Source organism: Ovis canadensis, chromosome 20 (assembly GCF_042477335.2).
Source record: "Ovis canadensis isolate MfBH-ARS-UI-01 breed Bighorn chromosome 20, ARS-UI_OviCan_v2, whole genome shotgun sequence".
Lineage (NCBI taxonomy): Eukaryota > Metazoa > Chordata > Mammalia > Artiodactyla > Bovidae > Ovis > Ovis canadensis.
Window position 1 is genome coordinate 37,524,270 of NC_091264.1, and position 72,089 is coordinate 37,596,358.

The following is a 72,089-nucleotide window of genomic DNA, read 5'->3' on the forward strand; positions in this document are numbered from 1 at the left end:
ATCCAAGGTTGCAAGTGGTGAGTGATATCGATGATACCCATTCAGGAGACTGAATGCTGAATGATCTGTGAGTACTGACCACGCCTTACACACACACACACACACCCTTTCTCTTTATATCCAGGGCTCTAGAGAGCCACTATGAACTTGTTGAGGAAAGAAAAAGAAAACTCAGAATAAAGTGTTGGTAATGGATTTGGAACATGGAATTTAAAAAATTCCAGAGATACCCAAAACTATTAATAGGTAGCCTATGTGCTTGAGGGGTATGTTAAATGCACTAATTTTATTAGAATATTATATATTTTGTATTTTTGCTTTCACAATATTCTTTAAAGAAAATTTCTTTATCACCATTTTACAGATGAAGAAACTAAGACCCAGAGGGGACTTGCTCTAGGTCAACAAGCAGTGACAAAGCTGGAATTGAATTGTATCAAATCTTATTTCCTTACAGAATTCTCTTGAATAGTTAAAATTGAAATCAAGACTGTAATTGAAATGTATAAAAAGTATTATTGCTCTTATTTTTCTAAATATAGAAGGGTCAAAATGCCCCAGAAACCTTATATTCTCTTGCCTTCCTCAATAGTAATAGGTTCTTCACAAGCATTATTTTAAATATTTTACATGCCCTCACAAATTTTATGAAAGGTTGTGCTTTTTAACTTTAAGAATGAGGAAACTGAGGCATCAGGCACTTAAGAAAGACATCTATCTAATGGGCAGGTAAAGTATTCAAATCAAGATCTGTATCATAACTGCAGAGACCAAAATTTTATCTACTCCACCCTTTCACCCCTCATATAGGATTCTTATCTATTAATATCCCTAGAGGTCAGCATCCAGCAAAAATTGCTTACTTGATGAGGACCAAGGAATGTCCTAAAACATCCTAAAACATCACTGTGACATGTTGACATGCTAAAGGGTTCAGTGTCTTTTTTCTACCAAGAAATTAAAATGAATACTCTGTTCTTAGGTTCTAAGACACTTCACAGTTTTTCACATGCCAGTCACCCCATGTCCCATTTTGAAGGAATTTGCCACCCACAGGCCCCACCTGATGACACAACTGACTGGATCACAGATGTTTATCTGACCCAACAGCAGCCAATCCATAGGCTTTCCAGAGTCTCTACCCTTGATTTCTTATAAGCTGAACCAATCACATTCCTTTTTTCCCCCCTTTTTTTCTTTTTAATTTAAACTGAGGAACAGAGGAAAGATGCAAAATATCAATAGGACAGAGACAGAATACCTTTTATGAAGTGGTTGTTCAGGGGGTAGCACCTCAGAGACAAACTTGAGGGTAAAATCCTTGACAGGAAATACATAAGCAATTCAGGTATGAAATAGTGCACACTTTATCTTCTTCATTACATTCTTACAAATCACTCGATATTGTCCCTAGATTTATTTTAAAAATGAGTGTTAAAGTCCATATCAGAGCTGTTAAACAGGTTTGGCATCTTTTCTTAGCTAGAATCCTTTAAATAGAATCACTATCAAATTATTCAACTTTTAATGGTAACAAATACATACAGTTAATAATATTTACATTTAAGTAATGGAAATTTCTTAAAAGTAAGAAAGAGGAAAACTTTATGTTTCCGATGTTCTGTAAATAAATGAGTAGTTTTAAAATATATGATAAGGTATGAATTATATGTACAAATAGACTAGCATTGTCAGTCAGACTCTTTACATGAATTCAAGGGCAAAACCTACTATACTGATTTCCTTTCCAGTGTGGTACAGAGAAAAACCCAAGGATTTTGGAGTTAGTCTGGGTTCAAATCACCTATTGATACTTAGTAGGTATATGGCTGCAGATGAATGACATTTACTCTGCGTAATATTTTGCTTCTCTGTAAAAAATAAGCTATATTAATTCATACTCAACCTCATTATCCTTGTGCGAGTAAAAAGAGTTTGAGTTTTCCTCAAACTCTCAAAAGAGTTTTCCTCAAACTCTCAAAAGAGTTTTTCTTTTGGTAGCTTCATGTTTTATCATAAAGTATTGCTACAACATATATCACCTAGAGCTCAGATGCTGAAGCTGAAGCTCCAATACTTTGGCTACCTGATGTGAAGAGCTGATTCATTGAAAAAGACCCTGATGCTGGGAAAGATTGAGAGCAGGAGGAGAAGTGGGTGACAGAGGGTGAGATGGTTAGATAGCATCACTGACTCAATGGACATGAGTTCGAGCAAAATCCAGGAGATAGTAAAGGACAGGAAAGCCTGGCATGCTGCAGTTCGTGGGGTTGCAAAGAGTTGGACATGACTTAGTGACTGAACAGCAACAAAACACCAGAGCTTAAAAGTCATTTTTATTGTATAGAGTGTGGCTTTAATAGTTTATTCTGATATACTCTTTAGGTCAGTTATACCTCTTCCTCCCATATTCAATGATCTATAAATCCAATGCATACTTAGAGTGGACATCATTTAATAAACTCCTAGTATTTTCCTAGTGTGACACAGCAAGGGCTTTCAGAAATTAGGTGTAGAAATTCAGTATATCTCTAGAAATCTGGTCAAAAACTAGCAAATTTAAATTTTTCACTTAGCATACTGGTTCATGTTTCATAAAATCTGCTGTTCCCAAAACACTTGATCTGACTTCTAGACTTGTACACTTTCTACCTTCCTTACCACTTCTTCCTTCTTATAAAAGGAACATGAGGTAAATGATACATACACTCCCCTTGAAAACTTCAAGCATGAGAGTCCAGTCTCATGTTCCCCAAATGCAGCTGGGGAAAGCAGCTTTCACAACACTGTTAATGCTTCATTACCAAGCCAGATGTGGGTGACAGCGGCATTCTCTCTGACAGTTCAAATGGCATGTTTCTGAGAGAGTGTTTAATTCAGGATTACAAGTGGACAGAGCTATTCAGACCTCTTCACCACCTTTATTAGGGGTTTCAATTTTGTTGCTTGTATTTTTCCCCTTTTTTAATAGGTGAGGCAGCTGACAACTGAATTAGTACACTCTCCTTAGTATGCCAGTGGCTCATGACAATAGCCTAAGGGGGAAGATATAGATAACTGAGAAGTTTTCTCACTGTTGTGATATATTTTTTCATATGGTTAATAAGGCAATTGAAATGACATTCTGTCATAGTGGTGTAATACAGTGAGCTTGTGATTTCCCTTGTGCTACCACTAGGAGGAGATACATTTTGTTTAATGCTTTTTTTTTTTTTTTAAAGGAAAAGGAAGAAGAAGAAAAGGAATATGTTTAAAGATAGGACAGTCTGCAAACTTGAACACTCTTAGGGCAATGAAGTATAAGCAACACCCAGTGCTAATAATGGTGGTCCGGGGAGAGCTCCATGCCAGGCTGGACTTGTTCTGGTGATGAAAAAGGTTGCTGCTGCTGCTGCTGCTGCTAAGTCGCTTCAGTAGTGACCAACTCTGTGTGACCCCATAGACGGCAGCCCACCAGGTTCCACTTTCCTTGCAAGAACACTGGAGTGGGTTGCCATTTCCTTCTCCAATGCATGAAAGTGAAAAGTGAAAGGGAAGTCACTCAGTCGTGTCTGACTCTTCATAACCCCATGGACCGCAGCCTACCAGGCTCCTTCATCCATGGGACTTTCCAGGCAAGAGTGTTGGAGTGGGTTGCCATTGCCTTCTCCGTGAAAATGGTTAAGTAGAATTAATAAAGAAAATTTAAAAACCTAAAGAAAATAGTTATTTAGTTAGCAGCCTTAGAAGGCAGAAGAGCTGTCATTATCTTTCCAAGGCATCAAGTTTTACACCAGAAGAAAGATGGGCCAAAGTCCAGGGTCACTTTTCATACTGGGATGTCTGAAGTTATATTAGGGAGAGGCCTGCAGGCTTCAGATATTGGTAACCTTATGGTAGGTTAAAAGAAGTATAATGTGGGAACTGAACAAAGAGAAAAATGGAAGTCGAGTGGCATCTACTTACAAGAGAACTGCTACAACCTCTGACAGAGTTCACTGTGCATTATTGACAGGTGGGCTTCCCCAGGGGCTCAGATGGTAACAAATCCACCTGCAGTACAGGAGAACTGGGTTTGGTCCCTGGGTTGGGAAGATCTCCTGGAGGAGGGCATGGTAATCCACTCCAGTATTCTTGCCTGGAGAATCCCCCAGGACAGCCTGGTGGGCTACAGTCCATGGATCACAAACAGTCAGACATGACTGAGCAACTAAGCGCACCCACTCCTGTTTACCAGGCTGAGGAGGTGTTGACAATCCCACTCAGTCAAGTGGAACATAAACAGCCAACTCCTCTAGCACAGGATTCTTAAAGACAATTTTCCATAACTTTTCTCCCTTTTAGGACAGCAATGGACACCAGCCTGAGGACAATATGTAACGTCCTTTAATATACTTGGAGCTTCTTCAATTGCTCAGCAGGTGAAGAACCTCTCTGCAATGCAGGAGACACAGGAGACGTGGGTTCAATCCCTGGGTCGGGAAGATCCCCTGGAGGAAGAAAATGGCAACCCACTCCAGTATTCTTCCCTGGAAAACCCCACGGACAGAGGGGCCTGGCAGGCCACAGTCCGAAAGGTTGCAAACAGTCAGACACAACTGAGTGACTAAGTGTCACTATACTTGAGTATTTGTTTGTAGATTCTTTGACCTGGGCAAAGCAGATATGAAGGCAGTCTTTTAGCCTCTTTCTCTCTAGTAGTTTAGCTTTTGCCAAAGTAACATGGACCTGAGATAGCCTGTTGACCCATGTCTGGATGAGTACAGGTGTGGAGCTGAGAAAAGAAGAGGCAGAACAGAGTTTCCAAACATCTGTTACTGAAATGCGACAGCCCCTTCAAGAAGAAGATTAGATTCGACATGCAATTGTGATTGGAGCATTTTGGTTCACTACTACATTGCTTCAACTTATTCCTGTGACAAGTAATGCCCAGGAAGAGCTGCTGCTCTAGTAGTTAATAAAAGTTCTCTTCTATTTCTGGAGTGGGTAGCCTTTCCCTTCTCCAGGGAATCTTCCCAACCCAGGGATCGAACCCAGGTCTCCTGTATTGCAGGCGGATTTTTTACCAGCTGAGCCACAAGAGAAGCCCCCTATTTTCTACAAAGTGATTCAGTAACCACAGGACCTTAACATCATTGCAAACACAACCAAGGGTGAAACAAATGCCAACTGGGGAAACTGACTTTTGTTCAATAACAACTAAAAATGGTGTTTTATGCATATTCAAATACCATTAATAGATCTAGTAGGACCTCTTGTTTTGAAAATATTTAGTATATACTTAAAAATATGCAAACATTTAACTAAAACATAGAACCTGAACAGGAAAAGAATACTTGGGGGAATTCATAGGAAGATGCTATAAAAATATTAATGAAGTTTTTATGAATATTTAACTTTTACACAACAAGTGTTATTAAATTGATTTTAGTTCTTCTTAGAGTCTGAGTGAATCAGAATATCCCATTTAGTTTTTTTTTTTCTCTCATCTTGTAGGTTGAGTAGAAATAAAGGAACTGTTTGTTATTACTTTTTAGGATATTAATAATGCTCACCCGTGTTTCTCAAAGTCTATTCCTAACCTCCCACCCTACCTGGCCTTTACCTGAAAGACACCAGTATCTAGCATGTGAGTAGACTAGCTGCTATCAGCAGACATTTGATTATACCCAACACTCCCCATCTCAAACACTCTACGGTTAAAATTCTTTTTACTAGTTTGTGAGATATAGAGCATCTCACAAATGCTTTAATTTAATCTGCTTAAATTTAAATATTTAATTTAAGCTGTGCTACAGCTAAGCATGGTACAAATCTGATACTAATGTCATGGATCTAATTTGAAAGTGAAAGTGAAAGTGTTAGATGCTCAGACTCTTTGCGATCCCATGGACTGTAGGCTCCTCTGCCCATGGGATTTTCCAGGTAAGAATACTGGAGTGGGTTGTCATTCCCTTCTCCAGGGTATCTTCCCAACTCAAGGATTGAACCTGGGTCTCCTGCAATGCAGGTGGATTCTTTACCATCTGAGCCACCAAAGGAAGGTAATACAGAATGAGAAGGGACGCTTTCAGGAAATCAAAAGCTAAAGGAAAATTTGCCCTGGACCAGAGTACTTAGAAAAGGGCTTACCTCCCCTCCTCTTCAGAGCACATGTACAAAGAAGAATTCTTTGAGAGTTGACCATTTTCTATTTTCTTGAGAAACTCTGAATGTCACAGAACTTTGTAATGGCCTTAAGATCCTGCAGAACTGATTTCCAGAAATTGCCAATCCATTTTCTCCTTCTGAGAAAGATGCCTCAGGAAGTTATTTAAACTCTTAAATTTTTCTTGGGACAAAAAGAATTAGCTTGCTGTTAAGAACAAAATCATTAAGTGTTCCATTCTCCTCTTTGCAGTACATAACCTAAGGATAGAACAAATTCTTGCCCTCAAGGATCTTACAATCTCTTTCAAAACACACTGCATTAGCATTTTAATAGTGTGATAATTCTGTGATGCTGTTGGAAATGTTTTATTTAAATGGGCATAACAGCTACATTTATTCTAATGAAGACTCATTGACAATATAGATTAGCATTTGCCAGTGGGAAGTAGCTATTAACCTTGATATATGTGATTACATCCACATATAGTGGCCAAGACTCTGTACTGACTATTTTCTAAGGTATAACAAGAGGGTTGAGGAAGGGAGGGAGGAGAGATATCTACTATAGTCAGAATGTCTGCAGAGGAGAGAGGTGGGTCCAGATCCCAGGAACAGGTGAAAGAGCAAACTTATCTGATCAGCAACTCTTCTAAAACCTCTGTCTTTCAATATTAGAAAAAAAGAAAACAGTCCTATTCTTTAATTTTCAACTTACTGAAACTTCATTACTATCTGTTACTATTTTTTAAAAAAATCATCCAGAGGGATGGCATAAAAGCATCAACCTCCTTGTTGCTTTTTGATAACAATAATGCCAGTACTAATAATAATGGCCAGGACTAGTAGGGCTGTTAAAAATGGATTTTGCATCTTCTATCAGTTCAGTTCAGTCGCTCAGTTGTGTCCGACTCTTTGCCACCCCTTGAATCGCAGCACACCAGGCCTCCCTGTCCATCACCAACTCCCAGAGTTCACTCAGACTCATGTCCATCGAGTCAGTGATGCCATCCAACCATCTCATCCTCGGTCGTCCCCTTCTCCTCCTGCCCCCAATCCCTCCCAGCATCAGAGTCTTTTCCAATGAGTCAAGTCTTCGCAGGAGGTGGCCAAAGTACTGGAGTTGCAGCTTTAGCATCATTCCTTCCAAAGAAATCCCAGGGCTGATCTCCTTTAGAATGGATTGGTTGGATCTCCTTGCAGTCCAAGGGACTCTCAAGAGTCTTCTCCAACACCACATCTTCTATAGGACAGTCCATTTAATTCTCATGAGAAATCTAGAGTTTACAGTATTCATATTGCCCAGGATTTCACAATGTGTACCAGTGTGTCCAAAATTCTTGCTTATTCTTGTCAAACTCAACATTTCTGCTCCCTTCACTTTCATCTGAGGTGAACACCAGTCCTAACATCACTAGAATAAACATCTCTCATATACAGAAATAGAGCTACATGTGTATACATGTATATAAGAACCTCGCAGATGAAAATGCCAACAAACTATATACGGCTCTCACTGCTATGACCTAAAAAGCATTTTATTACACAAAAACATTTAAAAATCAAGATTAGTAATCCTGTACAGATATATGAAGTCAGAAGCAATAGAAAATGCCCTTTTCAGAGATGCTGACTTTGAGGCTTCATACCTCTCTAGTTTATCCCAGCTTTAGAAACTCTGGCAGAGCTGTAGCGAAGCTCATCCATTTTGGAACACTACTTTGCTTGCTGAACCTTCCAACTCCCTTGACACTACAGTCAGTTTCAATGATGGAGTTCTTTTTGTTTGTTTTTTCTTTGCTTGTCTTTCTTATTTTTTCTTGCTTTGATGTCTCTAATCCTACTGATCCACGCAGGTGACCAAACTTTCATCCATAATCTGTAGCATTCAAATTAAAGGAATGGTTTATAGATTCTAGGATTTTCTGAGCACCTCGGATAAATCCTTTGTAGGCCCCTCATGAACAGATAAAACCAGGAGCAGAGGATGAAGTTAAATTGATCCCAATCAATGTACCACGAAGCATCAAATTGCATTCACTGCCAGTCAACAAACAAATATCTATTCCTCCTCATTTTTAAAATAAATCTAATTTTCATTATGTTTAACTTTTTTTTCCTAGTTCAGCTTGATCACAAGTTCATTCTTTGTAGCAAGTTTAGATTCACTGGATAATTCATCCTCCCTTATATGATAAAGAGCTTTTAGATTTCCACAGAATTCAATTTCTTGTGGCTCCATTTAACTGAACACTTCTGAAATGCTTACACTCTGTGTTACATTAAGAAAAGAATATAATCTCTTTTTCATAGCAAAATTCTATATCTCTTTAAAGAAAATAGAATGGAAATAAGTGCACTTTCTCCCAGTCACGTTAAACAGAAAGGTTAAGCTCCTACTGACAGGAAAGATGTATTTGCAAGTGATTAGTTATATTTCTATCATAGTGCTTGTCTGTGTTCTTTCTTTGATGTTTAAACAAAGCTCCTGAACACGCTGGGTTGTATGCTCTGATGTTGATTTATAGGTAGAGCTGAATTCCAAACACTGAGCCAGTAGGTAGGCCTTAATAAAAGGCACAGACTTTCCCCCTGCTGGTTAGTGTGTGACTAAGCGATATTGTTGTAGGGCCCCAATCTGTCAAGACAGGTGTACAATGGTGGAGTCCTTCAGGCACAAAGACCCGGACTATCCACAGAGGGCCACATTCTGCTCTACTGGATTGCTGGGTTTATAAACCCTTAGAAGAAAAATAAGCCATGTTTAAAAACAAAACAAAATGAGTTTGTGTTCCGCAATGATGTTGACATGCCTTCATTAGGAAGTGAACTGTATCTAGCAGGGTGAAGCTGAAGGCAGTGGGGTAGTCGCTGGCAGATGAGAGGCAGGCCAGGCAGCGCCAGTCCTAATGGAGGCACATCAGAAGGAATGATAGAGCATCTTCTACAGGCTTATCCACGCCTAACTGGCTGACACCGCTCAGCGAGCTGGAGGGTGGGGATACAGGCAGCATCATCGGTAGCTCAATGAAGTTATCTGGTGGAGCCGCAATAGGCAGAAAATTCATATAATAGAGATATTTGGTTAAATTAACAGAGGCATCCCCATCTGGCCAGGCCCAAGGAGGTATGAATTACTAGAGTCATAAAATGAGGGCATGTGAAATGCCTCAGCTTGCCAGCTTCATGACCATCATCTCATACATGATCTCAAGCATTGCCAGAAATGCTTCATTCTCACCTGAATGTTTTGTAATGCATTTTCCAAACAATGGATTGCAATTTCCACTTTATATCCATTTCACTTTGGGATTCTCTAAGTGCAAGCCCAGAAATGCAATGAAAGTAATCTCTTTAAGGAAGACCTTCAGGGAAAGATTCAGGAAGAAACTCTGACCTTCCTTCCATCTGCCTAAAATAATGTAGATAGATAATTTGTTCCAGGAAGGGAGCCAGCAACAGAGATAACTACAGGATGAACTAGGTGTGTCAAAATGGTGGAAACTAGCAAAGTCCATTAAAATTCCTCTCAATGTCCCATGGTGTCTGCAGGCCCAGCAAACATTTATTTACTGAACACTACTTTTCCGTTACCATGTGAATTGTCTTCCTCTTGTTTGAAGTCCCAAGCCACTACTTGCAGCAACCCCTTTTATTTTTAGCTAAAGATGATATTAAAGTTGAGGGCTTAAGCCATTTTGGTAAGCTAATCAGTTTTCCTGGGTGACTCCCATTTATAAGTTTATTTGTATTTATATGTTGCTAAACTTTTATTTGATTTCCTCCTGTTAATCTGTCTCATGCCAGTTTAATTCTTAGACCAACCAGAAGAACTCAGAAGGGTAAAGGAAAATTTCTTCTTCCCCAACACTTGAAAAAATAAAAAGTGCAAAAATTTGAATAATCAAAGTTATCCTTGAGAACATCCACCAATGTATCAATTATGTCGTTGAAAAATAAAGCTAAATTGTTTTCACATCTTCTGTAACACTCCACCCAATGGTACAAAATAGCACTGGGTCAAGACTCTTATGATATCATGATTTATAATAACAAATGAATATTTAGTCCTTTCCCTATTTCTGGTGCAGAGCTCCTAAAACCCTTGAATTTTCTGGGTAATGAAGGCAATAAAGGTGTCTTTTGTTATGTCAATGAAGTAATTTTTGAACCCCAACTAAGGACTGGGGCTTTTTGCTAGTGGAGCCAAGCATGTGGTTAGAAGATTGGGGCTTTCAATCCCACCCCATGACCTCTGGGGAGGGAGCAGGGGTTAGAGACTGAGTTCAGTCACCACTGATTAATGATGTAATCAATTATACCTACCTAATGAAATCTCCATAAAACTCCCCCTAAAAATAAGGTATGGAGAGCTTCTGGGTTGAGGAACATGTGGAGGTACTGGCAAAGCAGTGAGCCTGGTGAGAGTGTGCAAGCTTTTTGGTCCTTCCCACACACCTTGCCCTATGCATTTCTTCCTGAGTTATATCCTTTTAATAAATGAGTGATTAAATGGGTCTCTCAGTTCTATGAGCTTCTCTAGCAAATTAATTGAACCCAAGGAGGATGTCTATAGAATCTCCAATTTTCAGTTGGTCAGAAGCACAGATTAACAATGTAAAATTGTAATTGGCCTCTGAAATGGAAAGTGATCTTGTGAAACTGAGTCCTTTACCTGTGGAATCTGATGTCATTCCTGGGTAGATAGTATCAAAACTGAATCGACATTTATCTGGTGTCCTGATTATTGCACAGTGGTATACAGGAAAACCTCCCCTCTGTAGGGAAATTAAGTGCTAAGAACCCAAATAACTTTGAAAATGATTAATATATAGAATTCTGTAAACCTTAGATTTAATTGTTCTTGAGGTTTCATCAAAGACCTAGATAAATGATTTCTAGATCTCATATTTTCAGTTCATAGAAGTATTCACAAATTAAAAGTGACTACCACTGGCAATAATTCACATTCTTAATTCTTAATTAGATAGCTTCAACTGTAAGGGGCTAAAATTATGTCCCCATTGATGAATTTTTCTTCTAAATTCATAAATCCAACTCAGTCCCCTCATTCTTACTTTTTAATACAACTTGTTAGTTGTTGTTGTTATTTTTTATCAGGTTTTCCTTAAAACCCTTTCCTTCATTTAAAGTCCTTATTGTGTTTAATAACTACCAATACATGATAAATCGAGAAACTTAGGAATCTATTGTTTTCTCTTTATCTTCTAAATCCAATCTGTCAATGAACCTGGCTCATCCTACAGCCTACATAGAGCTAGACTGCTGCTTCTTCCTTTCACTTCTATTTCTACTGCAGCTGCTCAGGGTTTTTCCCCTGGATTTCAAGATGGTACTCAGATTATTCCCCAAGTCTTCTGTTTTCACTCCTTCCAAGACAACCTGTTGCTTCAGAGATATATTTAAAAGTCTTAGCTTATTGGAAGAAAAGCTGTGACAAACCTTGACAGCATAGTAAAAAGCAGACATTACTTTGCTAACAAAGGTCTGTATAGTCAAAGTTATGGTTTTCTCAGTAGTCACGTATGGATATGAGAGTTGGACCATAAAGAAGGCTGCTGCTGCTGGTGCTAAGTTGCTTCAGCAGTGTCCGACTCTGTGCGACCCCATAGATGGCAGCCCACCAGGCTCTGCCGTCCCTGGGATTCTCCAGGCAAGAACACTAGAGTGGGTTGCCATTTCCTTCTCCAATTCATGAAAGTGAAAGTGAAGTCGCTTAGTCATGTCCGACTCTTCACGACCCCATGGACTGCAGCCCACCAGGCTCTTCCGTCCATGGGATTTTCCAGGCAAGAGTACTGGAGTGGGATGCCATTGCCTTCTCCAAAAGAAGGCTGAGCGCTAGAGAATTGATGCTTTTGAACTGTGGTGTTGGTGAAGACTCTTGAGAGTCCTTTGGACTGCAAGGAGAACAAACCAGTCAATCCTTAAGGAAATCAGTCCTGAGTGTTCATTGGAAGGACTGATGCTGAAACTGAAGCTCCAATATTTTGGCCACCTGATGCGAAGAGTCGACTGATTAGAAAGGCTTCTGATGCTGGGAAAGATTGAAGGCAAGAGGAGAAGGTGATGACAGAGGATGAGATAGCTAGATAGCATCACCAACTCAATGGACATGAGTTTGAGCAAGCTCCAGGAGATGGTGAAGGACATGGAAGCCGGCATGCTGCAGTCGCAGAGTTGTACTTGACTGAGCGACTGAACAAAGATTGATTTCCAACTTTAAAGTTTTCTGCCTTTTTGTTGATAACAAAGTAAAAGCACAAATCTCAGCTCATGAAATGAGGCTTTTTATGATCCAACTCTACCTACAAGATTTCTTTGACACAAGTTGCAACATAAAGAAGGCTGAGCACCAAAGAATTGATGCTTTTGAATTATGCTGCTGGAGAAAACTCTTGAGAGTCCCTTGGACAGCAAGGAGACTAGCATCACTGACTCAACAGACATGAGTTGGAGCCAACTCTGGGAGACAGTGAAGGACAAGGAAGCCTGTCTTGCTGCAGCCCATGGGGGTCAGAAAGAGCTGGACACAACTTAGAGACTGAACAACAACAATATTGCAACAACGCCACTCCTTGTAATCTCTGCAAAATGCTTTCGTGTTGATTCATTAAACATTGTAATTATTATTTTTTTTGATCCCAAAATATCCTCAACTTCCCTTGGTCAGTCTTTATATTTCATGTCTGAGTTTAATTTTCCCCCTCTTTATCAAGTCATCAAGCACATTTTCAATCTCGTTCTCTCTTTTCAAACCCAGAGAAAGTTAATCTGCCTTTTGTGCAAATACTGAACTTCATACTTTTATTATAGTGATTATCACATTATTTAAAAATGATGCTTTATGTCCTCTGTTTCTTGAATCTCTTGATAAAAGGCAGGTCCACAGAGTCTAGTTCAAAACTTGAAACACAATGAGGTAACAGTGCCATGTGGATGAATTGTGAAAAGAAAACATATTTGCTTTAAAAAGCTTCAGTCTTACTAGCTCCTATATGTACAGAGGATTTTTTTTTCCTCTAATTTCTTATAAGAAAAATACATCCTGGTGTCAGACTCCCTTAAAAGTCATTTTTGTATGATAGTCACTTGCAATTTTATCCAATTTTAAGGAGATTTGAAGTAATCTTATTTATACCTTTTCTTTTGAACCCCAAATCAGATTCATCCTTTCTCCAAGTTGCTTAATCAATCAAAATAGAAGAATACTTTGGATTAGATAAGACCAATCAGTTCTATTTTTATAAATGTAAGAGCCAGTGTTCCACCAATAGGATCAGCAATATATAACTATATATAGGGAATTATCTTTTTTTTTTTTTTGCAAATAATTAGCCTATCTGATTATGCAACAATTTAAGCAAGCCCAAAATTCATAGAGCAGGCTGTCAGGAAGTGTGGACTGGAAATCTTGGGCATAAGCTGACTCTTCAGTCCACAGAATTTCTTCTTTCTTCATTCTGCTCTTAAAGCTTTTCAACTGATTGGATCAAACTCACTCAGATTACCAAGAATAATCTTTACATAAAGTCAACTGATAATAAATACTAATCACATCTACAAAACACTTTTACTACAACTAGATTAGTGTTTGACTGAATAACTGGATACTAGAGCTACTCAAGATCATATCTAAAAATGCCAGAATTTCATTCCAAGATTTTTTAATAAATCTTGGAAATGTAAATATAATAACATTAAATATTAGTAATACTTATATTTTAAAATAACATAATAATACTATTTACATACATTTTACAATTTGAGTTGATAACTAAATTTGTATTTTCATCAGATATGCTTTTTAAAAGTATTCTTAGAACTATCTTTATTAGTTTTATTTATCATCAGATGATCTGTATAAGCTAACATTGCTTATTCCCTCTTTTGGTCTAAGGCATGGTAAGGCAAAACTTCTTTTATCGTTAATACCCTGAAGTCAACACTAATAGAGAAGAAGAAGGAGGAGGAGCAACATTTTTTAAATTTCTTAATTAAAGATACTACTTAATTAAATGATGTATGCCTGTACATCCTCAAAAATTCAGAGCAATGAAAATATGGGATGAGAATCAGATTGCATGCCCCAAATAATAACATTATTTGAGGACAAAGAATATGCTATATTCTCTCTCTTTTTAGAATATGTTATAATCAAGTAATTCTGTCTAATATTATTGACATGGGTGCCACAAACCTTTTTTTAACACAGAGAGAAAATGTTGTTTTAGCATTATGTGATAACTTTGTGTTTCTACTTTTCATAAGTACTACTATGGAGATGGTTCCACTCCAGCAATATTGTTATCCAGAATTTTCTAGCTTGATGGAATGACATTGACTTTTTAATTTTTATAAATTTACATTGTAATTTTCACAAACCACTTAAATTCATAATAAAACATAATCATCAGTTTATTATACCAAAAGCTTTCCATTTATTCCTAAACCCAATATCAATCTTACTTCATGTTAATTTTAAAACCCAAAATTCTGAACTAGTATTTTCCGATTTCTCTCTGACGACCAGGGCAGTATTTTCTCCTGTCAATTCTGAAATATGAAATGAAGAATCTGCTTTTATTAATCTAGTTAGAGGAATGAACTTCAGACTTCTAAAAGGCAGCAAAGAAATTGAGTCAGGCAGGAAAAAAAAATAATGAGAAAGTTAGGATGCCTTCGTGAGCAGGCAGTCATTTTATGTAGAGGTTTCCCTCAAGCAACTAAATCGAGCCCAAACAAGCCTATTTCTCTGAAACTTGCTTTACCCGCCATTCCGTCGCAAAATACATTGTAATAATATCATAAAACAGCTTGAGACGAAGAAGGATTCTGATTGACTGTTCAACATTCCAAAAGGGTAGATTAATATCTGTGAATCTCACAGCTGAAGCATTTTAATGCAAACTTGCAGTTTGTGGGAATTGAATTTGTCCGCCAAAATCATTTATTTATATATAGAAAATGGGGGGGAAATAGACATTTCATAATAGCAATGAGTCCAGGGGATGCTGTTATCATGAGCTAATCACATCCCATGGGCATGATAGCACTCAGCTGTGTCCCCTGTCTTGTATTGCTCCAGAGGAATGATTATCTCATGATAATAACCCTTATCGTGGCTTAGTGGGTAATAAAAAAAAAAAAAAACTTTCCTTCGAACTTCTTGGGTATTTATTTATCAGCTAACTTTTTCCCTCTTGAGCTCTGGTTGTATGTAACTTCCTGTTTAAGAAATAAAGAGAAATTCTGTGTTTTGATATTTTCAGTTGGCAAAGTGCAAAAAAAAAAAAGAAAAAAAAATGTGTAACTGTACTGATCTGACCAGAAAAGGGCAGTATTGAAGACAAGCTGTGATCTCCTGAGACCAGTATACAGAAGATCCATACTTGCATTGACATTTTATAGGATGTCTAGACTGGCTAATCCACTTTAGAGAAATGAATGTATTTTGTCACACAGGAACAATAAGAGAAACATATGCTTATACAATACTACACTTGTTTAAGCACTGTAATGTGTAACTATCTGATATGTACATTTAGCTGGAGCGCACATATCATGCAACTTAAAATCCGGTTGTCCCACTTAGACACAAACCTCCTACCAGTGACCCTCACACTGCCAAACTGCCTGATATGTCGACAGAGATTCAAGGCCATGTCAGTCACAACAGCAGGGATGCCAGTGCATTCTGCCAGTCTTTGCGGCTTAGAATGCAAAGGCAATGGGCATGCTGAGGCAACATCATGGAGAAACAGAAAATCAAAAAGGAATTAGACAAAAAGAGGAATTAGAGCAAAAGACAATAGAAAAGAAGTAAAGTGGAAGGGAGAGAATCTATAGCGTGTTCCACTTGTTCATTTGTTACTAACCTGATAATCCCCAAATTCCCCAATTTGCCCCATTTGCTAATAAAATCCCCTCTGTGACTCTTCAATTTAAAAAATATATCCTTAACACAATGCTTTCTGTGAAAAGTACACTATTTATAAGATGCACTTCTTTTTATATACTAAGATGGATACATTGCAACATGCCATATTTAATGTTTATAAAAATTAAAGTTAAAGCAATTAGACTCCAATTAAAAATAAATTAAAAAAAAAAGTCTGACTCTGGTCCTCAAAAAAAAAATTAAAGGTGACCCAATGAGATAATATTTGCCCTGTTAAACACAGTATAAAAATCCAAACAATTCAATTTAATAAATTGTAGTATGTGTGTAGTAACATAAAACTAAATATGAGAGAACAGTGTTAAGAAGCATTGGTACATGGAATTTTCATTCTGTAGAGATAATACTCCAAAGACCACATTATACACCTCACATAGGGAAACAAAGATTGTGGTCTATAATGGAGCTAAAAGAAAGAATGAGACTGCTTTTACTCTCTACTTGACTATCAGTAGGGCAAGTGGATCTGATCTAGTCATTTTATTTTCCCATTCATCAACATCAGGGTTTTTTTTTTTTTCAGATAAAAAAAAGTTTAGATAATATCTTGTACTTTGTCCAACTCTGACATTCTAAGAATTTATAATTACTAATATACATGGATTAACTTCAGTTTATCTCATAGTGCAGTATAAACAACAGTGGAAACTAAAAGCACCAACATAAATCTAAGGCCAAGAGCAGAAAGAAGAAATATAGTGAACATGTAGAATATTTTTTATTATATTACAGGTTGTGTTACAATACAGGCAGGTTGCATATCTGTCAAGTTGGTTAGTTCAGTTAAATAATGAGTCTTCTGAAAAAGCTAAAATGTCATGTTAAAATTGTTCATTACACTTAAAAAAACTTCTACATTGTTAATGAAGTAAAATATCAGCATATTATCATTCATATGTTACATAAATGGCTGCAAATATTTTTACACAATGCTAAAAACAAATTACTACTTTCAATGTAAGATGATGATTTGTGCTATCATGTTTATTCTACCTTCTAAACACTCCATAAAATAGATTAGAAGGAAAAAGAATATTAAATGAAAGAAACAAATAATTATGCTTATTTGGTTGGTCTAAAATGTGTTAGGTCACTGAAGTCAGAAGAGGTATTGGGTGAAATCTATTTAAGATTAGGGAGTGTTTACATTGTGACGAAAAGAAAAAGTTATCTAGTTTAGTTGGAGTTCTAGCAAATGTAGGAAATCTACCTGAATGTCAATTGCATCAATACCTTTCTGATCATCACCATTACACAAATATTCCTTACACTGATGACTTATAAAAAGGTGAGAGTAATGTACAAAAGCATATTGAATAATTAGGGATGAAGGAAACACAGCTCAATTAGCTCAACTCCAGAATATATCAGAGGAAGATTTTTAGGGTGGTTGAAGTAGAAAGTGAGGGCTTTCTTCTAGAACAGAGTCCCACAGGGAGGAGGAACTTTTGGAAGGGGAGTCAAAATTATGCAAAAGAGAAGGAAAGGGAAAGTCACAATCAAAATGGTAGAGGAGACCAAAGTCAGGAAGATGAGGTTCTGTCAAGTTGGATGTTTTCCTAAACTATGCCTCATCAAAAACAAACCAACAAACCAAACAACAAAATAAAAAAGCAAAACAAACAAAAAACTAATTCCACATAAAAATGAGAGACAGAAACTAAGACCAAATTCTATGGAAATTTTTTAAAATAAAATAAGAGGAAGAAGCAAAACAATACTCCCATAGACAGAACTAAGACTATTTTAAAACAAGGTAAAGATGTTAAGAAAATGATAATGAACATTAAAGAGAACTTAAATTGAAATTAGAAAAAAATTTAAATGAGAAGATAGAACTAAGGTATGAAAAAGAAAGTCAATTTAGAAATAAATAACAAGCTATAAAGAGTACATGACATGAGCTAATAAATACAACAGATAACACATTAAAGGAAATAGAAGGTGGAAAAACAAATTCGAAAACAAATGAAACAAGATAGAAGACAAAATTTAAGAGAAAGTGATAATATTTCTGTCTGTTTTTCTGTCATTTTATGATGTTGGGAACTACTGATGCCTAAAACCTATATTAATTAGGGATTTTAAAAGGTGATATTCTAGTTATATTATTTATTTTTCCCTTATCAGTGGTAAAACTTTGACAAGATTTCTCAGCTACTATTTGATTATCCTCTGTTTTAGTTTAGAGAGGAAAGGCAAAATTAAAACATGTTATTTCTCTTTATTTTCTAGATTTCATGTGAATAAATTGGTTCCCTATGATTCTCCAATGGTGACAAATTTCTTAAATTAGAGCATGCATTTAAACATTTTAATTGAGTTCAATCCATTGAAAATTGTATCACTGAAATTCAAAATTTCCAATGTTTGGTTAGTAGGAGACGTTTCAACAAGCAAAAGAACTAACTGGAGAGGAAACATAAGATTAAAATAGAATTAAAAGTCATTGAATTTAAAAAGAAATGTACAGGATTATAATGCACGAGGAGGCACTTTTGGATGACAGGCTTCCTTTAAAGGTGCAAAGTAAATAGTATAAAAATAGGATGATGGTTACATACAAGGGAAAGAATGGGTTGTGATTAGAACAGGGCAGCGGAACTGGTCTTCTGGGGTGGATTACAAAGTTCTATTACATGATCTGGTGATGTTTATAGAACGTCTATCTTAGAACAATTTATTAGATTATATTTTTATTTGCTGTGTTTTTCTAAATGTTTTAATTTGCAATTGAAAATACAGTAAATAATAAGTAAATATAAAACTGTATTCATCACCTTAAATAAAATGAAACTACTTCTTAAAAGACACTAATAATAAAGATCGACACAAGAAGAAGGGGAAGCCATGTGGTGTGCAGTGGGCTCGGTGAGAGCCCCACCCACCCTGCCACCACAGCACTCAGGTTCACACAGCCCACAGTGGAGCACCCCTAGAGTGCTTGACTCTGGTGGTCAGGGGATTGCACGGTACATCTCCTGCACGAGGTCGCGTCTTCAAGATTGTGAGAGGCAGCTGATTTGCCTAATACATAGAAACAAACACCAAGAGTTAGGAAAAAACGAGGAAACAAAGGAATATGTTCCAAATCTAAAAATTAGACAAAACTTCAGGAAAAGCTCTTAATGAAATGGAGATAAGCAATCTATCTCAAAGAGTTCAAAGTGATGGCATAAAAATGTTTAACAATCTGATAAGAGAAGAATAAATGTACATAGTGAGAACATCAATAAAGAGATAGAAAATATATAAAAGTACCAAACAGAAGTTATAGAGCTGAATAATTTAATAACTGAACTGAACAATACACTAAAGGGGTTCTTCAAACTAGGTGAAGCAGAACAAATCATCAAGCTGGAAGACAAAGCAATAGAACTCATCCAAACAGAGCAGGAGGAAGAAAAAGAAAAGACATTTAAGAAGTGAAGATTCTTTAAGGGATGTTTCTACTTTTCTATAAAGTAGGAAAGCATTCACATTACAGGGATCCCAGGAGGAGAGGCGAGAGAAAGGTTCAGAAAATGTACTTGAAGAAATAATGGCTGAAAACTTCCCTAAACTGGAAAAGGAAATAGATATCTAGGTCTAGGAAGCCCAGTGAGTTTCAAATAAGATACCAGAAGAAATCCATTAAGACACATTATAACTAAAATTATAAAAAGATAAAGAGAAAAATTTAAAAGCAGCAAGAGAAAAACAACTTATTACATATGAGGGAAACCCCCTAAGGCTATCAGCAGATTTTTCAGTAGAAACTTTGCAGGCCACGAGGGAATGGCATGACATATTTAAAGTGCTGAAACCGCAAACCAGTAATTCTCTACCAGGAAGGTTATCTTTCAGTACAAATGGGGAGATTAAGAGTTTTTCAGACCAAAAAAGCTAAAGGAGTTCATCACCACTAAATCAGCCTTACAATAACTATTAAAGGGGCTTCTTTTAACTGAAAAATGATATTAATTAACAGCAAAAAGTCAAAGTAAAAATCTCACTGGAAAATATGTATATATAGTAAAGGTAATGGATCAATCACTTATAAAGCATGTATGAATATTAAAAAACAAAAGTAGCAAAATTAACTAAAACTGGAAAATTTATTTAAGAAATACATAAAAAAAGATGTAAAATGTGATACAAGAAATATAAAATGTGAGTGGGGAGAAAAAATTTAAGTTCTGAAATTAAGTTGCTGTCAACTAAAAACAGACCATTATATTCGTAGGAAGCTCATAGTACCCACAAAGCAAAACTTACAATAAATGCACAAAAAAACATGAGAAAAGAACCTAAACACCGCATGAAAGAAAGCCACCAAAACACAAGGGAAGAGAGAAAGAGAAGACAAGTTCAGAGAAGAGCCATAAAGCAGCCAGAAAACACTTAACAAAATAGCTAAGTACATACCTAGCAATAATAACTTTAAATGTAAATGGACTATGTTTTCCAATCAAAAATCACAGTGGCTAAAAGAGTGGGAAAAAAAAAAAGCAGAATTCTGTTTACCTGGGGCCAGAGGTTTGGGGATCAATGGTTAAAAAGTATGAGGAAATTTTGCTTAAAAAAATTTTTTTTTAAGTAGACCATTTTTAAAGTCTTTATTAAGTTTGTTACCACATTGATTCTGTCTTTTGTTTTTTTGGCTGAGAGGCATATGAGATCTTAGCTCTCTGACCAGGGATCACGCCTGCAACCTCTGCACTCTAAGGTGAAATCTTAACTATTGGACCACCAAGAAAGTCCCAGAAGGTATGAGGAAACTTTTGGTGGTGCTGGAAATATCCTGTCATTGATCAACACTGATAAACATACACATTATAAATGATACCTTTCATTTTGTATAAGTATACTTCAATGAATGCTAATTTTAAAAAATCAGGAGGCCAATCAAGTGAGAAGAACAACAACAAGCACCATAATGCACTTGCCCCCTTCACAGGTCCTTCAGTATGTGTCAGTCACTCAGTCGTGTCCAACCCTCGGGGACCCATGGACTATAGCCTGCCAGGCTCCTCTGTTCATGGGCGTGTTCAAGCAAGAACACTGGAGTGGATTGCTCTTTCCTTCTCCTTGTGCATACAGCTCTCAATATGATCAGAGCCAACACAAGTACATTAAGTGAAATTCTGCCGCCTCACCTCTTCTACTGAAAGCAATTACTAGAAGCTAGCTATAGGACAGGGAGAAGATCAAACCTGTTCTTGTGGTGGCTTTTAGAATTAGTTTGAGTTACTAAATGTGTGGAAATATTTTAACTTTATTTCTTCTTTTGATCCTTATTGCCATTCCAAGAAAGTTTTGCCCAATTTAATAAGGATCTTATGTAGAGAAAAAAAAACAGGTAAACAACTGAATAAATAATCAAAGAATCATCAGACATTCAAGAAAAATTGTCACAAGTCAGATAAAAACTAGGAATAAAAAACAGAAAAACTGACTCTAAACAAACAAAACTAATCCCAATTACAATGTTGAAACAAATTCCAATTATTATCCTAAAGGATGATCAGGAACACATTTTGTTAATAAATGTGTAACAGTGCACCATATAAAATGCTCTTTCAGAACACGAGGAGAAACCAGTGGAAATTTTTAAAAGGAAGTGATATTAAAAATTCTAATTAAAGGTTGCAATATATTAATAGTTGAAGAATTCTCCCAAATTTCATTCATTTATGCATTCGTCTATTTATTCAGTATTTACTGGTCACCCACTCTGTGCTAGTGTTGGCTTAGTACCATAGAGAAAACAGTGAATCACACATAATACATCAGAAAGAACCAAGAGTTTGACACAGATCTGCCTACAATTCTGAGCAGTCTCATGATACTACACTGTCATGTGATAAGTGATATTCACTCAAACAATGTTCATTTGTAGGAAATATAAGGTTGCCATATATTACAAAAGACACCAGGTCATGCACAGTTCCTAGTTTAATGATTATAATTTTTCCATCTACCATCAACAAAGATGCATTCAGATGCAAGGTAATGAAGGGGATACCATTGTAAGAATTACCTTAAATCCTCTTTAACTTAAGTGGGGAAATCATTGACAAACTTTCTTACTTTTGACAATTTTTAGTAACAAACTTGCTATACACTTATGTAGGAAAAAGAACTGTTGTGGCTTTATAGTGTCTGTGACTCTTTCTCTGGATAGAAAACCCAAAAGTTTACTTTTCATCCCGAAGTATTATGCCTTTGGTTACACCCCTGGCAGCCATGGTGGATTCATGTGATGATCCAAAGCCTAGTTATACAAACATCCTCTTGCAGGAGAGCCTGGTGGTTATGGGTATATGGTCAAGAGTCACACTATCAGCCCTGCCATTTGTTAGATTTGTGATCTAATTAGCATAAAGGAGGTTTATTAAGAGGTACGATTGGAATCAACACCTGTAAGAATGGGGAAGGCGCAGAAACAGAGAAAGAAGTCAGGTGAGATGGACCCAAGGGCAGATTTGTACAACATCATAGAGATCTTCGGAGGTAGTATTGTCTTTCAGAAGTGTCCAGAGTTGGGCTAAGATGACCAAGACACTTTATGTAGGCATCTATCAGTCATCAGATGTCAGCGAACTTGAAAGGGGTTTGATCTTGGGGGAGGCAGCCATCTGTAGCTGAGGCAATTCTTATTAGGAGCTGATAGGTAAAGACTCCTGCCTACTGCACTCCTTAATCCTGGGCAACAAGTTCTTCTTTCAAAGGGTCTTTGGGTGGCACATAAGAGCATCTATCATGCTATCTCCTGAGCTTGTCATGGGTTAGTTGAAAGAGAGAGATTATAAAAATTCTTGGCAGATAGGATGATGTAGAGTGTTGCTATTATTATAACTGAACAAATAGGCAACCTCACATAAAATGTAATGTTCATATGGACGGAAAAGAGGAGGCTGGAGAAAAACTGGCAGGAAGAAAGTGGTTATAGTGAAAATTTACTATTGTGACAGGCTTGAATAGCATTCCACTTCCTTTTAGGAACTGATACTCTCTCAATCCAATAGTATAGTTTCCGGAGGGGCTGTGAACCATTACAAGTGGCTTTTCTGAGGCCAGTAATGGAACTGACTTTAACCACCAAGCCTGGTCTGCAGTAGGCATATGATACCAGTTGAACTATTCAAGTCTACCTAGGAATTCCTATTATGGAAATAAAGGGAAGATTCCTTTCTCTCTAGCAGTTAAAAAGCTGTCAGATTACGAATTCCATAATCTTACTGTAGTTAAATTTATATTCTGCGCTCTTGAAATACGTAACCACAATCATTCAATATGGATGAGAAACTGTTTAAAAGGAGAACATAACTCAAGATGGTGAAGACTTAAACCAATCCCAGCCACCACCATTCAAGAGCCTAGGAAGTTCTGGGGGTTTTGAGATGAATAGGACTTGATTTATTGTTTATGAAGACCCGGGTCAATAACTTCCACAAAAGGTATTGCTTACAGGACCAGAAACCACACTAGCAAATCACCTGAGATGTAAGCTTTCCCAGAGCCAAGATATGAACCCGTAAAGCCTCCTAACACCAGCTTCCTGCTCTGCCCCCTTCCCCACAAGGAGCCTGGTGCACTTGCAATTTGAGGTATTAACACTAGAGGTCTCTCCCTACTCATGGGCCTTCATCCCTGCACACAGGGCTTGGCCTTACACTCAGCCTGCTGTGCTGCTTTCCCCTAATCTGAAGTAACCATACCAAATGTTAATTGTGACAAGATCAGAAAATATCCAAGATACAGAGTCTTGAAACAAATTCTTGATCTGCTTTCTAGAGCCAAACCACATTCCACGACAGACACACCAAAAGTACAACTGACCAAAATATCCAAAGAACAAAAAACCGTATTGATAGAGTGTTTCTTTCTCTCATCCCTCATCTCCAACAGAAAAAGAGCTGGTGAGCCTGTCTGGATCCAGTGGGTCACAAAGGCCACTTTTACCTCAGGTCCATATATCTAGAATAACAACTGTATTATGAATGAAAGCCTTAGTGCCTTAGGTATTGTAACTCCTCCCTGAGGTATGCAGCGAACAACCCACAGAGCTGTGCATTCATGGGGCCCACTCAGATCACTGGCTTATGGGCTTTCCGTTCTGACAGAGTAGGAGACAAACTGAAGGGAATAAAGCGGGAAAGAGATTTTACCGAAAGCCAGACTAGAGCATTAGCCTAATCCATTTACTACAAGCCTATCTGACTGGGGTCTTCATTTGGCACTAAAAAGAGAGATGTCTATCAAGCTCAAGGAAATAAATTTCAAGGTAAGTTAAGAGAGAGAAACAGAGAATTCCTGAGTTAGGAGGCCAAGTAGTTCCCATGCAGCATCAACATTAACTCCTTGCCCATTAAATTCCCTTGGACTGGATCCATCCTTTCAGAGTTGAAGGCAGATGGGAAGAATGGATGGAAGAGAGCCTTCAAGCAAGGCTGAGCTAGATATCTGCCTGGAATTTCGCCTGCTGCTGCTGCTAAGTCACTTCAGTCATGTCTGACTCTGTGCGACCCCATAGACGGTGGCCCACCAGGTTCCCCAGTCCCTGGGATTCTCCAGGCAAGAACACTGGAGTGGGTTGCCATTTCCTCTCCAACGCATGAAAGTGGAAAGTGAGAGTGAAGTCGCTCATTCATGTCCAACTCTTCGCGACCCCAGGGACTGCAGCCCACCAGGCTCCTCCGTCCATGGGATTTTCCAGGCAAGAGTACTGGAGTGGGGTGCTATTGCCTTCTCCAGAATTTCACCTAGAAACCAACAATTTCATCTAGAAATCAACAATTTCAGCTAAATGTTCACAGCTTTATCTTATATCTGTTTATTGTTTGGCCAAAGATGGAATATGAAGCTTGATTAATTAGAAGATATTTAAGTTTAAATTTTTCATTTTCTCTTAAAACTTCTACCACTATGACCACTTTTCTGAGCAAGACTTACGAGCGTGGCTCGTAAGTGAAAGGCCAGATTTGTGAAACCAAAGTACAAAAAAATGGCTAACTAGCAAAGCATCAGAAAACCTGGTAAGCAAAGCCTTCATGAAAATAACCAAAAAAGCACCACAGATTATTGACCCTGCTAAGGATTTATCTTGCTATATGTGCTATTTAAATGTGAAAACTCAACATGTTTCAAATGTGATTCCATTTATAGCAACTTTAAATTCACACAACTTTTCAGCATCACATCATTTGCACTTATTGAAAAAAAAAAAACCTGCCCTTACTTAAAAAGCAGAACTAGAAATGATGTGAAGTACAAGCTTTCATGTGTGTGCATATTGTACAAATGGTCATTTTTTAGGCAGAACACTGATTTTACCAGTTAAAGGGTATCCAATTGCATGACATTAAGGTTTTCTGTTCATTCTTAGTGCTCATCAACAAAATCTACACACTCTTATTGGAAATGGTCTGTAGTTGTAGTAAGATGAATATTTGCTAGATTTGACAATGAACTTCCTAACAAAAAGGAAGGAGTGGTTTGAACCCAGGCATCATACCTAGGCCACTGCAGTCTCTTTCCTGGAAACTTTAAAAAGTTGGATGGACTCACCAAAAAATGTGCTCTACGGTGGCTCATTCTGACACCTGTTTTGCGTGCACTGTATGTGTGAGCAGGAGGGAGATGTACCACGCACACATTCGGTTTTCCCTTTCACTGTAGGGTCAATGGCCTGCCTTGCCATGCTTTTCAATGTGCAGTCATTATGCTGTTCATCAATGTTCTGTTGTGAGTTGGGCATCTTAGTCACAAACTAGTACTACTTGCAAGGGATATGCCATCACCCCTTTGGCCTAGGAGCCAGCCAGACAATGCACCTCTTGGATGCCCCATCCTCATTGTGATTCTGCTGGAGCACTGCCTGTTCCCTCGCCTCTCTCCAAAGGTCAGCCCGAGGTCTGCACTCCACCGCTAATGGGTGCGCGCAGACTGCTCATCGCTCCTGCTGTGGAGGAGGAACTCGGTCCCTTTACATCCCTCTCTTTCCCCAATTCTCTCTTTCCTCCCTCCTTTTCTCTCTGCCGTGCTAGCTCTCTCTTTCTCTGCCTTGCAAATGACTCTGAGGAGCTAGGCTGGTGGATGATTTATATTAAGGAAAAAAAGCACTCAATTTTTTTTTTTGAACTGGGCTCCCTGAGAGCACTCAGGGCTGCCTCGTCCTGCTCAACGCCTACCTGCTCAACTGCAGGGAAACAAGCTTCTGAAGGCTTTAATGGGATTTTGCCTGAGGCTGTTTTATTAAGATGTCGGCTTTTTCTGCTGCCTCTGCAGCTGACACCATTCACTGTCAGCTGTCCCCTCCCCTTCCCACCCCCACAGCCACCCCCCCAACAATGCACCAAATTATTCGCTTCATTTAGTGCTCATGGCTCAGTGTGGGCAAATTGGGAGAAGGAGCCCTACTGGGCCAGATGAACCAGGCAGAGAGGTGAAAAGCCACTGTGCTACTTAACTAGGGGTTTAAAGGGAGGAGGGAGGTGAAAAAAGGAGGACTAAATCAATGCCACTGGGGCACACTTCCATTCTATTAGGAAGAGTCACATTCAGTATCAACATACCCATTCTGTAAGTGCGTTTACATTACTCATTCACATGAAACCTTCATTTGGGAAAGTCTGTACACAAAGCTTTGTATAATTACCTACAATACATAATGTTCATTGCATATGCATTGCAGTTATGCCATTTAATTAATTACATATTTTTACAAGATAAAATAAGCATGGGATTATATTTTTTAATGAATGCTCTGAATTACATATATATACATACATGCACACACACACACACACACACATGTTGCTCACTAAGTTGTGTCTGATTCTTTTGCAACCCCATGGACTATAGCCCATCAGGCTCCTCTGTCCATGGGATTTCTCAGGCAAGAATACTGGAATGGGTTGCCATTTCCTTCTCCAAGGGATCTTCCCAACCCAGGGATCAAACCCATGTCTTTAGGTGAATTTTTTACCACTGAGTTTACAAGGAAGCCCATATATATATATATTCTAACTTCTGAAGAGGGAGAGTTGACTACAAAATGGAAATTAACAAGGTAGTGGTGGTGGGTGATAAAGAAACAGGTTTATACATCTCTGTATATATGCACATGCACACATGGGGAAATGTGTGTGTTTGAGGTATTTGCAGGATGGGAAGAGTGTTTATAACAAAACAGTCCATTCTTAATTACCTGCTATTTTCACAGCAAGAATAAATTAGATGCAGCTCAACAGTAGTAGTGGGCAGGCTGTGATGTCAATGGTGGCATCTCATTAGTAGGGAAAAATTAATATTTATTTAGAACAGACCTATTAAGTGCACAGGATATTTTAGGAGCAATTTATGAGGGATAAGACAGGGATAACTTACCGTGCCCTCATTTTATGGGTTGAAACCTAACATCATGATAAGAAAAGACATTCAACTCAACTTAAAAGTTCAGTATTGGATGCTAAGAAAACCACTGTATTCCATTTCCTTCGACTGACTTGCCTAACAACCTGGTGGAGCAGGAATGGTTCACTTACAAGTCATTCACTCACTCACCAAATATTTTTGAGTCCCCTATTTGACACCTTCTGTATACTATCCCATGTTTGGGTTCCAAGGTGAGAGATGGAAAGCAAATTTGCCATAATATTCACTCTCATGGAACTCCCAATTCAGTGGAGGAGACAGACCATTGGTGAAGCAATCAAAACTCCACTGCTGGAAGAAAGTGGTACAATTTAATGGAGAACCGGATTAGGCTTCCCTGGGTAAATGGTGCCAGATTTGAGACCTAAAGGCTTAATAGAAGTTAACTAGGTGAAGCTATATGTGTACAGATGGGGGTGGGGATGTTAGAATATACGTGCAAAGAGGCCCTCTGGCAGGAGCTCCATGATGCTTTTAAGGAGGCAATGTGTAACAAAAGCACAAATATCAAGCAAGCGGGTATTCCAAAGTGCTCCTGCAGAGGTTAGGCATCAAGGAGCCCAGGAAGTCTTTATTCTGAAAGTACGGAGAAGTGTTATGCCACTGACTGGTTTTAAACTATGGGCTTTGCGGAAGGTGCATATAGTATCACCTAATTTTCATTAGTAATGGACCACATTCTCAACAGGGAGGCTAAATTGAGAAGGGTGCAAGAGGAGAAACACAAAGCTATTAATATCTAAGGGACTTTTGCAGAGGTCCAGCGAGAGATAATAGTAGGTTGAACTTGGGTGATGACAAGAAATGTGGATAGGACATGTGGATAATGCTGAGAGATGTGTAGTAGATAAATTGGCAGATGCTACTAATAATGAGAGAGGGAAACTGCAATGTCAAAGGTAATTTCTAGGTTTCAGACTTGCAAAATGAATGAACAGTGGCCCCATTGACTAAGACAGAGAAGTGGAAAATGGGTAGCTCTGGAGGAAGCAGTCCTTGAATTTGCTTCTGGACACACTGTATAAGATGCCATGGAAATTTTAAGTTGTTGTTGTTGTTGTTCAGTTGCTAAGTCATGTCCAACTATTTGCAACCCCAACGGCTGCAGCATGCCAGACTCCTCTGTCTTCCACTATCTTCCAGAGTCTGCTCAAATCCATGTCCATTGAGAAGGTGATGTTATCTAACCATCTCATCCTCTGGCACCCCCTTATCCTATTGCTTTCAATCTTTCCCAGCATCTGGGTCTTTTCCAATGAGTTAGCTCTTTGCATCAGGTGGCCAAAGTATTAGAGCTTCTGTTTCAGCATTAGTCCTTGCAATGAATAGTCAGGGTTGATTTCCTTTAGAACTGACTGACCGGTTTGATCTCCTTGCTATCCAAGGGACTCCCAAGAGTCTTCTCTAGCATTACGATTTGAAAGCATCTATTATTAGGTCCTCAGTCTTCTTTATGGTCCAACTCTCTCATGTGTGATGTCTCTGTTTTTTATATGCTGTCTAGTTTGTCATAGCTTTCCTTCCAAGCAGCAAGTGTCTTTTAATTTCATGGCGGCAGGCACCATCCACAGTGATTTTGGAGCCCCCCTGCCAAAAAAATCTGTCACTGCTTCCATCTTTTCTTCTTCTATCTGCCATGAAGTGATAGGACGGGATGCTGTGATCTTAGGTTTCTGAATGTTCAGTTTCAAGCCAGCTTTTTCACTCTCGTCTTTCACCCTCATCAAGAGGCTCTTTAGTTCCTCGTCACTTTCTGCCATTAGAGTGGTATCATCTGCCTACCTGAGTTGGTGATATTTCTCCCGGCAATCTTGATTCCAATTTGTGATTCATCCAGTCCAGAATTTCACATGATGTATTCTGCATAGAAGTTAAATAAGCAGGGTGACAATATAGAGCCTTGTCGTACTTCTGTCCCAATTTGGAGCCAGTCAGTTCCATTTCTAGCTCTAACTGTTGCTTTTTGACTCTTATATAGGTTTCTCAGGAGACAGTTAAGGTGGTTTGGTACACCCATCTCTTTAAGAATTTCCCACAAAATATGCTTCAACAAATATTGACTGTGTGCCAAGTTATGGGTTAAGCACTATGTTATCGTCCAGGTAAGAATTTCCTGGGTAATGACTATTTCAGAGTTAAAGCCTACTAAGTAAACACTGTTTTGCTACAAGTCATTCTTTGGTTAATAAAGAGTTAAAGCCTATGGATCTCAGATACGAAGGCTACTGGTGCAATTCTATTTGTGGTGCTATAATTTGAATTTAGATATCAAGATTTTGTTTGTAAGGGAATTGTTGCAAGAGGTTTGGAGTTTCTAGGTGATAATGTTATGTCTCAGACAATAGTAAACAATTTCCAAAATATGATTATTCCTAGTGATTCAGAGACACAATAATTCTATAATTTTTTATTTCCAAGCTTGATGACCATTTCTGCAGTATATTGAGGGCTTACTATTATCTCCTTCTTTCTCATCAAGTTCTTTCTACACTACTTAAAATAACAATATAGAAAAGTCAGTAACTAAATCCATGCTAAATTTGGCTATATCCAAAATAAAAATTTAGAGATTAGATACCTTCATGATTCAAGGCCACTATATTTCTTCATGATTTTCTGATAATAATAATTATAAATATTATTAAAACAATAACAATGTAGCATTTTATTGAACATGCCAGAATTTAACTCTTAGTTATCTGATATTTAGGCAATAATGTGTTTTTTATTTGACACATTTTCTACATGTACAAGATAATGATAATACTGTCATAGAAAGACCATAAAAGATGCTGTAGTATATTTTCTATTATTAAAGTAAAATTAAATAGTGTTTAGTTATAGGGCACTTTTCCCCTTCACAGCAGATAGAAACGAACTTCTCATAAAGAAAAGTAAAATACATGTTTTGGCATCAGATAGTCTTGGTTTGAAACTTAGTTTTATGAATTAAAGGCTTTATGACCCTGATCCTTTATTTAAACTCTCTGACCCTTTAGTTTTCAACAGCTGTAACCTGGGTTGTCCAGAAAGCAGAGATCAGGGCAAAGCTGACTTGCTAAAGATTTACTAGGTGGTACAATCCAAGGGAAGCAAGAGTGAAAAGAAAAGAAATGTGATTCAGGAAAAGAACAAAAGCAAGAACAAGATGGTACAGTATTGATTTGCCCACATCTTCAGAAAAAGAAAAAAATATATATATAACAGAGGTAGATGTTTGGTCATATGGGAGATCTTCCAGACAGACTTTGAGGAAACATTATTTCTTAGAATAATCCATCAGTGAAAGGAAAAGAGAAGAATTTATCTTGTTGGCCTTTCCCGTCTCTTCCAGACTCATTGGTTGAAATTTACCCAACTGGGCATCAGTTCCTCCACTGATAGGCTGGCTTTCCTCCAAGTGACCCCATAGCATCCTATTTCATATGAGCTCAGAAGTGGTAGGTAGGAACCATATCCTCTGTGGGTCTTGTTGGACCTAAACTCTGCACAGCAAATGATGTTGTGTCCTGGCACAGGGATAAGAGAGGACAGGACATAATGCTGACTCTCATAAATGACTAGCATAATAATGCGGACTGTGGGCTTCCCTGCAGTGTATCTTCCATTATAAGCTAACTACATTTTTGGTGGCTTAGAAGGCAAAGAATATGCCTGCAATACAGGAGACTTGGGTTTGATCCCTGGGTCAGGAAAATTCCCCGGAGGAGAAAATGGCAACCCACTCCAGAATTTCTTGCCTGGAGAATTCCATGGACTGAGGAACCTGGAAGGCTACAGCTCATGGGGTCTCAAAGAGTCAGACATGACTGAGTGACTAACACACACATGGGCATATTATCCATTCATTCTTTCTTTCATTTTAACAAGAATTTATTATGCTAAAGTCAGGACTATAGTAGTTTGAGGGCCAAAATAATAAAAATTCAGATACTTCTCTCCAACAGCTAATAGATATGTGTGGGTGTTTTTGTATGTTCTGTTGGTGTGTGTGTGTGTATGTGCATTCAGGTCATTAATACACATAGGAAAATTATTTGGAGTGAATTAAAACATGAGTTGTTTATTTGTAGGAGTAGAAGATGCCTCTTTTGGAAGTCAGAACTGCCTATAAGCCTTATTGCATCATAGTTTCCAGTATTTTCCATTTGGAGGGAAATGGAAGCTTTTCCTGGATTTCTTTCAGAAAAGAATTGTTAGCAGTATCTGCAGAGAACATTGTGTTTTCCATGTCTTTCACTATTTCCTTGGTGATTTCGGTTTTCTCTGCAATGATGAGATGGCACTAAGTCCAGAATCAAGGTGACTTGGAACCTAAATCATTTTTTAAAGGATCCTAGGAGTCATGCAATATGTAAAGTGGAGTTTCCTGATTCTTTTATAACCTCTAGTCTCCTAATCCTGAAGGTCTAGTGTTAGAGGAGTACTCAAAGAATCAAAGACTGTCTCACCCTATGCACTATTTCTAGCCTACCTTTATTTTTCTCCATCATCCTTTGGGATGTGGACATTTTTGGACCTAAAGGAGAATTCAATAAGGATAGCTTCTATCTTTAGAATTAAGGCCACACTCTAGAGTAGCTATCTCACCTTCACACATTTCCAGGAATAGTTTGGGAACCTTAGTTAAAATGTGTATCACAAGAAAAAAAAATGCCTGAGTCAACTTTTCTCTGAGAAAGTTTGACTGAGAAGGCAGCCTATCCTAATTTAAATTAAAATCTGCATCAGTTTACCACCATATTTATGAAAAACTATAAGACAGCAGCAACAAAGGCATCTCACTATTTGCTTTACTTATTTACACTTTCTCTCATCTCTCTGCTTGTCAAAGAAAAGGTAGCAGGTATTTAAATAAGGACAAACCTATAATAGAATAACTGTGACTTTTAAAATAATCTATGTGTTCTATTAAAAAAATCATTAGTAGTTTGAGACTTGAGGTAGACAGAATTGTATAACTTTTATTCACAAACACTTCCAGTAACTTACAAAAAAGAAGCAATGTACACTCTGATAGAATTGTCTATTTTGTGCTCCAATTTTGAGAATTTTTAAATTGAAATTTATTCTATCATGGAGTAACTATGTGTCCTCCCAAACATTGTCAAGGTAATTTTAGATGTGAAATTAGGGTACAAAAACAGAAGCTGGCACAATGAGTAGAGTTTTTCTGAGGCAGAAAGAAAGTATTAAACCCATATGATGAGAAAAAGAAAAAAAAAAAGATTAAACAGAAAAAAACAAACAAACACGTGATTCAATTTAGGCACATAAGCTCCAGCATATTTCTTTTTTTGTGGAAAAAGACTATAAGTTAAAAAGTTAGAATCCCCTGAGCACCTGTCACTCCTTGGTTAGGAGTTGATTGTTCATGAAGACATAGTCATCTGTTGGCCACTAAGGTACCGCAGAGTGCCCTGTAACAGTTCTGCCTTAGGCTTTGAGATAAAACTTCTTATAGTAGTAACTCATTAAAATGTTCTTTAGTTAACTGAAAGAGTTAAGATCCTTCTTCAGCCCCTGACACTCAGAGAATGTGGATCTAGGAATAATTGGGCCCTCTGAAAATTATCAGTTCAATTCTACAGTGAATGCATTTTAAGCTATTTCAAGAAAAGGAGAACAAATTAGTCTACATAGAGGTTCATAGGAGATTTAAAATATCCATAGCTGCATCTTATTTCTACTACATAACTTTGTGACTACAGATAAGTTAATAAAGTTAAGCAATATTATCATTAGTTTTACCACTGAATCTATATAGCAGTGGGCACTGCAGGAATAATCCTAAGGTAGGACTATTATTTTACCATTTTTTTTTCTTTCTCCATGTCCGTGTTTCTGAGTATGGTTGCGATGTGAGGAAGAATTCAATTGCAAATACACTACCTCTATATATCTTCCATAACAGATGCAATAAAGAGAGAAAGAGAGAGAGAAGGAAAGGCAACCCTAATAGTACCTCATATCTCAGGTAATGGTGCAAGCTATAATATGAACTTATTTACAAACAGTCATATTAAAAATTATAATATGGCAGTTGTATAACATATTACTAAATGCTAGAGATATATGGAGTTTAGACGCAAATTTTTGTCTGTATATATTAATCCACTAAACTCATCAAACCATCACTGTCTCGTATACTATCAACTCACATGTGAGAGGTCCTGTTCTGTAATGGTGTTTCTCAACCTGGAGACCCTGGCAATGACTAGAGGCGTTTGACCATCACAACAAGGGGTAGGAGGTTCTACTGACTCCTATTGGGCACAGGCCAGAGATGCTACTAAACTAACATCCTCCAATGCACAGGCAGCCCCTCCAGAACAAATAACAGGCTAGTCCCAAACTTCAGGAGTCCCTCTGTTGAGAAACCCTATCCTATACTTAGGTAATACAAAGTAGTATAGAATGGATAGAAAAAATATATAAGATTTTTTTTTACAAAGTAGTATAGAATGGATAGAAACAGAATTGGTCTAAGAAAAGTCATTCTTCCTTACTTCTATCCACTCTCCACTAAAACTCTCAGACTGTCCCCTCACCTGTCTATAGTTCAGCTATGCAGAGTTAAAAACCAGCTTCAGAGCCACCAGTAGAAGGAGAAGAAAACATTTCATTTTGGTCCCACACAGGCCTCTAAAAAGATGTATGTTATGATATTTTGTTCCATATTATTTCTCTATCTTGGTCACAGACTGAATCTGAGAAAATTTTTACTTAAAAGTTTATTTTTTCCTTTTCGGTAAACAGTCAGTCATGTTCATTCTAACTTAGAAAAGTGAAAAGACCAGGTAGCTGTTTCTCACTAAGAAGGTCAAATTAGTTATATCAAAATGACCAGTTTATGTTGCCTAAGGAAATACCCAGCTTTCATGTATATTACATTGAATATAAAAGAGGGTTGTTGGTTTTTTGTTTTTTGTTTTTTTTGGTGGGATTACAGAACTGTTGACTTCACTATTTCTAGTAAAGGAAACCTTCTTGCACTTGGGAAATCTGAATCAGATCCAATGGTTGTGCATTTCCTCAGATGTACTCCGACTACCTTCCGTGTGACAATACTGCCTCTTCCTACCCAGAAGACAACTAGGGTGCAGGGTCTTTTAAGTGGTTTGCCTTCTACTTCAAAATCCATGAGCACAGCACAGATGACTTAGGATAACCTGGATAAAACACACGACTTGGGTATACAGATGAACTCCGCAGAAGCTAGCACTCATTGGTTTCATGCACTTCGTATTTATCATATCAAGAAAAAATAGGTAGTTTTATTTGAGACTGAGAAATGGAAATCTTGGGGCTTTTGTAAAGAATCTGCCTGCAATGCAGAAGACTGCCTGCAACACAGGAGGCCTGGGTTCAGTCTCTGGGTGAGGAAGTTCCCATGGAGAAAGAAATGGCAACTCACTCCAGTATTCTTGCGGGGGAAATCCCATGAATGCAGCAGCCTGGCAGGCCACAGTCCATGGGATCACAAAGAGTTGGACACAACTGAGTGACTAAATCACCACCACGGTGGGAATCTTAACTTATATTATTCAGGGTACGTGATTTGCTGTGTGCTTTTGGAATTTCTTGCAGTTACTATTGTTTGCGCCTTTGGGAAAATAAGGCTGGCAGTGGGATCAGAGGCAGCAGCACCCACCCTTCTTGAACCCCGTGAGATCTACTTGCATGCAGCACTTAGCAAAAGTGTGCAGGGTCATATAACAATGACAGTGTTGGGTGGAAATGAACTTTAATTTAGCGTGTCGTCTTCTCTACCGCTATCTATGTAGGAGCTCCTGGTTCTCAGATTATAAGTGAGACTGCATGGTTTCCTATCCCCAACTCCAAAAGGCAATGCAATGAAAACTGGGAAATAGGGGGACTAGGCAAAGTACCAGTGAGTTTCACTTGATGACTTTTAGGTGTTCATTTTACTTTTCTTTATAAAACTTGATTAGCCTATCCATGACTCATGCCAGACAGCTTTTAGTTATTAAAGGTAAAGTGGTAAGAGATCTTGTCCTTTTCAGAAACACACATAAAATATCTCATTTCTTTAAAAATTGCATGTGACTTTTCATCTGGTTCTCTATTTCTTTCTTTTCCTTTAGATTTCTTAGTAGTTTTGTTTGTAATTTTGTGCAAAGACCTAGAAGTAAAGGACCTAATATCAACCAAGCTTCAGCACTGTGTAAAGCCCTAGGTGGCTGTCATCTTGTAGCAGTATACATATTAAAATGCACTTCATCTCTAATCTCTTTCAATTAAAAAAATAAGGTTGCCTTCAGCTTTATGAAATTTATGATATGAAACACCTTAGATATGCAATAACTGTTAAACTGAATTTTATTTAGTATTTTGATTATAAATTAGAGAAATGGTACATTAACTCCTTTCTGAGGCGAAGATTAAAAAAGACTCCATTTACTTGCTGTTGTTGTAGTGTTTTGCAACATATGTTATATTTATAATTGCCTTATTAAATCTTATACGTTGTAAGTGATAATCATATTGCCCAGAGCTATAAAATCATCAAAATATATAATGGCATTTTAAGTTGTTGTATCTACAAATGGGAATTTTTATTTTTAGCTTTTTAATAATGTTTTCAACTGGGTGTTGGAAACACTCATCAACTATTCAGAAGAGGTATATTATTTCCACTAAGTATTTGGTAAGTGATATTAAGAGGAAATCATAGTCAAGCCTCACATAGATAATCAAGGACACTATAGAACTACTTCACTGTTGGGATTCCCTGGTGGCTCAGACAGTAAAGAATATGCCTGCAATGAGGGAGACTTGGGTTCAATTCCTGGGTTGGGACAATCCCCTGGAAAAGGGCATGGCAACCCACTCCAGTATTCTTACCTTGAGAATCCTCATGGACTGTGGAGCCTGGAGGACTTCAGTCCATGGGGTCACAAAGAGTTGGACACGACTGAACAACTAAACATCCCTGTAGAAAAGATTTGGGTATAGAACATGGTTTGATGAAGAGTGCACAGGTAGATACAATCAGGTTCACAGGACTAATTCAAGCAATGCTGGCAGTGTCTTGACCTTCTTTACTCCTAATGCCCATGAACCAAAGCTATGTTACCCTAATTGATGTCTCTTCTCCTTTTCCTCTTTCTCTGCCCCCTCTCCTACTATTTTTCTGAAGATGTTCTCAAGCTTATATTCTTCAAAGTTATCTCTCATGACAGTTTTACCATCAGTAAATTTTTTTTCCACTGTGTTATCTAAACACATGGGTGAATCCTATATTAGTAACTGACCTCTACTTACTAAAGATTAGAACCGTAAAATTTACGTTTTCTAAGGCACATTTTCGTAGAAGGTTTCCTTCTAAAATTATGAGATTGGGAATCCTCACTAGAACACCATCATTCCTTCTGAATGCTCTGTTTTGCTACAATGTTTAGCCAAGGAACTCAGAGGGAAGGCAAGGATACATCTGATTAAACTGGACCCTAGTCAAGCTTGGGGAACAGTAGGTGAGGATCAGAAAGCCTGACCTGTAAATGTGCTACTCTTACCTTTTATAAGCAGAAGATAAACAAAATCTTCTGAATATTTATGGAACCAAGTTGGGGAAAATGAGGTAGGTGGTAGGAGGAAAACACCACAGTGAAAAAACAAAGCACAAAACCTGGGCATAGTAGAGAAGACCTGGCCTGTTAGTAGAAGTTATCCATCCTAAACTTCATCGCTGGTTCTGTTAGTAACAAAGTATGTTCCAGGAGTAGCTTTTTTTCTTGCTTGGGACTTCTGTGTCCTCATCTATGAAAAAATAAAAATGAAAAATTCCGTGGAATTTGACTTCCAAAGACCTTCCAAAACCAAACTCCTAAAATTCCATAATCTGATGGTTTTCTAAACCAAGAATGCTCAGCAATCTGTCTTCTCCGTATCGAGCTCTTTTTTCTAACATGATCTTGCTGATTCTTTAGCAGATGTTAGGCCCTGGACATGGGGACACCTGACTGAAAGAAGAAACATCCATTTACAGAGTAGGTATCACATTCACTGTGAGGTTCAAGGACTGTTAAGAAAAAATCCTAGGCTGGTTAAATAAACTACAATGTATCCACAAAATGAAGTAAAAAAATTGAGAAAGACCACAATATATTGCTATAGCACAGTCTCCAAGATACATTATTAAATCAAAAAAGTAAAGTGCAAGAGAACATGTAGAATGCTATCATTTTTGTAAGAGGGTATCCATACACATATTTGCTTATATTTTCAAAGTGAAATGATAGAAACCAAAGGCTAATAAAAATGAAAGATTTTTGAATGAATGTTGAATTTATAGTTTTCAATTTTGAATTATGTATTATACATATATTTTTAAATATAATGAATCAAACATAAAAAATGTGTCTTCAAGAATGAAAAATGCACTGAAATAATTAAACCTAATTACATTTCAAGTTGGAGGTAAAGCTACACATAAAAAAATTATTTCAATTGCATTTAAAAGGCAGTAGTTTGTATAACCCGGGCTTCCTTGGTAGCTCAGCCTATAAAGAATCGCTTACAATACGGGAGACCCCAGTTCTATTCCTGGATTGGGAAGATTTCCTGAAGAAGGGAACGGCTACCCAGCCCAGCATTCTGGCCTGGAGAATTCCATGGACTGTATAGTCTATGTGGTTGCAAAGAGTCGGACACAACTGAGTGACTTTCACTTTCACTTTCTTTGTCTATCCTAAAGACAATATACATGTATATCCACACATATATAGCAATCTTGAAATGCAGTCATTAGGTTATTGATGCTAGTTTTATGTTAATAAAATTGAAAGCTGAAGTTTTCAGAGTAAGCAAAAAGAGGTACAACTATAAAATCAGAGCAACTAGTAGACAAAATGTTGCTAACCTAAAATATATCTCATGGGTTCTAAATCATTTTTTAAATTTTATTCTTAATTTTAAACCCTATGCAGAAATATGTTCATCAGATTAGTCAGGATCAATGAGGAAGCTTGAAGAAATGGAAGAAAAGAAAATAGCATAATAGAAATAAATACAGTAGTTATAATTTTCCACACATACATTGTACCATGTACCATGACAACTTTCCAAGAATTCCTCATTAAATCTTCCCCCAAATCTTAGGAGGTAGATACAATTATGATCTCCAGCTGTGAGCCCTAAGCTATATAGATTTTGAGTAAATTTGGATAGGGGAAAGTAGAAAAGGAGCTTAGTGCAAAACATTTGACTCATTGTAATTGAAAACTTTGGTTTTATACATACTTGAGCTTGAATCAGAATTTTACTTTCAAACATTAACTTATTCATCCTTAAACACTCCAATACCTTGTTTTTCCTCAAAGTAAAGAAAAAGAGTGAATACATATATTTATGTATAACTGATTCACTTCACTGTACAGCAAAAGTAACACAACTTTGTAAATCAACCATATTCCAATGAAAATTTTTTAAAAAGAAAAAAAAGACTCAGTATTTTAATATCTACACGGAGTTAACCTGAGATTTTGGATGGACTGACTTATTTGCCTTCTTTTGGGCTAGATAATATAGCGTTGTTTGGGAGAAGGCATTATAAGAATAACTTCAAGTACAACTTGTATCTATTTAATAGTTTCCTTCCATGCAGACCCTAAATAAAAATCCCTGTAGTGGATTTAGATATTTTTGTACTAGGCAATGACCAAAGTACTAGGGAGATGTGGATTGTTAAAGAACCTGCCTGCAATGCAGGAGACCCGGGTTCAATCCCTAGGTCAGGAAGACCTCCTGGAGAACGAAATGGCAACCCACCCCAGTGTTCTTGCCTAGAAAATTCCTTGTGCAGCAGAGCCTGGTGGGCTATGGTCCGTGGGGTAACAAAGAGTCAGACACGACTGAGTGACTAACACACACTCTATATCTGAATGGGGAAAATGAACTAAAATATATAAAGAAAATTTACCTCCTTTGTTCAAAGAAATTTGGCTTTTATCAAAAGTGCACTCATTTCACACACCTATATCTCCACTTTCTTGCAAACCCTGAGTCCTGTTGAAGGCAGAGTCCATTTTGGAGGAAATTACATATATCTGATCAGCACTAAGATGCCTCATAGGCTAGTGACTTTCCTCTTCTCCCCACTCTCCAGCTCCTCTACCAACTCTCTTCAAAGTATGTTTTGATAGAGACTTTCTATTTATCTAGGTCCTATTTTTCTTTCAAGGCTTGCTTTGATTCCCACCTCATTAGTGAAATTACTATTGCTCAGAGTTGTGATTATTTATATTACTACTTACTTGTCATTTACTATATGCTATGAAGCACTAATTTCTTTTGAAACACATGCTCTCTAAATCTGTTTATCATCTATCTTTCATCTCTCTATCCACCAATTATAGATAAGTTTCTTTGTACAAAAGCTTTTTTCTTAACTCCTTATTTTTTGTTCTTGTGAATATGTATTTGACATGGAAACTTTACTGGAGAAAAGTAACCTTCCCTGACTGTACAGCGGTGTCATATATGTCATAAACTAAGTGACTGAATTTGAATGGGTCTCTTACTGGATGGCTGAATTTCTTCCATTGTAAATATGTCTCTTTTGTGAAAGACTGTTTTGACTCATTGGGTCAGTTCAGTTCAGTTCAGTCGCTCAGCTGTGTCTGACTCTTTGCGACCCCGTGAATTGCAACACGCCAAGCCTCCCTGTCTATCATTAACTCCGGAGTTCACTCAAACTCACATCCATCGAGTTGGTGATGCCATCCAGCCATCTCATCCTCTGTCATCCCCTTCTCCTCCTGTCCTCAATCCCTCCCAGCGTCAGAGTCTTTTCCAATGAGTCAACTCTTCGCATGAGGTGGCCAAAGTACTGGAGTTGCAGCTTTAGCATCATTCCTTCCAAAGAACACCTAGGACTGATCTCCTTTAGAATGGACTTATTGGATCTCCTTGCAGTCCAAGGGACTCTCAAGAGTCTTCTCCAACACCACAGTTCAAAGCATCAATTCTTCAGTGCTCAGCTTTCTTCACAGTCCAACTCTCACGTCCATACATGACCACTGAAAAAACCATAGCCTTGACTAGACGGACCTTTGTTGGCAAAGTAATGTCTCTGCTTTTTAATATGCTATCTAGGTTGGTCATAACTTTCCTTCCAAGGAGTAAGCGTCTTTTAATTTCATGGCTGCAGTCACATATAAGTAGGCATAAACATGAAAGGTGAGATTGGAAAGAAAATACCACTTTTCTTGGATTTGGTTTAGAGGATCCTTCTGCTACCGATAGTGAGATAACAGTCAGTCAGTTCTCCCATTTGTGAGAGTAAAGGAGAAACACTTTAATTTCTTCCCCAATGTAAATCTCTCCTTCACACCTTATAACTGACTATTTTGTGACTGAGCAATTTGGAGAAAAAAGGTTTCCCTAGTTGTTTCTCAAACTGAGACTCCACAGTTCTCTGCCATGAATTGAAACTTCAGAATAAACTTAGTGGAAACTAATTGCAGACTATGAGTTTTTTTCAGCAGGGAGAAAGGGGTATGGTTTTGGCTTTACCTCATTATTCCAAAAACTGTGAAAATATTAGAGAAATTTTCCTACACATCTTTAAAACATGATTAAAGGAAATAAGGAAATGGGAAAGAAAATTAACATTTTTTGAGTCTCTCAATCTGCTAGTCATTATACTAAATGTTTCATACATGTCAAGCTCTTCAACAACCTTGACTAGTAGGTAATATTATGCCCATTTTATATGTGAGAAAATAGAAGCACAAAGAAATTAAGAAGACTTCCACTTCCAGGAAAAGATGGTATAGACCTACTTTTTTCTAAATAACAACTAAATATCATGGAAATAATTCAACAAAAATCATAAAAAGTCTCAAAAGAGATGAAAAGGAGAAGTGGGCTAGGTGAAGAAATCAAGATTTAAAGACTGACACCACAGTGAGGCTTCTGTTCCTAGATTTTCTTCTTATCATCCATGTATTTACGGAAAAGCCAGTAGCCCAGACTACACTGTCTAACCCCACAGGCATAGACATAACAACATCAACAACAAAGTGTAAGAAAAGCCTGCTTTCATTAGCCCAAGCACTGGGAAAGGGGCAACCAAGTAGAGACCTTGTGAGAAGCCTCCAACTCCAGCCCATCACCCAGCACCAGCCCATCACCCAGCAGCATCTGCAAGCTTGTTATGCTGGCACCTGCAGGGCACCTAATATCTCCTAATCTTCTGTCAGTGGCATAAAGTTACTAAGACCCAGTCTTTCCTGAACTTCCCATCCACTGGCACCAGGTAGCCCAGGTGGTACCTGGAAAAAACTGAGTGGCAGCTTCAGAGGCAACAGAAGAACGGAGTCCAGTATGGTGTTTCAAGGGATCTGAAGGCTCAATTGTCATGGGAATTACAGTTTTTAAAAGTAGGCTAGTACATACACACGCCTCCAAAATAGCATGACTACCTCCTAAAACAAAATATTTAAATAGAATCAGGAGTTCCCTGATATGCAGAATACCCAGAATAGGATGAAAAATGACTAATCATACCCAGAACAGGAAATACACAACTTGAGAAAAGACAATCTATTGACAGTTACCAAAATGAAGACATTGGAAGTACCTGACAAGAACTTTAAAGCAAAAACAATTATTACTCAAAATACAGAGACTGGCAGATTTAATTTAAAAAAACTTACAATCCAACTATATGCTATCTAAAAGAAACTCATTTCAAATATAATGACATTTGTAGGTTGAATTTTAAAAGATGGGGAAAAGATATATCATGCAAACATTAACTTAACATGAAAAGCAAGAAGGACTACTTTTTTTTAAGAAAGTGAATTAAGTCAGTGTTTTTTAAAAGTGATTATATTAATATCATACAACGTAGACTACAGAGCAAAGAAAACTACTGAGACAAAGAGTGATATTACATAACAATGAAAATATCAAGTCACAAATGCGTATGAACCAAACAACCGTTTCAAAGTGCATGCAGCAAAATTTGACAAGCTGAAACAAGTAAGCAAATCTACCACTGTAGTCAAGGGTTGTAATATCCTACTCTTAGCAACCGATAGAACTAAAAGAGAGTAGATAAACAGTGATAAAGAATGGAACAACAGTATCAACCAATAGAATCTGAGTATGAGAAAGACTTGTGGTGAGGATATATTTCTGTGTCTTGATGGTACTGATAGTCATACAAAGTATACATGCAATTAAATTAATGTCATTTGCTGCAATGTGGATGAATCTAGAAATTATGATACTAAGTGAAGTTAGAGAAGTATAAGTATCATATGATATCACTTTTATGTGGAATCTAAAAAAATGACACAATGAAACTTGCTTACAGAACAAAAATATATATAACTGAATTACTTTCTTATACACAAAATTGTAAATCATAGTACTTCAATTAAAGAAAAGCTTTAAAAAATGCATAGAGTTACACCTCTACACACAAACACAACAGTGAATGACAAAAGTAATCTGAGCCTCAAACACTCTGCAAGAATAAAAGCTGAACTAAATTCTTTGTAAATCCATTTCTCCAATAATCCAGTAATCTACACAGCAAGGTGGATGTTGTGTGACCTAAATAACATTTCTGATTTGCAGTTACAAAGTTTTCCTTTCTCTACAATCTGTATTCGTTATCAAAAGAAAGGCTCAACAGAATTCCACAATTTCATAAATTATCAAGCCATTTAGGATGCATAATTAATTGGATTGTACTGTGCCATATTTATGAGGGTTATTCATGCGCAGTATGAGATAATCATAAATTATTTTGTTAACAAAATCTCTTGAGAGACTTTTTAAAGAGCTTTCCTTTGAGTAACTTCCTGTAGTGTGACTGCTGTCTGATTTTTTCCCCCCATTGGTTAAATCAGGAATGAGCTACTTATTACTTTATAATAATAAATCTAATCTGAAAAATACGGAAGCAATCTGCAGAGGAGGTGCAAAGTAATATCGGGATTCAGAGTTTTCAAAAGCTTGAAACAATTTGATGAAGAAAATGAAGTGGTAATTTTAGATTTGATATCTATATTTATATTTAAGTTTATCCATGAGTTCTAGCTCTACCTTGGTCTGTAGTTCTTGGCAAAAAAATTGTAAAAGCCTTGAGGTTTTTAAAATTTTCTGGAGCAACATTTCAAAAGCATTAACTCTAAGCAGAGTTCATGACCATAAATATGAGAAGGGAAAGGAAAGTTTTTGCCTAAAAAAATAGAAGACCAAAACACATCAAATGATATTTAATTGGGACTGGAAATATTCCAAGTTTGACATTCAAAAAAAAAAAAGCTTTGATTTACGATAGTTCATGTTGGCCTCATGTTGAGCCTGCCAAAAATCCAAGCTAGATCAGAGCCTTTTTTGAAATAAACACAGGCTTAATCTGATGTAGGTATTTCCAAACTCCCACTGCTTTAGTTATAACATCATCTGTTGCTGAATGATTTATAAATCACCCTCTGTAGACAAATTTCTACAAGATGGAGGGTGAGATATGTTAACCTGAGGATATAAGGACACGTCTAATTCATACATTAAAGCCACATTTAGAACAACTCTTCTTGGGAACAAAAATAATTCCTGTCCCTGGTTTTTCAAGACTGTGATTGTATCTGAAAATTTAACAGTACTTAAAATGTTCCTCCCTTGTTCTTCAGTGATCAGTCAATAAATAGTCGTTGCTAGTATTCCCCACTGCCAATAGAGGACTTATTACTTAGAGCCTGGCACATGGCAGACATTCAACTATGTTCTTTCAGAGAGCAATTAAAATTCTGGGCTCTTGAGTCAGACTTGTGAACTTGAATCCCAGCTTCTCCATTCATCTACTGTGGAATTTGGGCAAGTGACTTAACCTGTATATGCTTTACCTTCCTCTCTGTTAAAATGCCTGTCTCTTAGAACTGTTATGAGGAAGAAATTAGTTAATATGTATAAATCCATTAGAGTGGTGTCTGGCATAAAAGGATTTATTAAGTGTTAATCATTATTGTTATTTTTACTATTATTTTGCAGAGTATGAACCTAAGTTTGCAAAGTATGAACCTAAGGTCAAGTAACTTTCTCAAGGTGATGTGATATTTGAGTACCAGCTTATTGGACACTGAATTTTGTGCTTAATCACAATTTTGCGTGGCCTTTTAGCAATATCACTCCCTATTTCACATGAGGACAAATAATACTTATAAAAATTGCAACTTTTCACTGTGATATTCTCCGGTATTTTTTTTCTTTTTTTAATTAATTTATTTTTAAATTTTAATTTATTTATTTTAATTGGAGGCTAATTACTTTACAATATTGTATTGGTTTTGCCATACATCAACATGAATCCGCCACAGGTATACAGGTGTTCCCAATCCTGAACCCCCTCCCACCTCCCTCCCCGTACCATTCCTCTGGGTTATCCCAGTGCACCAGCCCCAAGCATCCTGTATCCTGCATTGAACCTAGACTGGTGATTCGTTTCTTATATGATATTATACATGTTTCAATGCCATTCTCCCAAATCATCCCACTCTCTCCCTCTCCCACAGAGTCCAAAAGATTGTTCTATACATCTGTGTCTCTTTTGCTGGTATTTATCCTTTAGTTAGTTTTAAACTTCAGCAGACATAAAATACAGTTGTGCTTAGGAACACTAGTGGAAGATATAACCTATCCAATAATCTGCATATATTTTTAGGGAATTATGAAAATCGACACAAGTTTACAAACTTCAACTGTATTTACAGGAGCTGATACAGCTCCTGATCTTGTGAAAATTCCTGCGTAATATTAGTGCATCCAGATTAAAAGTTATTGAATGTGTATTTAACAAACAATGGCAACTCAAAATATATAAAAGTCCTTAGACGTATCCAATCTTCATGGCTTTCATCTTCACAAAGAAAAACCTGCTGATTTCATTTTTAGAAAGATCACTTTTAGAAAAATAATACAGGTCTGAAACAGACTGACAGGGCTTGAAATTTATTCTTCCTATATGATGTTGGATAAATATTGAAGCCTTTCACTGTAACTACAGCTAGATTTCTATAAAATACGTAATGCTTATAGAGCATTTAGCATAGATCTGGGAATATTTTTAAGTACTCAATAAATATCAGTTGTTACTATCAGTGGTGGGGATGATATTGATAGCACACTTACTAGTTTTAACTGTTCACTCTTCTTCCTACGCCCAATGTGAACAGATCCACTAAAAAACAGAAATCTGTATGGTTATTCTGAAGGAAAATTGGAAAATTATTCATACCACTACGTGGGTGAAGTTACAAGAGAGATTCTCCAATGAAAACCAATCAGCTAACTGAAACAACAGGAAATGACTTTATCATAATGAGAAGCGATTTTTTCCACTTGACAGTTCAGCCCAGACAACTTAGGCAACTGGGGCTATTGCAGTTTCAGGTTCAGCCTGTAGAAACTGCTGAGAACTGCTGTAGAGAGAAAGAGGATCATCAGCATTTCTGTAAACCTCCAGGGAGTTTTTGATACCTGTGCAGTTAAAGGCCTGTAGAAACAGGCAAGGTAACTGTCCCAAGACAAAGTATAAAAAGTCCTTAAGAAAGGAATGTGGAACAATTAAGTGATTAGCTATCTTGTTGGTGGCAATTTGCTCTGTGTAATAATGAACTCAAACCTACTTATTATTTTAAGCAATTATATGGTACTTTATTTTTGCAAAGTGCTTTACAATAATTTTTTATTAGATATTCATCACAATAATCCTGTGAAGGAGGTCAGAATATCTCCAAGGAAGAAAAGATGAAGCTGTTTTTATAAACATCTCAGTGGTAAAATGCTCTAATTTTCCTAATGCTAAATACAAAAGTTTTATGTTGTGATTTGTTTGGTGCTCTAACACACGACCTGGTTTAACAATGTGCAGTTTGGAACCCTGCCTCTGAACTGCCTGATGCAATAGCTGAGGAAGTCCAGATCCTTGAGGGCAATATAAAAAATCATAAAAATTAAACATGCGAGGAACAGATAATGACAGAAATTCAAAAAGAAATGGTTAATGGAATCTTGCAAATTGTATAAACAGAAGCATTAAAAACAAAGAATATTTGTATTGCTTTATAATTTTTCAAATATTTTTAGTCAGTGTATTAAATAATTTCTTATTTATCACAATTACTCTTATGTAAGATTTTTTTAAAAAAGATCATTTTATAGATACAGAAAATGGAGCTTAAAGAGGTAAATAACAAGCTCTAGGTAACACAAGCAGCAGCTAGTAAAGTTGGTAATTAACAGTCTTCTTAATCTAGAACAAGTTAGCCCTATTTAACATTTTGGTTCATTTATTGTAAGTGATACAGTCAATCTACCTACTAATGGTGACAAGTTGCAAAGAAGAGTTGAATTTCCTCTTCTGCAAAATTGCCAATGTAAGCCAGCTTACACTGCATAAATCATCTTCTCCAAAAGTGTGTGTCACTCCAGTTTGTAGCAATTTGATTTATGCTGTCCTTGGATTAGCTTCAAGGAGAATGAGCAGTGACAGCCTTTTGGAGTCCTGACGTTGCCACTGGTAGTCCAGGTGGCTATTTTTGTGCCACCCTCCACCATATATTTACCTAGACAGTGATGGGAATCATACAGAAATCCCTGGCTAAAAAGAGAATTGTCTTTTGGTGCTCCCTACTACAGTCCTAAGGTTGCTGAAATTACAGTCCATTTAAGGGCATATGTCTGTTACCCTCTGAATAATCAGAGTCTACTCCTCTCCAGAGTATCAGAGAAAGTGGGGGTACAACCAAGTAGGAAAGCTAATGAAAAGAAGCTTTTTGTTCTAGTAGTTTAGAGCGAACATGGAGGCTTCCTTCTGAGAATATGGATTTCTGGTTGCACCAGGTAAGAATTCTCGGCTTTCTTTAACTATCTTGTTTCACTTGTGAAGTTCTGCACACCCACATGATACACACATGGGAGACTTTCTAGACAGTGCTGTGGACAGATGGACTCCAGACAGCGGGGAGCAGGTGTGATGCCAACAGAGGCAAGAAGTGGGGAATCCTGTCAGCACCCATAGGGACCTGGTCTAGCAGCAGGGAGAAAAGCTGTGCCCAACAGCCCAGCGCCGAAACGGCCCAAAGGGCGCAATGCAATGGAAGAAGCTAAAGATCTGGGGCCCAGATGCACTCAGGGTGACACGCTGGGCCCTTGGTTTTCCTCTTGGCACGGTGTGCAGGGCTAATTGCTCACATACATTCCACTCTTCTGCTGCCTTTCAATCCAAGTATACTCACTGTTTTCCCAGCAGGAATGATGAAAACATACACTGGAAAGAGTATCAGATTCTAAGGAAATCCTCTGAAAACTTAAAATTAAAATGATGTAACTGTAATGGATACAGAAATCTCTAACACAAAGTTTCTAACATAATCTTCTTTGATGTCTAGAAACATGACTCAAACTTTCCCAGGACAGGTGGGAGGCAGGTGCTTGACCCTGACTCCCCAGCTGCCTGACCATGGATTTCAGAAAGCAGTCATGCTAGGAAATGTTGCCAGAGGTACTACTCTTGCAAGATTTTCCAGACTGATTTTTAAATAAAACGTATCAAAAGGAGAAATCCAGTATAGATATTCTTGGATACAGAAAGTATTTATCATTTTATAAGTTTAATTCTATGAGCAACCTAGAAAATTGACACCATAGAAAGTGGAGCCAGATAATAAATGGGAAATAAAGGTTTAGTTTGCTTGTTTTCCTTTAAGAGAGGTAAAGCAAGCTACACATAACAAAAATTAAATTAAAGAACTTTAGTTATCAACTTTTTACATTTGTTTTTTGAACGGTTATTAAAAGTACTTTATAGTTGTTTTAGGAAAAAAAAGTTTTTCTATATGACAGTGTGCTAATACTAATGATAATTAAAGAGAAATAATCATATAAAATAATCACCATGACTATGTAAAGCAGCTTTGCCCAAGGGCAGATTCACGTTCCAAGAGGCCCTCTTTTCCCCAAAGACTGTCAGATTTTTCAATTTCTCTATTAAGAGCTTTTTCCATCTTTGTGGTAGAGATTTGGATCAGCCTGGGAAGCAATGGGTGTGGGGGATGGTTCCCTTAATTCTTTATTTTCTTGGTGGTGGGGAGATGGAGCACCTTTGCTCTTTGTGGGGATTGGCGATTAGACCCCTTTGCTCCCTGGGGTCTTGGGGCAGCTGTCAGGAGCACAGCCCACTGCAAGCCTCAGAGCTGCATTTTGATTTTGCAGATGAAGGAAATGGCCTCTGAGCCTCACAGGAGTGGGGGAGAGTGGGGCAGGGCTGGATAACATGCAGATTTTGTCCTACAGACTTTATAATTTGGCAAATCTAATCTCAACTCTGTGTACTTCAGATCTGACATCTGAAATGAGGAAACTTCAACTGAACAGGAAAAATTCATCAGCCAGAACCTAGAATATGCAGTCAATTATGTGAGTTTAGTCAAATGAGTTACTTACTATTTTATAGATAATGCACTCGGATATATAAACTCTGTAGATATTCATATGCTAATAACAATAGATAAATAGGTATAGATATACAATTTTTCTATATGTATCTGTGTACATACACACACATAGTTTTTAGACCATGTCTCTTTTATGATTTATCCTATAAATTCTTAAATATATATACAAAATTTATTTAGGCATATAAATACACACCTATCTTTGCTAAACATAGATTATTTTATCTAATATAATAATCAGAATGATTTTTGGCATTCTCAAATCATGTAAAACTTTGCCACACAATTTTAGGACTCAATATTAACATTGAGTATTGTCAGCCTTTTAGTTCCTTGAAAACCTTCATTCTATAATAATTTCTTTGTAATTCAAGTCAAATTATATCCATAAATGTACACTTAACATGTTTATTAAATAGGCTTTCTATAGAAAAGTGCCTATGTGTATATAGGCAAAGATTGAAGTAACTATGATTCAATGAACCAAGATGCCTTGTTGCCAGTCTTATGGATGAACCATTCCCCTACAACATGTCTCTAGACCCAGAGAAAAATCTTCCAAGGTCACAGCTGAACAGATCCAGCCTGTTTCTTCTGTTTCTTACTTTTTTAAACTTCTCTTAGCCATGTTTTTCACTGGGAGAAGTTGATAAAATAACTATATTGTGTTTTGACAACTGAGGTTTATAAAACACACATTTAGCTAAGGAGTCTTAGAATATCACAGGAGCTGACGTTTGTCTTTAGGGAGTATATTTTTCAAACAGGGCTAGCCAAAGCACTTAAGTTTAGAATTTTAGCTTCTTTCTATTGAGAAAACAAAAGAAAAAGTTGTGCCAAAGGACTTAATTTCATCAAATTACTCTTCTAGGGTACTTTCATAATGAATGTGTTTGGTCGAAAAAATAAACATTTAATTGAATCAGAATGCAGAAACCAAAACCATGTGTTTAAACACACTTATTAAACATTTCATTGATTTTAGTTTGGGGAATTAAGCATCAAGAAAAAATATATAGCATGTTCTAATTTGCATTCTTGCTCAGAAATCTAAACCAGTACCTGAGGATTCCTTTCTCTGCCCCCAAGTTTTTAAAACATGGAGAACAAGAAAAAAAGGAACCCGAGGAACAACTCAGAGGAGGTGGTTGCTGCAGTTGCCTCTCTTCTCACACTTTTCATTTTTAAATATTATCAGAGCAAGAGGCACTAAAGCATCTCCTTATTTTCCTTACAGCTCTTGTTGTCACATTAACCTATTACCCAAAGTCTCAGAAATTGTATTGACAAACCCAGGTTTGTGTGCCTGAAGTACAGTGAAGCCAAATAAACCAAAGTGTTAGAGTATAGACCAGAAGTATGTTTAGTGATGGAGAGGTACCAACCCAGAAGATGTGAAACATAGGTATGTATCAGATCCATTTTGCTGCTGAGTAAGTGGCACCGGATTTTTAAAGGCAAAAAGAATAAATGGGAGGAGGTCTTTGTGATTTCAGCTTCCCAATAAGATCTCAGTTGTGGACTTCCTGGTACTGTCTTCTTTTGTAGTCCTCTCTCACATCTGGTGTTTCCTTGTCTAAAAAGGGAACCACGTGTTAGTATTTTGAGTTCCCTTTCTTTAGTATAGTTTGGTGCCAACTTTCCCTGGTTGAGGTCTTCCATGGTTGCTCCAATGGTAAAGAATCTGCCTGCAATGTGGGAGACTTGAGTTTGATCCCTGGGTTGGGAAACCCTGTGGAGGAGGGCATGGCAACCCACTCCAGGATTCTGGCCTGGAGAATAGGACAGAGGAGACTGGTGGGCTATAGTCCATGGGTTTGCAAAGAGTCAGACAAGACTGAGTGACTAAGTACACACTTCCCTGGATGATCTATGCAATTTCAATTGTTGTCTAATTTTTCTAAAGATGTTGATGGGGGACATGGACCAAACAGAGAGATGTTGAGCTAAATGTTAAAGAGGCCCATATTTCATAAAATGAATAAATGAGAATACACCCCTGTTCAAACATATTTGAGTTAAACATGAGGTTTCTGATGATGTTAGGTTTAAAAATCAACATTCAAACAACAAAGATTATGGCATCTGGTCTTATCACTTCATGGCAAATAGATGGGGAAACAATGGAAACAGTGACAGACTTTATTTTCTTGGACTCCAAAATCACTGCAGATGGTGACTGCAGCCATGAAATTAGAAGGTGCTTGCTCCTTGGAAGAAAAGATATGACAAACCTAACAGGGTTTTAGAAAGTAGAGATTTACTTTGCTGACAAAGTCTGTAGAGTCAAAACTATGATTTTTTTCAAGTAGTCATGTATGGATGTGAAAATTGTACCATAATGAAAGCTGAGTGCTGAAGAATTGATGCTTTTGAGCTGTGCTGTTGGAGAAGACTTTTAAGAGTCCCTTGGACAGCAAGGAGATCAAACCAGTCAATCCTAAAGGAAATCAGTCCTGGATATTAATTGGAAGGACTGATGCTGAAGCTGAAACTCCAATACTTTGGCCACTTGATGCAAAGAATTGACTCATTTGAAAAGACCCTGATGCTGGGAAAGATTGAAGGCAGGAGAAGGGAATGACAGAGGATGAGATGGTTGGATGGCATCACCAACTCAATGGACATGAATTTGAGCAAGCTCTGGGAGTTGGTGATGGACAAGGAAGCCTGGCATGTCACAGTTCATGAGGTCGTAAAGAGCTGGATATGACTGAATGATTGAACTGACCTATGGCTTATTTCAAATGTCCACTCAGAAACAAGGTAGGAGATGAATATATCCTTTTTGTAATTTGCCTACCCCCAAACTCAGTAATATCTCTTACAATTCTGTAATTTAGTGATATCACTGTCCTTATATAATTTCTCCCAGGTTTGTACATAACTTTTCCATGGGTAAATGGACTCATTTTCCAAGGTTCATGTAATGCTTTAAATGGAATAATAAATATGGAAACAATTAGTACAGTTACTACCATATAGTAATGCTCAATATATGCTACTGTTTTGCTCTCTTTCCTTCTCTCTTCCCTTCATCCTTCCCATTTGCTTCATTAAGGTGGATGAACATGGAAGCATCAAAGTCACAGATCTTTGAAAATGAAAGCGAAAGTCATTCAGTCGTGTCTGACTCTTTGCGACCCCATGGACTATACAGTGTGTGAAATTCTCTATCCCAGAATATTGGAGTGGGTAGCCTTTCCCTTCTCCAGGAGATCTTCCCAACCCAGGGATCAAACTCAGGTCTCCCGCATCACAGGCAGATTCTTTACCAGCTGAGCTACAAGGAAAACCCAAGAACATTGGAGTGGGTAGCCTATCCCTTCTACAGCAGATCTTTCTGACCCAGGAATCAAACCACGGTCTCCTGCATTGCAGGCAGATTCTTTTTTTTTTTTAATTTATATTTATATTTATTTATTTATTTGTGCTCTTTATTATCTATTTATCTGCTTTACAATACTGTATTGGTTTTGCCATACATTGACATGAATCTGCCATGGGTGTACATGAGTTCCCAATCCTGAACTCCCCTCCCACCATCCTCCCCATATCATCTCTCTGGGTCATCCCAGTGCACCAGCCCCAAGCATCCTGTATCCTGTATTGAATCTAGACTGGCGATTCATTTCTTACGTGATAGTATACATGTTTCAATGCCATTCTCCCAAATCATCCCACCCTCTCCCTCTCCCACAGAGTCCAAAAGTCTGTTCTATATATCTGTGTCTCTTTTGCTATCTTGCATACAGGGTTATCATTACCATCTTTCTAAATTCCATATATATGTGTTAGTATACTGTATTGGTGTTTTTCTTTCTGGCTTACTTCACTCTGTGTAATCGGCTCCAGTTTCATCCACCTCATTAGAACTAATTCAAATGTATTCTTTTTAATGGCTGAGTAATACTCCATTGTGTATATGTACCACAGCTTTCTTATCCATTCGTCTGCTGATGGACATCTAGGTTGCTTATGCCCTTGCTATTATAAACAGTGCTGCGATACACATTGGGGTACATGAGTCTCTTTCAGTTCTGGTTTCCTTGGTGTGTATGCCCAGCAGTGGGATTGCTGGGTCATAAGGCAGTTCTATTTCCAATTTTTTAAGGAATCTCCACACTGTTCTCCATAGTGGCTGTACTAGTTTGCATTCCCACCAACAGTGTAAGAGGGTTCCCTTTTCTCCACACCCTCTCCCTAAACTATAAGGGAAGCCCAGAAGGAAAGTGAACATCTCCCAGTCCCGTCTGAGAGACGGGACTCTTTGCGACCCCATGGCCTATACAATCCATGGAATTCTCCAGGCCAGAATACTGGAGTGGATAGCCTTTCCCTCCTCTAGGGGATCTTCCCAACCCAGGGATCGAACCCAGGTCTCCTGCATTGCAGGCATATTCTTTACCAGCTGAGCTACAAGGGAAGTCCATAGAGATCTTTGAGAGATCTTTGAGGACACCCCACTTCTCACATGGCACACCCTTATCATCTGTACTCTAACTGCCAGGCAGTCCTGAATTCCTAGACAGTTGGGCACTTATTCCCAGCTTGCTCCAGTTCTGACTAAAATCATGAAGAGTTGAACTTACAGGGCAGAGCTTGCTCACTGGAAACTGATTGAAGTGGCATTCAAGCCATGACTAATTTATTTAATATTCAAAAATCAGCAAAGATTCTTCTGTCACAGCATTCTCCCAAATAAAAGGGAATACAAATATAGTAGAAACCTGTTTGATGCCTCAGGCATGTTCCGTGTGGTTGTTCAGGTCAGTTCATTTCAATACTTTGTGGCACTTCATTTAATGGAATCATTTAACACCCAAAAAGTAATTATAAAAATGAACACATTTGGTTTCCTGCGGTTGGTATTTGACATCGTAGAACACTGAAATCCTTACTGCTAGCTTAAGCTGCCTTTGTCATGCTGTAAACAATTAAATGACATTAATTTGAATATGGGTTATGGATGAGCTCTTACATATCTCAATCTTAAATTATTTTTTTGTAACTGAACTCAGTAATGGAAAAAGGAATGACCTCTACATTACCATCATTCACAATTAAATCAGGTGCCAGAACATTACCTTGCAGATTGCCAGAGCACAAAGTAGTTGCCACACCCTGCTCCAAGGGATTTTCCTGAACCAGGGATGGAAACTGTGCCTCCTTCACTGCAGGTGGATTCTTTACCTACTGGGCTACACGGAAGCTACTTGGGACTTAGGAGAAACGTAGTCAGTGTTGCTTTGGTGACTAAGTTAGGTGAATATATAATAGGTTATAGAAAATGAGAACTCTTAACCACTCATTTTTTGTCTACCGCCAAGTTTCTTTTCTTCCTTTTTTCTGTCATATGTGCTTTATTTTTTCTGCCTAAAGACCAGCTTCCTCATTTTTGGAGTACATTTGATGTAAGACGAATGTTCTTCAGCCTGAAGTGTGAATTAGCTCAAGCAAAGAGCTTATAATAATCCATCATCTGAGTCTCAAAACCACATTCCCGGGAGGAAGAATACAAGCAACCCAGTTTGAGTCATGTGCATAGTTCTGGTCCAATCAATTGTGACTAGGGCTGGAGCAGACCCATTTAGTACAAATATGGCTGCCCAGAACCAGCTCTTGACAGAGAACGTCAATTATCCAATAATAAGAGTTCCCTAGGAGTCAGCTTCTCTCTGACAATTTCTCTTAGAACACAACATATAACTCAAAAATTATCTAATATACTAGGGTGATAGACTGATTAAGTGGCAGTACAAGGACTCAAATCTGTCTCTGTTCCAAAGATCCTACAGTTAATCATTATATATACTGCTCCCCCAACAACAATTTGATACAATGTTTTCCTGTCATGTGCGTTTTAAAGAATAAATATTCTCAAATATCCACTGTCTAAAACTAAAAATACAAATATAGTCCCTCTAAAATAAGCTACAAGTTATGAAAGATTGGTAATTCATTCTTTGGGTTTACCCTGGGAATAATTTAAGATTTTCTATTGCAGAATCTTAGATAGGAAATGAATGCTTAAATGAATATCTCTAGAGTCTTCATACTATAGGAATAGCTTACTATAGTAAGCAGCACCTCATAAACCTGAGTCACACACAGAACACATTTAATTTGAAAATTAAGTTTTCAGAATTACCAGTTACTTAAATTACTTCTATTATACTATATTATACTACTTATTAGATAATGAAAGTATATAAAAGTAAGAATAAACTTTTCCCTACCACTCATGACACATCATTTCTTTTAAGTGTACCATTTCAATAACTCTGAAAGTCACAAACTTTTCTTAGTATCCCAGCCCTATAATGCTGGTCCACCTGGATTCCTAGTAATAAATTCCCAATGGTATCTCAATCACCAATTTATCACACTCCACACACAATCCATTCTCTAAATCACAACCAGAAAAAATTCCTAAATTCATCATGTCTTTGCTCGCAGACCTAATAAACACACTGCTCATAGACTAAAAAATTAATACACCTTGTATAGAACTCTGTAGACTGGCACCCATATATATATATATACCTTTCTAGTCTCTGTTCTTGCTCTTTCTGTCTCCTACTCTAATGCATCTTTCAGATATATCACCTCACATCTAAAACTTCACACTTATCCCTGAGCCTGAGTCACACTCCCCAGCCTCTGTTTCTTTATCACTTGTATTTCCAAATTGTACTTTGCATTAGAGTGAAACGGTTGAGCAGTACAGCATCAGGCTTTGGAGTGAATCAAGTCTTGCTGGTCACTAATTTCATGTCCTTGGAGGATGTTTTCATCATCCGTACATCTTCATTAATATAAATAATAATAGTTCTTATTCTAAGAGTTGTTTTATGGATTCATTGTGTTTGGTTTGGAGCCAAATTCATAGTGAGAAACCAGTAACTGGTAGCTAAGAGCTGATTAAGGCAGCAAAAATTTTCAGGCATTTTTTTACTCATCCACTAAGTGTCACTTATTTTGCAAAGACTTTCCTATGCCTTCTCTTGGTTTCAAGTGATTTTTTAAAAAATAAGTCACATTTTTAAAATCTTGGGTTCAGCCTCTCCCAGTAAGATTTCACACAAAAATCTGTTTCTACTTTTCCTTGAAAAATGGAACGGTCTGGCAACATTTCCATAGGTCACCACTTGACCAGGCTGAGCTGCCTGTCTAGGGTGGGGCACTTGCCTTTTAGGTTGCCACAGACCACACAACTCCCTTTTATACCTCCTCTTCTTTACTTTTTAAGGTCTGCTATCCAGCCCATTAGGAACTTGGGTTCACCCTAGACTAGGAGTCAGCAAACTTTTTTTTGTGAAGGGCCAGATGGTTAACATTTTAGGCTTTGAGGACCAGATGGTTTTTGTTGCAACCACACTCCAGTTTGCAGTTGAAGGGCAAATGCTATTAATGCATATATGAATGAGTATATCTATGCTTAGTAAAACTTTATTTTAAAACAAGCAATGGCCAGATTTGGCCAGTCTATAGTTTGCTGACTTCTATCCTAGACCCTCATTTGTCCTCAAAAACTTTGTGGCCATTTGTGGCTTTGTTACCTATCTTATAAACTCTTTTAAAGCCCTATAATTTGCAAACTATTGTACTATATTTTAATGGTTAATTTAATTGCATGTCTCTCCAAACAGCATGTTAGTCTGGTTTAATGGCTAAGAAGTGCATGGGACAGTTCCTTAAAAAAAAAAAAAAAAAAAAGTACTTTTCATGTGAATTAAGGTCAAGTGGCATTCACCTCCAACTTCATCTGCAGCCTGAATGCAACCTATTTAGCTTTGACTGGTTCTATTTCATGGAGCCTTGGACTCTGACAGTTGAGATTTCATTTAAAAAACAAAACAAAACAGTAACAGGTTTCATAAACTCAGTTCCACTATTTTTAAAATATTCAAATACAAGAAGTGCAGGTCATTTGTACTGTGTATCGAGGCTATCATCTTCACTTGGGATAGTAACATTCATTGAAAGTAAGAAAAGAAAAACTAAACAGTTTATTTGCTTGTTTCTTTCTCTGTGAAAACTTTCTTTGTGGAGCATTTTCTATCCACATGACTCCTAGATTTTGGTAACTATCTTAACTATTGTATTTATTTCATACATATATTTTTTAAAATAACTTTTGATAGATTATACATATAATCTTGTAAGTCCTGGAGATCAGGGACAGTATGTCTTATTTTTCTCTGATTTTCCCACAGACTTAGAAGTGTAAAGTGATTCACCATAATAGATAATCAATAAATAAGGAATGACTGGGTTTTCATTTTCTACAGTCTTCTTATATTTTTGTTCTTATAAAAATATACTGTTATTTCAACATTGTATCAATTGAAACTAGTGTAGTCACTCTGCCTTTCCATTGGGTTGGCAAGAGTAATGGAGTATGAGGACATGGAGGAACCCATTTCTATGGTCCTTATCTCACTTATGTCCTCTTCAGGCCCAGTGAATCCTGTCTCTAAGCACACAATGGCATTTTAAGTCAGGGTTTCCCACAGGAAGCATTATGCCTTCAAGAGAGGAAAGAAAAAAATCACCGTGGCATGCCAAGGATGTCACTTACACTCCATTGGCCACATCGTCAAGGTTCATTTCCATTAAGCCTTATGTCAGTTCAGAAACTTTACACATGAGGCTGTGTGTAGCAGTCTACCACTGCTGACTGCCCTGGGGCTAGCCCAGAGTCCCAATCTTGTCACTGGTTTTCCAGAATGCCTCTGTGAGAATTAGTTGCATATGCTGGCCAGCCTCACCATTTGAGACAGGAATGTGGTTTGGCTGTATTTTTATAAATCACTCTCTTATGAAACACTTACCATCTTTGACATATTTAGATAGGGAAGAGATAAGAACAAGAGGAGAGTGAAAATAGTCACAGATAATGATAGGTAGGTGGAGAGATGGATGGATATAGATGGAATGGATGGATGGCTTTTGACATTAATAATAGAAAACAAATGTGAGAAGGGTATTGCTTTCAATACCTGTCTAGTGCTTCCAAAATGTGTCATGAAATGTGCATAAGAGAGATATTCAGACTCCATTTTTCAGTAGTGACCATATTCAACTACCTGCATCAACTTAAAAAATAGCAAAAACAAAAACAAAAACAAAAACCCCTTAACCCAGATTAACTAGATGAAGAAGTATAAATGAAGGTGTGAAGGTAGGATGAGGGAATTGGGCTATGTCCGTTTAATTTTAGTTGTTGTAAACACAAGGGTATAAGAAAGCTGGCTGTTATTTGTAATAGTGTTTTTATTTAAAAAGCTAAATGATCTCTTCCAAACAACTTCAATCTATGGCCACTTCTTGGAAGTGAAATCTTCCAAGTCATTAAATAATATTGTGTAAAACAGGATATTTTCATTTTAGCCATTTTAACTTCCACTCTTACTTTCTCATTTACACTTTTCCAACCACTTTGTTCTTTTTTTTTTTTAAATCTCCCTGATGTGCCATTTTTATTTTCACTTGGTAAGTAACAACTTTCAAGGTTCATTAATTTTTTAAAGTATCACTCAGCTTCCCAACTGCAAAAGTTTAAGGGTTTTTTCTGCCCTTTTGCATAGCCTAACAACCTAAATATAGTGGCCAGATCAAAGATGGTTAAAGAAGATGGTGAACAACTAATCACCCACTGCAGCAACCACAGCCTTAGATCATCATTGATTTTTCCTCCAAGCCACAGAATGAAACTGAAGTTCATCCAAGATTGCATAGATATTTCTCTGCAAGTACCCAGGTGGAATTAGTGGGTTATTAGTTCAGCTGAATTCTTTTTCCTTTCCATTTTTTTTTCATTTTTAAAGTCTTTATTGAATGTTTTACAATATTGCTTCTGTTTTTTTAAATTTATTTATTTTTAATTGAAGGATAATTGCTTTATAGTATCGTGTTGGTTTCTGCCAAACATCAACATAAAAAGACCAGTTTAAAAAAAAAAAGACCAGTTTTAAAATGATGCAACAAAGATCCTGCTCATCATGACTAAGAATTGACAGAGACAAATAAGCAAATAAAATAAAATGGTTTGCTATTTATATGATGTTACCTCGGGGGTATTAAAAATTCCCCTCACAGAGAAGGGAAAACACATGCTAAATATCAGGACCTGAGCTGGAGTCAGCGACAAAGTTCTTACTGATCTCTTAAAAAGAGTGAAAAATACAAACAGTAAGTTTTTCACAAAGTCATAAACTTTTCATAAAGTAAATACATCTCAAGGGTTCCTTCAGTTTGAGATTGTACTTCCTAGTTTTTATGCTAATATGTTTTTAATTCATAAAATGTTAGTAATTAAGCCAGTAGGTTATTTAACTGTTTGATGTACAGGAAATTTTGTAATGTTCTTAATTATACAAAAATTACTTTTTTCAAAAGAAATATCATATATGATTGTAACATTTTCATAAATACCAGATTTTTATATTTTAATAAACACGAACTTTTAATTTTAAAAAAGTTCCTCTCACAAAAACTGTCTCATCCAGACTCGTTTGCACAGTGACTAACTTTACACTATTCATGATTAATTCATTATTGGGAAGACAGTCACCATTAGTTCAGTTCAGTTCAGTCGCTCACTTGTGTCCAACTCTTTGAGACGCCAAGGACTGCAGCACGCCAGGCTACCCTGTCCATCACCACTCCCTGACCTTACTCAAATTCATGTCCATCGAGTCAGTGATGCCATCCAACCATCTCATCCTCTGCCATCCCCTTCTCCTCCTGCTTTCAATCTTTCCCAGCATCAGGGTCTTTTCCAATGAGTCAGTTCAAGGTGGCCAAAGTATTGGAGTTTCAGCTTCAGCATCAGTTCTTCCAATGAATATTCAGGACTGATATCCTCTAGGATGGACTGTTTGGATCTCTTTGTTTTCCAAGGGACTCTCAAGAGTCTTCTCCAATACCACAGTTCAAAAGCATCAATCCTTTAGGGCTCAACTTTGTTTATATTCCAACTCTCACATCCATACATGAATGACTACTGGAAAAACCAAAGCTTTGACTAGATGGACCTTTGTTGGCAAAGTAATGTCTCTGCTTTTTAATATGCTGTCTAGGTTAGTCATAACTTTTCTTCCAGGGAGTAAGCGTCTTTTAATTTCATGGCTGCAGTCACCATCTGCAGTGATTTTGGAGCCCAGAAAAATAAAGTCAGCCACTGTTTCCACTGTTTCCCCAACTATTTGCCATGAAGTCGTAGGACTGGATGCCATGATGTTAGTTTTCTGAATGTTGAGTTTTAACCAACTTTTTCACTCTCCTCTTTCACTTTCATCAAGAGGCTCTTTAGTCCCTCTTCACTTTCTGCCATAAGGGTGGTGTCATCTGCATATCTGAGGTTATTGAGATTTCTCCTGGCAATCTTGATTCCAGCTTGTGCTTCCTTCAGCCCAGCATTTCTCATGATGTACTCTGCATATAAGTTAAATAAGCAGGGTGACAATATACAGCCTTGACGTACTCCTTTTCCTATTTGGAACCAGTCTGTTATTCAATGTCCAGTTCTAACTGTTGCTTCCTGACTTGCATACAGATTTCTCAAGAGGCAGGTCAGGTGGTCTGGTATTCCCATTTCTTTCAGAATTTTCCACAGTTTGTTGTGATCCAAACAGTTAAAGGCTTTGGCATAGTCAATAAAGCAGAAATAGATGTTTTTCTGGAATTCTCTCAGTTTTTCAATGATCCAACAGATGTTGGCAGTTTGATCTCTGGTTCCTCTGCCTTTTCTAAATCCAGCTTGAATATCTGGAAGTTCACTGTTCAGGTACTGTTGAAGCCTGGCTTGGAGAATTTTGAGCATTACTTTGCTAGCATGTGAGATGAGTGCAATTGTGCAGTATTTTCAGCGTTGTTTGGCATTGCCTTTCTTTAGCTTTGGAATGAAAACTGACCTTTTCCAGTCCTGTGGTCACTGCTGAGTTTTCCAAATTTGCTGGCATATAGAGTGCAGTACTTTCATAGCATCATCTTTTAGGATTTGAAATAGCTTAACTTGAATTCCATCACCTCCACCAGCTTTGTTCATAGTGATGCTTTCTAAGGCCCACTTGACTTTGCATTCCAGGATGTCTGGCTCTAGGTGAGTGATCACACAATTGTGATTATCTGGTTCCTAAAGATCTTTTTTGTATAGTTCTTCTGTGTATTCTTGCCACCTCTTCTTAATATCTTCTGCTTCTGTTAGCCCATACAATTTCTGTCCTTTATTGTGCCCATCTTTGCATGAAATGTTCCCTTGGCATCTCTAATTTTCTTGAAGAGATCTCTAGTCTTTCCTGTTCTCTTGTTTTCCTCTATTTCTTTGCATTGATCACTGAGGAAGGCTTTCTTATCTCTCCTTGCTATTTTTTGGATTTCTGCATTCAAATGGGTATATCTTTCCTTTTCTCCTTTTCCTTCCACTTTTCTTCTTTTCACAGCTTTTGTAAGGCCTCCTCAGAAAACCATTTTGCCTTTTTGCCTTTCTTTTTCTTGGGGATGGTCTTGATCCCTGCCTCCTGTACAATGTCAAGAACCTCCATCCATAGTTCTTCAGGCACACTGTCTATCAGATTTAATGCCTTGAATCTATTTGTCACTTCCACTGTATAATCATAAGGGATTTGATTCAGGTCATACCTGAATGGTCTAGTGGTTTTCCCTACTTTCTTCAATTTAAATCTGAATTTGACAATAAGGAGTTCATGATCTGAACCACAGTCAGCTCCTGGACTTGTTTTTGCTGGCTGTATAGGCCTTCTCCATCTTTGGCTCCAAAGAATATAATCAGTCTGATTTCGACATTGACCATCTAGTGATGTCCATGTGTAGAGTCTTCTTTTGTGTTTGCTATGAATAGTGTCTTCTCTTGGCAAAACTCTATTAGCTTTTGCCCTACTTCATTCTGTCCTGCAAGGCCAAATTTGTCTGTTACTCCAAGTATTTCTTGACTTCCTGCTTTTGCATTCCAGTCCCCTATAATGAAAAGGACATCTTTTTTGGGTGTTAGTTCTAGAAGGTCTTGTTTATGTTGTTATGATTATAAATTTTATAAAGAGTAATTCATTAACTCAATATGGGCCAATTGCCCTATGTTGTCAATTTGTGACAGATAAGAGGATGCTTGCTCCTTGGAAGGAAAGCCGTGACAAACCTAGGCAGCATGTTTAAAAGTAGAGACATTGCTTTGCTGACAAAAGTCCACATAATCAAATCTATGCTTTTTCCACTAGTTATGGATGTGAGTATGGATGTGAGATTTGGACGATCATGAAGGCTGAGTGCTAAAGAATTGATGCTTTGAACTGTCGTGTTGGAGAAGATTCTTGAGAGTCCCATGGACAGCAAGGAGACCAAACCAGTCAACCCTAAAGGAAACCAACCCTCAATATTCGTTAGAAGGACTGATGCTGAAGCTGAAGCTCCAACATTTTGGCCATCTAATGTAAAGAGTCAACTCACTGGAAAAGACCCTGATGCTGGGAAAGACTGAAGGCAAAAGCTAAAGGGGATGGCAGAGGATGAGATGGTAGTAGCATTTTAATAAATACCAGATTTTGATATTTTAATAAATATTAATTAAAAAAAAGTTTCTCCCACAAATACTATCTCACCTATACTGGTTTGCACAGTGGCTAACTTTACACTATTCATGATTAAGTCATTATTAATGAATTTGGGCAAACTCCAGGAGGTAGTGGAGGATAGGGTAGCCTGGTGTGCTGCAGTCCATGGGGTCACAAAGGGTCAGAGACAACTTAGTGACTGAACAACAAGAGGAGAAATAAGGACATGATACAGACAAATTTTTGACAGAGACAGAGAAAGGAAGGAGGTTATACATATATTTGCATACCTTAACTAATTTTCATTTTATTTCTTCTACTTTCTGTGATTTTATATAGGCTGTGTTGGTAGAGTTAATTACTGTCTGACTAACAATACAGCTTTGTCCATAGTTTGTACAATATCAAGATATATTTACAACGCTAAAGAAATAATTCTATTTGGGAACAAAATGTTTCTGAGGCCCTCTGAGAGCACATCAACAATTCAGTTCAGTTCAGTCACTCAGTCATGCCCAACTCTTTGTGACCCCATGAACTGTAGTACACCAGGCCTCCCTGTCCATCACCAACTCCCAGAACTTACTCAAACTCATGTCCGTTGTGTCGGTGATGCCATCCAACCATCCCATCCTCTGTTGTCCCCTTCTCCTCCCATCTTCAATCTTTCCCAGTATCATGGTATTTTCAAATGAGTCAGTTCTTCACAACAGGTGGCCAAAGTATTAGACTTTCAGCTTCAGCATCAGTCCTTCCAATGAATATTCAGGACCGATTTCCTTTAGGATGGACTGGTTGGATCTCCTTGCAGTCCAAGAGACTCTCAAGGAATAAATAAATTCCAAGGCTAAATCTAATGTCTGTTGAGATCTGGAACATCTCATTGAAGGGAGAGGATATGTACAATTATTTGTGTGTTTAAAACATTACAGATCTATTTGCATTATGATATGTGAGCACTTCTCTGTGTGTTACTGTGTAAGTTCGATGAAAAACCAAAGGAGTAGAATGAACTGGATGATGATCATCTGAGGTTTCTCAGGACAAACAGCCTTCCTTTATCATGAAAAAGTCAATGTAAGCATGGTCCATGCCACACTTCCCATCACAAGGGCTCAAGCTAGGCATATACCTCTTCTCCACCACCCAGACAACAAACATAGGGAGTTATTAGACCCAGACAATTGAAACTCCCATCAGTTCTCTGAATCCTGGGGTGGTAATGGAAAAGCTTTTCAGAAAGTATTTGCAGAGACTTCAGCAGAGCCGATAACCCAGTAGGGTGCCAGTGAGTAGACAGTGACATAATCTTGGTTTTGCCATTCTTTCCCTTAAATTCCATCAGCTGTCTCTGACATGTCCTCCAGTTGCTGCATCAGTTCTGAGATCTCTCTGATGTTGATTCAATGAATTACATTTCTGCTTGATTTAGTCAGAGATGGTACTTCTTGCTTGCAACTAGCTACTTGTATAAGTTTTTAAAATGTCTTCTCTCTTTTTTACACTATTGTTCTATTAAATATTAAATTAAGGAAGAGTTTATTAAGAAGTATTTACTTTTCAGGGAAGTTTGGGGCAAATATCAATTGCTTCTCCAGTGATGAACTTTTGACTATTCTTTTTTTTTTTTTTTCTTTTTCTATTGCTTATTTAGGGCAAGGAAAGAGTTTTTCTGTAACTCCCATAAGATGAGTAATTTATGAGACTTAAAAAGTATTATAATTTATGAGAGCTTAAGGCCAGTTCTTAATGTAGCAATTGATGCTGATTGCCCATTGGCATGATTTTAGTGGTGTCCCAGCTTGACATAAATGTCAACATCTCACATCCGTTTCTTTGAATCAAGTTTTCATGTTTTAAAAAGAATCTTCACAAATGTAAATTTTGATAGGAAGAGCTACATTTGAATGAGTACTAAAAGTTCATGTTCTTCTAATTTAGCTAACTAGAAAAAAAAAAAAGGAGCCATCTAAGAAAACAGTGAAAATTTATTTAAGAAAGAAATAAAAACTAAAGTGATATTCGGATTATGAGAGTATTCAACAACTTGATGGTATTTCATGTGTCAGTGCATTTTCATAGAAGGAGAGAAGAAGGAAAACATTTAGTTAAATTTTGCTCGGTGGTGAGGGAAGTCACTAGAGGAGTACTGGGCACCGAGGAATAGTGTGTGAAAGTACTTAAAAATGCTTAAAGGGAAATGCAAGGTGCTGAGTACAATACCTTGTAAAGAATGCTTTGTTCCAGGTGTGATAGAATAAGGTTCATATTTCCAGTCTTTCACACACTGGCCAATTTTTAAGGAAATCTTTTGTAAAGATATATAATTCTACCTGTAGGGCCTCTTTTTGATTCCCTTTTTAAGCTGTGAGGCTTGGTGGTTAACATAACTTATATGTTGTTGAGGTCATAGTTAGGAACTATTATGATATTCTGATGGTCTTATCTATAGATGTACATGGGAAAAAACCTTGCATGTTTTCTTATCATAAAACATATCATCTTTTTCTTCTCTAACCTCATAAACAGCATTTATGAATTCTTAAAAAAAATTCCTTGATGGTAAATGAGAGGCATGAAGACAACATACGGTATATTTGGTATCTATTTTCCAAGGGAATATGATTCCATTTAAAAAATTATTAGCCTTTACTATGGGTCCTGCATGCATTAGAGATACAGCAAATACTCACATACACACCATAAACCGTATCATAATCAGATGAGATTGTTTGAGATACACCAGCCTCTCTATTCTCTACATTTGCCCCAGGAAACTGAGAGGCTACCACTGCGGTAGGTGGAAAGGATAGTTTTCCACAGACATTATAAACTTGATGAAAATTTCAAGCTACAAGCTATTTTTTCAATTACATGGACTAGTTATGCAGTTCAAAACACACTGTTTATGTTAGGATTGTTAAGTGTGATAATTTGAGTTTTGCTTAAATAATGAAACACAAAATGCAAGGTAATAATTATTTTCTTATTTTCAGTGAAAACAAATCACTCTAGTGTATGCTCCCCTGGGGGAGAAAAACCTATGTGTGATTATGTATAATTTAAAAAGCAAAAATAAAGAAAACAAACAAAACATGAGTTCAGTTTCAGCATATGTTGACATTAACAAAACTATTTTTGCTGTATTATTGAAATATTTAATAGTCAGATAAAAAAAATTCTTTGTATTTTAACTGAAGGAACTTTCTTGGAAACCTTTTCTCTGCCAAATTCTCTAACATCTTATTGTTTGGCTGAAATAGAACTTACACAATGTTGTAGCTCCTTGAGTACATTAGATGTTTGTGCTTCTGTGAAACTGAGGTTGAGGACTGTGCCCTCCATCAATGAAAAACGTGCTTTATCTCACCCATTTTCTGTTGTCACCTTTGTGGACTACTTAGGTTGCTCTGCTGCTGCTGGTGGTGGTCTAACATCCTTTAAACTGTTTCTAATCACCTCGTCTATTACTTTCAAAGTACCTGTCACAGTCTATAATTCCAATGCCTGTTTCTTCCTTGATTACTGTTTGTCATCCTCACAGGAAGGTAAATTACCTGGGAAAGAGTCTTCTCTGTTCTATCTAGTGCTATAACATCAGTATTTGGCACATACTGAGTGCCCAACAAATATCTGCAGGAATTAATTCTGTTTGGCATGGTCTTCCCAGTCCTACATAGGATGAGGGACTGAATTATTTTCTCTGCAGGCTCAGATCCAACCAGTTTCTGTATCAATAGTGTTTACATTACTACTGCTTTTCTCAACATTAATTAGGCTGAAATTATCTTCCTGTCCTAAGTTTCACATACAAGAAATGTGTGATTAGTGAGTTTCTGGTGATCCACAGTCCCCCTGCTCTCCATGGCCCCATCCTTCTCTGGGTTCTATATGCTTTCTGCTTTATAGCAACTCTTTGGCTTCCTTTGTGGCTCAGTTGATAAAGAATCCATGGGAGACCTGAGTTTGATCCCTGGGTTGGCAAGATCCACTGTAGAAAGGAAAGGCTACCCATTCCAGTATTCTGGCCTGGAGAATTCCATGGACTGTATCATCCACGGGGTAGCAAAGAGTCGGACACAAATGAGCGACTTTCACTTACAGCATCTCAAATGTCCTTTTATAATGGAAGCCTGATGGTGACACAGCTCACTTTCTGGGGATCTGAAAACATGACTAGCCTTTGGAATCTCCTCTCTTTGGAGTCTGGTTCTTGTCTTCATTCAGCAGAAGGATTTGAAAATCAAATGTCTCTGTCCTTCCAGAGTTCTGCCCACAGAAATAAATAAGTTAGAGCTTCATAGTTTCTGGACTGTAAGATGAATTAAATAGTGAAGCAGAATAATAGGTAAAAGAAAAGAAATCATCTTTGGTAACTATAAAGTGTCAAGTCTGTTTTTTATTTTGGATAATTTTAGGTGTACACTTCCCAGCTTACTGGGAGTAAATTCAAGCTATCCTATTATTCTATCCATGAGTCTGTAAATTGAGTCTCTAAGTTAGATAGTATATTGAAAAGCAGAGATATTGCTTTGCCAACAATGGTCCATCTAGTCAAGGCTATGGTTTTTCCAGTGGTCATGTATGGATGTGAGAGTTGGGGTGTGAAGAAACCTGAGCACCAAAGAATTGATGCTTTTGAACTGTGGTGCTGGAGAAGACTCTTGAGAGTCCCTTGGACTGCAAGGAGATCCAATCAGTCCATTCTAAAGGAGATCAGTCCTGGGTGTTCATTGGAAGGAATGATGCTGAGGCTGAAACTCCAATACTTTGGCCACCTCATGGGAAGAGTTAACTCATTGGAAAAGACCCTGACACTGGGAGGGATTGGGGGCAGGAAAAGGGGATGACAGAGGATGAGATGGCTGGATGGCATCATCGTCTCGATGGACATGAGTTTGATTGAACTCCGGGAGCTGGTGTTGGACAGGGGAGCCTGGTGTGCTGTGATTCAGGGGGTTTCAAAGAGTCAGACATGACTGAGCAACTGAACTGAACTGAACTGAAGTGATCTAGACTCCAGAATAATGGTGAAAGAATATTCAGTTAATATTTTGGACACTCACATGCTAGGCTCAGCTCATGAATAAACTGTTCAGTTCAGTTCAGTTCAGTCACTCAGTCAAGTCCGACTCTTTGCGACCCCATGAACTGCAGCACTCCAGGTCTCCCTGTCCATCACCAACTCCCGGAGTCCACCTAAACACATGTACATTGAGTCAGTGATGCCATCTAGCCATCTCATTCTCTGTCATCCCCTTTCCCTCCTGCCCTCAATCTTTCCCAGCATTAAGGTCTTTTCAAATGAGTCAACTCTTCACATCAGGTGGTCAAAGTATTGGAGTTTCAGCTTCAACATCAGTCCCTCCAATGAACACCTAGGACTGATCTCCTTTAGAATGGACTGGCTGGATTTCTTTGCAGTCCAAGGGACTCTCAAGAGTCTTCTCCAACACCACAGTTCAAAAGCATCAATTCTTCAGCACTCAGCTTTCTTTATTATCCAACTCTCACATCCATACATGACCACTGGAAAAAACCATAGCCTTGACTAGATGGACCTTTGTTGACAAAGTAATGTCTCTGGTTTTTAAAATGCTGTCTAGGTTGGTCATAACTTTCCTTCCAAGGAGTAAGCATCTTTTAATTTCATGTCTGTAATCACCATCTGCAATGATTTTGGAGCCCCCCCAAAATAAAGTCTGACACTGGTTCCACTGTTTCCCCAACTATTTGCCATGAAGTGATGGGACAAGATGCCATGATCTTCGTTTTCTGAATGTTGAGCTTTAAGCCAACATTTTCACTCTCCTCTTTCACTTTCATCAAGAGGCTCTTTAGTTCTTCTTCGCTTTCTGCCATAAGGGTGGTGTCATCTGCATATCTGAGGTTATTGATATTTCTCCCGGCAATCTTGATTCTAGCTCGTACTTCCTCCAGTCCAGCGTTTCTCATGATGTACTCTGCATAGAAGTTAAATAAGCAGGGTGACAATATACAGCCTTGGCATGGGTATTCATTTTCAAAATTAGGAAAGTTTTTTCTAATATTGGTGAGAAGGCTTTTCCTTTCCAGTTAAAAGTCCTGCCAAACATTATTTTCTATATAAGACATCAGTTCAGTTCAGTTCAGTCACTTAGTCGTGTCCGACCCTTTGCGACCCCATGAATCGCAGCATGTCAGGCCTCCCTGTCCATCACCAACTCCCAGAGTTCACTCAGACTCACATCCATCGAGTCCGTGATGCCATCCAGCCATCTCATCCTCAGTCGTCCCCTTCTCCTCCTGCCCTCAATCCCTCCCAGCATCAAAGTCTTTTCCAATGAGTCAGCTCTTCGCATGAGGTGGCCAAAGTATTGGAGTTTCAGCTTTAGCATCATTCCTTCCAAAGAAATCCCAGGGCTGATTTCCTTCAGAATGGACTGGTTGGATCTCCTGGCAGTCCAAGGGACTCTCAAGAGTCTTCTTCAACACCACAGTTCAAAAGCATCAATTCTTCGGTGCTCAGATTTCTTCACAGTCCAACTCTCACACCCATACATGACCACAGGAAAAACCATAGCCTTGACTAGATGGACCTTAGTCGGCAAAGTAATGTCTCTGCTTTTGAATATACTATCTAGGTTGGTCATAACTTTTCTTCCAAGGAGTAAGCATCTTTTAATTTCATGGCTGCAATCACCATCTGCAGTGATTTTGAAGCCCCCAAAAATAAAGTCTGACACTGTTTCCACTGTTCCCCATCTATCTTCCATGAAGTGATGGGACCAGATGCCATGATCTTTGTTTTCTGAATGTTGAGCTTTAGACCAATTTTTTTACTCTCCACTTTCACTTTCATCAAGAGGCTTTTTAGTTCCTCTTCACTTTCTGCCACAAGGGTGGTGTCATCTGCATATCTGAGATTATTGATATTTCTCCCAGCAATCTTGATTCCAGCTTGTGTATATGTATTTTGGTAACAGAAAACAGAAGGCTCTGTTGTCCACAATATGGTTTCTTATATCCCAAGATTTATTTCTACCTATACTCAGAAGCCCTGCTCCTTGCTATGCAATTACTTACTGGATGATTCTGAATATTAATATCAACACTCAGGATACATATAACTCCCTTCAACCTCTCTCTCTTGGCTGGGTGGCAAAAGCAAGTGCCCAAGAAAAGCAAAGTGTGGTTTAGTTGTATTCATTCCTCACTTCCATAACAAGGCGGGTCTCAATCATCACAACCCTTTTCCCACTGTGCCTCAGAACTTCCCCAGGTTCAGTCATCAAGGTAGCTATTCCCCATCAACTGGAGCTCTTTTAATGGGAAGAAAATTACAAATTCATTCCTGAAATATTCTAGATTTTAGCTCACCCTGAACTCTTTGCCAAGCAGACCTCCTGATCAGGGAATGAAGCCAACTGGAAAGAAATGTATCGTTTAATATATTTCTGTGCTTTACTATACCTATATTATATCAAGGTAACAAACCAAAGTATGAAAGAAAGAATTGATTTATTTGAAATTCTAATGACTGTTTAACTACTAAACCTAATTTCTGTATAAATCCCCTCCCATGGTGTTTTCATTACAAGACAAGGGCTGAGTTCTGTGAAGTGTAGCTTAGGTATCATTTATTTTCCAGCAAGAATGGACATAAACACATTAAGAAGCTAAAGGTGGCATTGAATCCACTGAAACAAGGATTATAAAGATGAACATGTATCTTTTAAACCTGATTCTTCCATGTAGATTGAAGTTCAGTTGCAAAAGTCAATTTACCAAAGTTGAGTGAACACAGAACAAAATGATGCCAATAAACACTCATTAAGAAACAGAATGATGCTGATTATGTAAAATATATGTGATTGTTGTATTCACCTAATATACATTTACTAACTCCTTACTATGTTGCAGATATCACCCTAGAAACTGGAAATAGTACCACCTGACTGAGCATAGTATACTTTCTTAAAAAGCAGATAAGACAATGGGAATCTAAATTTATGTGCATAAATAGAGACACACACAGATACACAAAGAAAAGGCCCAGAATTTTACAGATAAAAGGGACTTACAGAGTCTTGCATTTCTCAGGAAACTAAAAATCTTGGAATAATCTGATCAATAATCATACATCTCACTTTTTGGCAAATGAGGGCAATCTCTCACACTGCCAACTTTTTGTTCCTAAATTTCTACAACAGAATTTCCTTAATTTGTATTTATCTTCAAAAGTATTTCTGAGGATTCACTATTTTCTTGGCACTTGTGTGTTCTAAGCTAACTGCTTTCAAATATTTACAACCTGGATATGTGTGTGTGTATATATATATACACACACATATCTGTATACACAATTTAAATATAATAATATATCATTGTTTCTAATTTACAGATAAAGAAATATGATATTTATTATTTGTTGAACTAAACTGAACAGTTCTCTGTCTAAATATATGAGACTCTGGTTTCAGGAAGACAAAGAAGAATAGAATCTCTTGTCTTCCTACAAAGAGCAAAGATGTCACAAGAGATGTAAAAAATTAAACAAATATGTGGCAAGTGCCAAGTACCAATATGCACAAGACGCAGAGGTGGCAACTCAGTTTAGCCTAAAGGCTCAGTGAAGTCTTCAGAAAAAGAACAATTTCTGAGTTAAGTCTTATAAAGTGATCTCAGAGTGGTTGAAATGGATGAATATCCAGAATGACTTGAGCAACTAGATGGTGGTACAACAAACCAATACATAGAACATGAGAGGAGAAGTAGGGACTGGGTAAGTAGGTGAAGTAGGGCTGGTAGGATAGTTTAAGATAATTATTGAGTTAATTTGTGGGTATGCTGGATTTAAGGTGCTTGTGAAACACTGAATTGGATATATGTGGCAGATGATTGGATAAATTAAGACTGACTTTAAAGAATAGATCTGAGCAGGAGATGGAATATGGAAATCAAATATATGAATGAATCTTCCCATAGCAGATATTTAGAAAGAGACAAAATTAAATGTAAATCCAAAGTATCTGGTCTAAAAGTTCAAGACCTTTGGAAAGAGAAGGTATATCATATTACCTGCTATTACATTCTAAGTAAGAATTTTAAATAACCAGAATTTTTATTTTAAAATAGGTATGTACATATGGGTATATGGAGTGAGTGTGTGTGTGTGTGTGTGTGTGTGTGTGTGTGTGTAAGTGTATTTCAAATTGTCTTTATTCAAAAGAATTACTTGCTCAATATTGTGGAATATAGCATTGCATGAAGGGTGCTTAGAAAGAAGTTTGTTTCATTTTAGAGGGAAGAATGTATTGAGACATGAAATCCATAAAAGAGAAGTTCCAAATGAACCAGTTTAATCTTGACACAATTCTCATTTGTCAAAAATTTTTCCATGAAAAATGGCAAGATTATTCCTGAATACTTTCAGTATTGGGGAAGACATTTCTTCCACTTTATTTATGGACTAATACCAATTTGTTCAAGCATTCATTTACTTCTTCA